We start from the raw sequence: 57181 nt of genomic DNA on the forward strand, positions 1-57181 counted from the left end.
TCTCCTGTAAAGGCAATGCAGCACACTCCATGACAGGGCGCTGCCTGAGGAGCAAAAGGATGGCGGTGTCCCCTGAGACTCTCCTCCTCGCGTTGAGCTCCGGGTTTTGATCTCTGGGCACAGAAGTACTGAGGATGTGTGTTCACAAGCTCTGCCCCCCTCGAGAGCACGTTGCGTCGGGATAAAGAGGGCCCCGCTTCCAGGAAGCAACCTTCACCCCGTCGCATGCGTGACCTCTGCCCAGCAAACGCAGCGCTTATCGCCGTAGCCTTGACTGCGCCAAACGCGGGGCCGTTACCAACCGGCCCCAACCAGGGAGCGCGGGCCACGTCCCCGGGGAGAGCAGAGCGGAGCCGCCCACCGCAGCCCGGCGGGGAAAGCGGGTGAAATGGGAGGCGACAGGCGGGGAAGGGCAGGCCGGCGCTGGCTGCGGGTAGCAGGGGCGGCTCCCGCCTGGCCGAGGCCCTTATAAAGGCGCGCGGCGGACGGCAGGAGGTGGCGGCCATGTCGTGTGGTTGTGGACTGTGCGCGCTGCTGGTCGGCGGCGCCCTGCTGGTGCTGCTGTTGCAGCTGCTTCGGTGGCTGCGCGCCGACGGCGACCTCACGTTGCTGTGGGCGGAGTGGCGGGGGAAGAAGCCAGGTAAAGCTGTGCCTGCGGCCCCGGCCGCTAGGAGGGAGGCGGCGGGGTCGGGTGTGGGCGGCCGTGAGCGGCCGTGAGCCCGGGGGTGGGATTCTGTGAGGGGATGGGACGGGGCGCGGCGGTGCGTGGGGGTGAGAGGTTTCCTCGGGAGCTGGAGCTGAAGTTTCCTCAGCTCCGTGAACCTGACCACCGCTGCCCCACGGCTTTGTCTGAAGAACGACAAAAATCACCCCGAAAACAGAGTTCTTAGCCCTTTATCCACAAGGTGTGCGGTGCCCCTCGCGTGCATCTCCCTGCGGGGCTACTGCGGAGGGACCTGTTGAATAAAGCAGTAACCTGAAGTAACTTTGCAGGGACCGGGCTTGCCCCAAAACTATTGTTTTGCATCTTTTCCGGTCATACGTCCGGTTCTGGGGTAGCAAACAGTTCCGCTGAGCGAGCACGTTGCTCAGGAGGCCGCACCAAAGGAAAGTCCATAAGGAGAGGGGATGTGATACTGCCTCGGATCCTGACTCGGATCCTAAGGAGTGGCCTTTGTCACCTGCGGTATGAAGACTCTAAAAAGCTCCCAGACAGGATTTTCAACTTTTAGGTTGGCCTCCTAATTTGTCTGTAGTTCTGCCCACTTCCAGACAACTAACGATCTGTAAAAACTAACTTTTACATGCTTAACAGAGGCTTTTGATCAGATGAGCTACAAACTTTGGGGATTTCACCTTAGCTTAGTCAGCAGCCCAATCTGAGATGCTGTGAGCTCTGGATAGCTGAGGTGAAAATGGAGCTGGAGCTGTCAGTCCCTGTACAGCATCCTCTTACATTGTCTGGTGGGATGGAGAATGGGGCAGAAAACATTGTAAGCTGTCCTGTGTGTGAAATGAAACTGTGTGGTGGGTTGAGGCAGGGAGAAGCAGCATCAAGAAAATGAGTCTGGGGGGAATGGAGGGATGAAGATTTGAGTTTGAGGCAGCCATTCATCTACGAATGGTGGTGCAGGTGAAGGCTGGCATTGGGGAGGGATTGAGAGATGCACAGGGCAAACTCTGTCAAGAGTTTGGCAAGAAAGATGTTTGAAATGTGAATGTGGGACTGGTTTTTTGGAGATTCTTGAGGTCCCTTCCAACCCTGGCCGTTCTGTTTTTTGTGACCAACCAACAGGATGTGCAACAAGCTAGGAGCAAAGATGGAGGCCATCTTCAGGTTGTACAGAAAAAGTGGGATAATGTGAGGGTCATTTCCCTGTGGAGTTGGGTTTGAGGGTGTTGAGACTGTTGGTTTTGGCCCCAAATTTGTTGAGGCTGTTCTGTCTTCTACAGCAAGCTCTGTCAGAAAGTAGAAGTCTATATAGTGGAGAACAGAACAGAAAAGTGTACAAGTAACACACGGCACTAAGAACACAAGATGTGTGCAATCCTCTGTATCTCTTTGTGTATATAAAGTTTTATGGTAAGTCCGTCAGGTAGTTCCCTTACTACAGGAAAACTACACTAAAAAAATCACATCTGTGTGTGTGATCTTTGCAGAGTACATGCAAAGACTCAGGGCAGAGAAACATGAGAGATCTCCCCAAATACAATCTGTTTTGCAGAGATTTTGCTGTGAGGGTTTATGTCATGCACATGGAGATCTAGGAGCTCTCGGGTAGATGGTATTCATAGAATCACAGAATCCAAGGTTGGAAAAGACCTCCAAGATGGTTGGGTCCAACCATCCACCTACCACCAATATTTCCCCTCTAAACCACATTCCTTTGTATCACATCTACACATTTCTTGAACACCTCCAGAGATGGTGACTGCCTTTTCCAGCTCCTGACCACTATTTTTTGAAGGCAGCCTTCAGTCTCGCTGGGAGCTTTGAAACCTTTTAAATAGTCCCACATTAGGAACAATGTAGACATTTTCGGATGGGGCAGTTTCAACTTGTTGAGAAGAATCAGTCAGAATTTTATAAATGTAAGCTTCTTTACTTTGCAAAGAGATGGGTTGTGTTCTGCCACTGGTGCTTGTCATCAACTGCAACGTGTAACTCAGATGGTAGCATTTCATTGGTGTTTTGCTGATAGCTCTGCCAGGCATATATGGGATAGTGGCACCACAGTGCTGGTCATGTCCACTCAGTGAGGGGAACAAAAGGGACAAATACTAGCAAAGATGTTTCTTTATCCTGTGAACTGTAATTACACATAGGTAAGACTGGTTTCATTCCATTGATTCACTTCTATAGGGAAGCATCTGGATTTTGTCATTGGCAGATGCTGGATTATTTCCCAAAATGTAAATATTTGTGTGATCAGGAGATAAGGGTTACTGTGTGACTTTGTGTTGTGTCTCATTAGCAGATCAGCAGTCACTCTGAACATTGTGTTTTTCACAGTCAGTGTGGTTGGATCCTTTTATGTACAAATGTGTACGTATGTGAAAGCCTACTCCTTAAACTTCAAGTTAAGCGTGATATCATGATTCTTTCTGGGTATGGGGAATGTTCTACTTCAAACTTCTCCACCCCAAATGTTTTTATGAATGAAATAAAATGGCAACTTTGTGTGATAGGCACACAAATGATGGCAAACCTCCCAAATAGAGCTGAACAACAGAAGCACATCTTGTAAGACGTGTGCTACTGCTTTGTTCAACCACTTGTTTCTTATGCCTTGTAATGCAGTAGTTAATGGTTAGTAAAAGCACATTCTCCTTTTATTTTTCAATTTGGCAGTTAATTTTTAAGCCTATTTGCAGTATCAACAGGGCATTTATTCTAAAATCATCTAGGTTTTGATGCAGCTTATGAGCTAGATCTTAAATTACATCAACTCCAGTGCTTGGTAGCAATCAGCACTGAGAAATCTCTGTTAATTATTCTGTCCACGGAACAAGATCCTGAACAACTTCAGGAAGTGAAGCGGCCCAGGACAACTTGAGATTGGAGGAACTGTGTCATAGGAAGAAGTGAATTTGTTTGCAGTAGCAAAAGGAGATGAGTGTAATAAACAGGGATGAAGGCATGTCCATGTGCCCTTTTCTTCACATAGTACTTGTTTCTACAGGTTTTCTGCCAACAAAACAAACTGATCAGCTGTGGACCCCCATGTTTCTTGTGATTAATTTAAGGAATTAGGAATATATTGAAATGAAACTGTAGGGAGAGTGTAAATAAGTGTTGAAGGCAGGAGCCTTCTGATACAGTTATTAATTAAAGTTATTCCTACAACTTCAGTGACATCTCTTTCCACTTCCCATGTTCATAACCTTAGCTTTCTCCTTTGGAAAACTCCTTTTTTTAAACAAAAGGAAATACTTGTTCTTTGGCTAACATACAGTCAGCTTAAAGAAAAAAGAAAAAAAAGAAAAAGAAGAATACTGCCTGATGCCAGTACTGCAAACCCAAGTTGAGATTGGATAGTCTTGAATGCTCTCTACTCTTCCAGTCAGATGGGAAGAAGATTTTGCTGCTCATCTCTTCGTGGGATTTTCATCATGAAGACTCAAAGTAGGAATTTGAGACAGTTTAGTGCAGAGAGAAGCAGGATCTGATCCTGAAGCAGGAAGTAGAAGTTGTCACAGCCATTGGCTTGAGTGGGGGAGGAAGAAAAAGGGGGAATTTCTGCTAAACTGAGAAAGTGGTTAAGGTTCAGTGAGCTGAAAAATGCTGTTCTGGCTATTTTGAGAATCAAATAGGCTTTAAGTCCCAGGAAGTGAATTTGGCTCTGCTATTAGAATTGCAACGTGAAGTCTTTGGTTGGCTAGGAATTGTTTGAATGCTCTGTATGTATGGCAAATGGAAGGGAGAGCTCTGCTCAGCAGCCCTCTGTGTACTTGAGTCAGATTTTCACTAAGTCTGATCTTGAAAAATATGCAAATTTTAGTCAATATGTGCTGGAGGTGCTCTGATATTGCTTAGGCCATGTTGAGAATGAAGTGGTTGATTTTGATCCATCTATTTTATTTGTTTTTGGATGTATCCCTGGAAAGCTAAACTTTTCACAAGTTGCAAGTCTGTCTTGGAGCAGGGGTGAGGGAATGACTGCAAACAAGGGGGAACAGCCAAGAGGAGAAACAGTAAGGTACTACTTTTACTGGAGATTTAACAGACGTACCAGGGCAAGAATGGAAGGCACACAGGAAATTAAAATATGAGCTTTAGGAATTCCTAGGAATACTTTAGGAATTCAGTGTATTGTACTCTGACCAGTGCAAGAATTAACCTGCATCAGATGCAAAACAAGGTGGCTGAACACCATTCTGTTTGTTTTGATCAGCCTCCTATGATCAGAGAACTTGCTGCTTTAAGCAATTCCTTAGGAATGTTTTTGAGGTAGGACGTTTATTAGGAAATGTTTGCTCAGCCTTTTCTTTGGATTTGCAATATAGTAACAGTTTTCTGTCCTTTCCAAGAATTCCCCTATTTCCTCTGAACCTCATTTTGATCAGGTCTGTGGAAATCCTGTCCAGCAGAAATGCAACCAAATACCTTCCATCCGTGTTTGTTCAGATCAGCCTTGGAACAAAGTTCAAGTGGCAGTTGAACAGCATTGAACAATTTCACAACTACATGTGACCAAAAAATAAAGAAGTCAAGATTTTGTAACAGCCAATAAAGCTGAGCACGTCTTACAAACAGTATCAGATTGTATCTCTGCAGTGACTCCTATGTTTATTCTAGCATTAGCAAGGTGTGAACTGCTGTCTGGTTCTTTTGACAGAAAATGAGCTGCGTGGCAAGGTTGTCTGGGTGACAGGAGCTTCAAGTGGAATTGGAGAAGAATTGGCTTACCAGCTATCAAAGATAGGAGCTTTGCTTGCTATCTCAGCAAGAAGAGAGGATGAGCTGGAAAGAGTGAAAAAGAGATGCCTTCGTAAGTATAAGTTCTTGCTTCATGTGGCCAGTTCCACTCTTAGTGTGGTGGAGTTGCTGCAGAAATAGTTACCTACAAGCATGGGAATAAATTGCATGATGAAAGTAAACTTTATGCATAACTCAGGCATGTGGGATGGGTGCCTTCAAGAGCTGGAGTTAGGTCGGAATCTCATTATTAATTCCATGTTATAGAATGGGGAAGGAAGCACGTGAAGGGGTATCATTCTGTGTCGGTCACTTCACAAGTAATGCCTCCTATTTATTTCCGTGGAAACTACAACATATGCAAAGAGCACAAGAACACTGTTTGATAGAGCAGGTTCTCAGTTACAAAATGCTGTTTTCCAGTGTAGTCACTACCATTATCTCTGCATTTTTGTCAGTGATGAACAAGAGCCTGCATGCTGTGCTCGTACAAATCTGAGGTGACCCCCTGTTTCACAGCTGCTGTGGTGGTGTTGGGAGCGCATGTTGCCCATGCAGTCTGTCTTTCCTCAGCACAAACAGATGGAAGATGGAAGTTGCTAAATGTGAACTATCTGGTGCGTGTGGTAGGACAGTCCAGGCAAGACTGGCAGTATGCTTCACAGTCTTCAAACCAGTATGTGGCCTGGAATTATCATGGTGCAGGAGAAAGGAAGTCCTCTTCTCTGGCCTAACTCAGGAAGTTTAAACCTTCAGCTTAGTCAGTGTGATGATGTGCTGGTTGGAGTTGATGGTCTGTCTGAGTTTCAGGAAATCCAGGATCACCCCTTGCTATCTCCATGGACTGCTGTTTTGACTCTGGCTCATAGCGGTGATACCACATCTTATCACCAGTAATGATACGATCCAGGGAACCTTCAGCCTCATATTGGTTTCTGTAGGTCCTGACAAACTTGCATACAGTTATGTGAGTTACTTGACACAAAGTTTGCAATATTCCAACTCTGCCACTGTCATTTCCAGCACATTGGAGCTGATAGTCAGCCTCATACACAGTTCCCTGATTATAATCTGCTGATTCATGTGGATGAGCTGATCAAGATGCAGAAAAGAATATCTCCTGTGTATCCTGAGGAACAAATGTTAAGCATTTCTACTCTGAAGATCTGACAGTGATCTTTAGAAATGCACTACTCCTTATTTCCATTTTCTGATGCCTCAAAAAAGCTGTCACTTCAGTAGATGTATTTAAAAGGGAGCAAGAGGGATCTGTGTGGCTAAGTGGTGATAATGGCAAAAATTCAAATGGGAGAATTGGTAGGAATACATGAAACTGCTCAGTAAGAAGCCCCCTTGCACTCTTACCTTCTCTCTAAACTCAGCCTTCCATCCCTTTCCTTAACTATCATGTATGCTGGCTCCTCCAGCCATCTTGGTGGCCCTGTGCTGCAGTTTCTCAGTACTTGTTTGCAGCCCAGTAGCATTTTTTTCTGACTTTCATCAAGATCTTAAGTCTTGTTTGGGGATCTGATACCCAACCATTTGGATGTTGGTTTGCAGTGCTGCGTAACACTATTCAGTCCCAGGTGCAAAATTTTTCATTTGATTTTTGTTGAGCTTAATGAGGTTTGTCAGACCATTATTACAGCTTGTTAAGATGCCTCTGAAAGGCAGTCCTGCCCTCCAGCATATCAAATGCTCCTTTGAACTTGACATTGTCTCAAAATTTGCTGAAAACCCATGTTTCATTCCATCATCTGGGAAATTAATGAGGAAGATACTGAAAAATACTGTCCATGGAGAGATACCTCTTAGAACTGGTCATCACTTTAATTTTGAGTGGTTGGTTGCTCCAGCCTGGTGTTTATTTACACTGTAATCAACTCCTCTAGACCCCTCATTTCTCTAATATTGTTACAGGGATGCTATGGAAGACAGCACAGAAAGCTAAGTAGTCTAGATATTAAACATCTGCTGCTCTCCCCTTGTCTGTAGAGCCAGTTGTCATCACAGAAGGCAGTTAAGTTGTTGGGCAGTCTACATCCATCTTATATCTATGTTGGCAGTTAGTAGTCTTCTCGTCTTTTATATGTTTGGAGATTGTTTTAGGGGGAATTGCCATATAATTTTCCAAAGGACTGAGGTTAGGTTCAATGACACTTGTGTTTTTTCCAGTCACTGGAGACCTCCTCTAAATATCAGTACCACTCTGGTGCTTCTGGTCGGTTCTTGTAGCTTTTGAATGCATGTATCAACCTGTTGGTATCTCTAGTTTGTCCCTAGCTTGGTGTTCCTCTGATGCTGGTAGGCTTTCCCCCAGAGGCTAGCCTCAGGAATGTGGGAGACCAGAGAGAACTTGGCAGTGAGATTCAGGCAGAAAACACAACATGAATCTTTTATGTTTTCCTGTGTCCTTCATCATTTCATTCCCATCTCTATACTGAGTGGTGATCTTGCAGTCTTTAGGTCTTCCTTTTGTTGCTGCTGTACCCATAGAAGTCCTTTTAAGCCTTTTGCTTTTCTCACCAGCTTTGACTACATCTGAGTTGCAGCCTTCCTGATTCCATCTCTGCATGCTTAGCTAACTTCTGGATTCTGCTTCCAGAGGCTGCCCCTGCAGCCCTCCTGCTACCAAAATGCCATGTAAAGCAGATACACAGGGCAGCTTGTGCTTGCTTCCACCTCCTGTGTATTTTCTTTTTGTAACTGAATTCAAGGATGTCCTATAAGGCTTAAGTAGCATGAGATGGGTTAAGATTGAGTTGTAATGCATAACAACAACTTGAATTTGGCTGAATTGTATGGCATAATTGGAACTAATAAGCTTTAACATGCCTGCAGTAGGCTATGCATAGCAGTAACTTAAGTAGATAATTGGCATATTAATGTCAGAACAAAGCACATTTATCTTGTTCAAAATTCAGACACCACCCTGTGATATGTTTATGCATTCTACACTGCTTAAATGCTGAAGGTAAGAGAAGGAAAGCTGTGTAAAGGTTACAGGTAATACCTGTTGTCATGCACATGCCCACATGCTCCACGCTTCATTGCACCTCTGCAGGAGGAGAAAGTAACTGAAAGGATTTTTCTAAGAGGATTTGTATTTTCCTGCAGCATTCTCTACAACAAATTGAATTTCACCAGGACTACTGGAATTTCTTTTCTCTCAAAAGCCCTTAAAAGGAGGAACCTGGGCCCAAAACCCCATCCAGCCTGGCCATGAGCAGTGCCTGGCTTGGGGCTTCTCTGGCAGCCTGTTGCAGTGCTTCACCACCTTCATCGTGAAGAATTTCATCCTAATGTTAAATCTTTATCTACGCTCCTTTAGTTTAAAGCTATTCCCCCTTGTCCTGTTGCTATACTCCCTGATGAAGAGTTACTCCCCAGCTTTCCTGCTGCCCTTTTGAGTACTGGAAGGCTGCAGTGAGGTCTCCCTGATGCCTTCTCCAAACTGAACAGCCCCAGCTCTCTCACCCTTCCCATAGGAGAGGTGCTCTAGCCCCATGGCCTGTCTCAGTAGACTTTGCTTGTGCAAATCTGCTTGTGGGAATGTGAGGCTAATGAAAGAAAAATGCATGGAGGGGAGAGAAGAGGTCTTGGAGGGGGCTGTTCACTGAAATACAGTAGCTTTAAACCAACCAGAGAAATGGGTATATTATATCCAGTTGCCTAAATACTTGTGACCTTTGAACAGAGGCAAGCTATGGACTTCAGTCACCTCTTCTGTGCATCACTGTAGAGACAAAGTTCAGCCTGACCTACATATGCAGGCAATAATGAGAAACTCTGTGCTCTGTATTTAAAGAGCACAGCGATTAAAGGGGAGCGGGTGTACGTAATTGTGGCTAGGAATCAATTTAGAAACAAAAGTAGCACTACTAAACCAGTATAAATAACTTCTTTAAAATATCCAGTTTAAAAAAATGGCAGATTAACAATGAAGATTTTATTTTTGTGAGTCAAATGCCCCCAAGCCCCAGGGTAGCACATGGCTGCTCTAGAAATGCTTTCTAGGGAAAAGGTCAGTTCTGAAGAGGCAGTGGTGTAAACACTCAGTATAATGACTTGAAGTTGATGATAAGTGACTTTTATTCCAAGAGGTGGATGCTTTGAAAACTCTCAGTTAAAGGGAAAACTTCTTAGAGAATATCCCAAGCTAGAAGGGACTCCCAAGGATCATTCTCCTTCTTCCCTTTGCAATAAATCAGCTCATGTATACAGGTTGTGGCTTTGGCCTCAACTATACTGTTCTTGTTAGAGAGGGTAGGCATGGTTGAGCAGTTTACCTACAAGGAAGATGTCAAGGCTGCCAGTAATAATCACACAATGCATTGCTTTCAACCACTGCAATTTATTTGGAGAGTTGCATTGTCTACATTGCAGTGCACAAACCTATTTAATAAAATCAAGCTTTTTGCAAGCAAAAACGTAATGATAAGAAAAAAGACTTGATAGGAAGGGATTAAAAATGTGTTCTGTATGGAGATCAAAATGAGGACAAAGAAAGCATTTGATTTCCATTTTAATGTCATGGTTTCTTTTTAGTGCAAATGACTGTTTTAAAACACACTTATCACAGTTGTTGTATCAGCACCCTTACTGGTTCCCATTTACTTTGTGATTGTTTTTAGAGATCAGCAACTTGAGCGATAAAGATATCCTTGTTCTGCGTCTTGACTTGACTGACAGAAGCTCTCATGAAGCTGCTACCGACAGTGTTCTGAAGCATTTTGGCAAGGTGAGGAATGTTCCTGGGGCTGAATTTTTCTATCTCCTCCTCTCCTATCCCTGCATGTATGTCTGTATTTCACTTCGTTTACTGATGCGTACATTCTTGCTTAAGTTTCATTATTGAACATGACAAGTAATACCTAAATTCCCATCCCTTCCATTGCTTGCTTCTGAGTTTTAGCAGCTTTGCAGAGATACAACAAATAACAAGTAATCACTGGTTGTTACCAAGAATTAAAAATTAATTTGTTCAATGTCACTGTGTTTCCTGACCAAATGGAGTAAGCCTCATCTGTATATTCTAGTCCTAAAATTGTGTGTGAAAGTCAGGACTTTGATTTTGTAAGCTTTATAATGCATGCAATTTGGGTTCAGGGCTGTATGGAACAAAACTGGACATCAGGCACAAGTGCTTGCCTTGTTTGGTGTGGTATTTTGGACTGTGAGTCCAAAATAATGGCAGTCAGATCTGACTACTACTACATGTGGTGGTTGAAGCTTCAAGCTCTACCTTAGTCGTCCACTGGTACTTTGGTGTCACAGTGAGGTGTTTGGTACCAGATCTAGTTGGTTTCCAGCTGCCATTGTTCCTATACTACGAGTTGGGGTCAAACACTGTTCTGTTTTGTTGTCTCTGTTCTAAAGCAGCCAGTCCTCAATACAAAGGAGTGGTGTCCTGTTTTGGGGAGGCAGGAGGGAAGGGAACAGTCAGTTAGCAATTGCCTGAGGAAGATGAAATATTAAAGAAAACATGTTGTATTTATTTATCACTTTATTTTTTCTGAGATTGATGTTTTGGTCAACAATGGTGGACGTTCCCAACGCTCTCTGTTTGTGGATACAAACCTGGATGTCTTCAGTGCCATAATGGAACTGAACTACCTAGGCACAATCTCTTTGACAAAACATGTTCTGGATCACATGATCCAAAGGAGAAGGGGAAAGATTGTGACTGTGAGCAGTGTGATGGGGATCATGGGCGCTCCTCTTGCCTCAGGGTACTGTGCCAGCAAACATGCTCTGCAGGTAAGTCACATTCTGACCTTTATCAAGTCTTGTTGTGTGAAAGACCAACAGATGGATCTCCTTCTCAAGTTTCTAGTTGTGTAGCCTTTAAAATAGCTTTGAATTGAACTTCAAGCCCTTCTTCAGCTAACAGCACTGGCAGTTCATTGTTAGAGAATCTGCTTTGTTTTTAACAAAAAAAACCCGCACAGAAGCTTACAGCAGTTCTTCTGAACTACGTGTGCAGCACTGGATAATGTGGGAGAAGGGTTTGCCATGCTTCTCTTCCACTCCTTCTGACCCATCACACTCACTGTGTGCAAAAGGTGCTGAGCTGAGCAAAGTCCTTGTGCAGGTATCTTGGAGTGTGGTGCAAGAATGGGGATATGGTGCTTGAAGACACGGCTCAGTCAGTGAGGGAAAACTACAGAAAGACTATAGGAAATCTTGAGGTCAGTAAAGTGAGAGCAGTGATGGGTAAAGCAGACTAACAAGAGAAGGGGCAGTCCCTGATCTTGGAAAGATCTGAAGGAATCTTCCCAGTAGCTTTGAATCTTTCTGTGCTTTGAAGAACTGGCAGCTCATCGTGCCTTAGGAAGGAGGTCCTACTCTCTTCTACGTAACACTGAATTTTCAGTTTTGCTTGGAAAGATTTTTGAAAGCCATTTCACTCATGCAGAAAAACATAGAAGAGCTGAGAAAAATGTCCGCAGGGAAAAGAGGCTGCCTCTATCATTGCAGAATCATTTGTTTAACTAGCAAATTTATTTAGACATATTTGTCTTTCACCACTGTTTGACTTCCTGCTAATGTATGCTTTGATCTCAGAAAGCCAAAGTTCAGCTGTACTTGGAGGTGATTTTAATAACAAAAAGCTGGCACGTTCCTGCTTCCTGCTGGGATTATGCACACGAACAGAGTACAGAACTCTGCTCAGTCTATTGGATTGATATCTTCTTGACAGTTTGACCACCAACAGCAGACGTGGAGCAAGTGGCTGACAGTGCAAAGCCATAGGCACTTGCAAGAATGAGGATATAGAAGACAGCAACAAGTCTCTGCTCACAGAAAACTTTCAGCTAATGACAGGGAGAGAGCTGCTACTTTTAATTTCGGCGCCAGCAATGAAATTGCCCGTTAGAGGCCAGCCTTGACTTAGGTCTGGTAGATTTAAATTAGAAGAACACAGTGTGCAGAAGCATGGACTCCATTCACTTACACTCCTTTATTTGAAAACGTTCTTTCACTTGACTGATCTTTTGGCTGTGGTGCTGTTGGAATAAGCACAGCTAGTTAGTTGCTTTAAACGTTCTCAAACTTCGAGTTTCATGTGGAGATTGAGAATGTGGAAGAAGATTAAAAGAAAATAGTTTACTAAAATGTCTGGATTAGTTATAAGCAGTTCAGTTACCTTGTTTTTTCTTTGGTATTTCTTCTTCTGCTCAATAACCAGGCCAGACCCCAGACCTCCTCTCTTGTTTCTTTTGCAGTAGTCCTGCAAATACTAATTGCAAATAGTTTGCAGTATAGATTTTTGAAATCAGACTCGCCCTGAGAGTCTCTTACCAGTCCAGAGCTATGGGCAGATGTGGGCACGAGACCTCCAAAGCTATAAAAGCTCTTTTGAAATATTGAACTTCACCAATATGGCTCAGATAAAGGAGATTTGTCAGAATGGCAGCCCTCTGCACTTAGCAGACACCCATCTCTGATGACCAGGAGGAAATGATTAGAGAGGAGTTGGGGAAAAATAAGTGATGCATTTCATGTTGTGTTTACCCAGCATGTGTCAACCCGGTGTCATCTTGAACTGCAGATTTCATTCTGTCCACCTGTTATTAAACATAAGTCTGACATCTATAATATAGTTAAACAAGTATATCTTGATTCATGTCAACTGGATCTCTTTAGAATGAGGAAGATTTCAAAAGCTGAGGAAATCAGCCTTTTCTGCAGTTTCTCTCCTGATGTGGTGGTGCTGATGGAAATGATGCACCATTCCTCTGGTTGTAATGTGTGTAATTGGTGGCACGTGGAGTGAGTCAGAAATGGTGATCTTAAAAATGTACCTCCATCAGGAGCTTGTCTAATGGGCACATGGGCTGCATGGAGCAGCAGCAGCCACTCTTCATTCAGCCTCTGATCCTTAGAGGAATTTCTGAAGTACATTTCTGTCTCAGAAGTCCTTTCAGCATCACCTTTTGCAGCATCTTCTAGGATATGGTTACAAAGCTGAAGAGGCCCATGGTTTGAAGCAGTTCCTGTTCTGCAGACCCTAGTGCAGCCTGCTATAGGGAACCTGCATTAGCATTGAGGTTGGAGTCAATAATCTCCAGAGGTCTCTTCTGCGAATCTGTGACCTGCTGCAGCCTCATCCAGCTCCTTGTGCCAGAGCTGCCTTCTTCATGAGGGTCTGTTGAATTCCCCCTGAGCAAGTGTGCCAGTCACTGTGTGCTCTGGGTGGGCTGCACCTCTTCTGCAGTGTAAGAACTGCATTGGGAGGGAGAGAGGGGTCACAGAAAGCCCTTTAAATGCAGGGGGATAGCAGGGTGGTCACAGTACAAACTGCATCTTGCTGGTTTCTCTGGCTACGTAGATTTCATGTTTGTGGAGTCTGAAGCCCTTGGTTGCAAATAGCACTGACATTGACCCCACTACTCAAACAACACTGAAAAAAGCCTCAGCAGCCCTGTGCTTGGCTGATGTCTAGACAGGATCTTCAAGGATAACTATGTCTCACTGGACCAATGCTTAGCTTTTGTTACCTTGCAATTTGTTCAAGGCAACAAGGCTCTCTTTGTAAAACGCTTGGAGGGAACCAGCAGTCTGAGGGAGTGTGCCAGAGCCCTCTGCGGGAAGCTGTCTGAAGTTGCAGAGCTGACATCTTCTGGGTTGTGCCCAATTTTGGCTAGAATTCATATCCCTGGAGCCCCCCAGTGACCCAATCCCAAATCCCATGGAGTGATAAGGGAGTGAGGGTTGGAAGAGCTCTAAGTGCTGCTCCTGCCATTCAGTATTGATGGAGGAACCAACGACTGCATATGGCAGGGACTATGGTTGCATAGCTTACTGCTTAGGGTGTCTTTGTGTGAGAGCCCAGGCTTGTAGTCATTGCTGCAGTAAATAGCATACAAAGCACTCGTGATCAAACGGGCTGTCCTCACCAACTTGACACACTGCCACCTTCTCCCCTTTAAGGTCCAGTGCTCTTTGGCATATTACTTTCTACTTAGCTTGGCTGCACAGCTTGTGTGATGGAACTGCACAAATTGGTGCTCTTCTGAGATGTGTCCCCAGGATCCCTTGGGCAAAGGAGGGGATGTGAAAAGCACAGCTGTGGGCTGCAGCATCAGCCCAAAGCAATGGGTGAAGCCCAGCCAGCAGTGTTGATGCCATGGCTGAAGATGTGCATAGGGATAGGGAAGTACTCCAGGGAGGAGCCCAGGTTTTTAATCAAAATCATCTGAATGCTTGGGAGATATGAGAGGCTTCCTGATCTGTCCAGAAGCAGACTTCCAGACATACAAACATCTTTAGTGCTAGAATTAGTCCTCCAGAAGCTACACATCTTAGATAATTTGCTTTGAAGATCTAATGTGGGGCCTGCTGGTCTTGTAAGTTAAAAGGTACAAGTCAGTGTTTTTACAGAACGTAGCTGCAGAGCCTATGTGCAATCTGTGAGCTGGAATCAGCCACCAGTGATTGGGAAATCAGAGCATATGTGGACAGGTCTTGGTTGTAAGCGTGCATGGGTGTGCAACTTGTTGCCTGTCCTTAGTGCATTGCTCCACTTGTGTTGGTGTCACCACAGGAGAACATCTGATTGACATTTCTCCTGCAGCGCATTTTGGGTAAGAGCTTGGGCCAGACAGCCCTCTTCCCAAGCTGGATAGGACAATAGTCAAAATAGTAGGGATTGCAGAAATTGATGTTTAAAATGTAGTCACATGACAGTCTTTTCTTCCAGGGTTTTTTTAATTCTCTTCGGACGGAGCTGACAGACTACCCTGAGATAAGCATTATCAACATATGCCCAGGACCTGTGCAGTCTAAGATCGTACAAAATGTCTTTACGGAGAAACTTGACAAGGTAAGGACTCGAAATTCTATTACAGTAAATCCAACTTTTACTACAGGCAAATGTGAACCTTTTGTGATTTTGTTTTCTCTTGCTTCCCCTAGCAAACACTAACCTCCCTTTTCTTACCCAGAAATGCTTTGGTTAATGCAAAGCCATGTGTTGTCATGTAATGCTTTGTGGCATTAGGTCCATATAAAATGAAAATAAAGTTGTAGAGTTGTTGTCCTCTCTTCCAACGCACCCAATCCACACCTTGTAAATTAACCCTACAGCTGCCCTGCTCCAGTCTTGGGGAAAAGGCCTCTGTTTCCTAGATACCATGCTACAGTGCAGAGCAGTGTTTCAGCACAGGTAGTTTTCTGTTTGCCCTACTCACAAGGTCCTCTGTTTGGCTGACTCTGGTGCAAGTGTTGGCAAAGCCGCTGGGGTCAGCTGATGCGAGGCATGCATTCTTTTCCTGTTAGTGGTTGTTCAAGGACAAATAGCAAAACCTCCCAATTGCTCAGTTGTTTTTAATAAAGGCTGTCTCGCAGAATAGCTGGCAGAAGTTGTTGCTGTGATTTATATTGGTAATGTCATAAATTCAGTTAATTTAAAGCTCAGGATAACACACAAGTAAGAGGGGGAGGAAGAAGTTCTCCCATTGTTAAATCAAGTTCTGAAAGGAATTTTGGCTTGCAAAACTGCATACTTTCATGAAAGAAAAGATGTACTTTTCCAGCAATCTGGAAATGTTGCAAAACAAATTCCTTAGAGTTCAGTGTGGCAAAAGACCCAGGAGGAAGACTGAATCTAAGCTAGAATAGCTTTTGCTCCGGGAAACAGAACAACAAAATGATAAAGCAATCCATGACTGCTGGAGTGAGATGTGTATGAATTCACAGAGCTGCAGCTTATTTTCACTATGGGATACCTGTGGAGAAGACATCAAACAAAACATCACTGCCACTGAAGAAGTCTATTGCTCTTGAGATAGCTGCACACAGAGCAGAGCTGGCAGGAAGTTTTAAGTTAATGGAGGACATGTCCTCGTACTAATTTGATTACAGATTAACTTGGAATGTATAATGGGGTAGGCAGATGGGAACAGGAAAGTATGCATTTCTCAAAGCCTTTAGCTGCAGAATGGATAATTTGTCCTGATGCATCTCTTTCAGTGTAATTTCATGCCAAACCAGAATAGATTTTTGAGGCATTTTTAACCTTTGAACTATTCAATGAGGCATTAATTAAAAAGGTCCTTTATTTAATCTAAAGGAAGGCAGTAAGCTTTCCCACACAGAAAGCCAGTGGATTAGCAGGGAGAGATGGGTTGTTCCTCATTTGCACAGTGCAGAAATTAAGAAGAGCATGCCTGCTGCACAGAGCCCGGCCCTTTCTCTCCCTCTGTCAGCCACAACCACAGATTGGTTCTGATTCCTGCCCTCTCTCTGTGCTGCAGTCGCTAGAGAACAGCGGTGACCAGTCCCACAAGATGCCAACTGAGCGCTGCGTCCGGCTCACGCTGGTGAGCACAGTCAATGACCTGAAGGAGGCCTGGATCAGCGACCAACCCTACCTGGCTGTCTGCTACCTCTGGCAGTACGCGCCCACCTGGGCCTGGTGGCTGATGAACAGAATGGGCAAGAGGAGAATAGAGAACTTTAAGAGCGGAGTGGTGAGTTTATTCCTCTCTCCCCCACTTGTTGCTTTTTTTATGCTGCTGACAGACTCTTTAGCTGTAGGAATGCTGGGATTGCAATTTTGGATCCGTTTCTTTTCTTCCTCCTCACTTCCCTGGCAGCTGATGCCCAGCTCGGCTTCACAGCTGTGTGCCCGGTAGTCTAGAATTACTGCAGCACCGTCACATTGCAGAGCAGTGAAGTCAGTACATCTTGTAGTGCCAGGGTCTTGCCTCTACTCTTTGTCACGCAGGCCACGAGTTCACACTCAGCAGCAGCGCAGGGCTGAGCTGTAAGTCACCAGCACGGATTATTTAACGCAGTTTGAAATTAAGACTGTTGACAGACTCTCTGGGAGCTCTGTCAAGTTTCTCTATCAGACATGTAATCGGAGCATCTCCCAAAGCACGTTAAGAGTATGGCTCTGCTTCAGGCATCTTCCCTCTCATTCATTTCCCAGAAGACAGACGTACAACGCTGTGTCTTGATCTTGATCTTGCAGCACTACTTGGTAGATGGTACATTTTTCGCTGTGTTCTTGAACTTAGTATGCAATAACGTGTTGAAGCATTCAAAAATCAGGAAATGGAATACTAACGTCGGCACATAGATTGCGAAGGCAGGAAGCTTTAAGTTGCAGCTGCCCACGGTCACAGGGTGGTTCAGGCAAAGTAACACTGTGAGTGAAGGACACCAGTATAGCACAAGGAGGGGAAATGCTGACAATGTATTCTCACTCCAGGATGCTGATGCCTCTTATTCAAGAAAGAAGAAATAAGGAGAAATGTACAGAATCCTGCTGTACTCGTGCTGAGGCTGAGAAACTTTCCCATGCTGCATGACTGCAAATGAGAACTTTTTTATCACTTGTACCTTTCTCACTGTATGACTTGACAGATCTATCGAGCTGTATACGCACTTGGCTAAATAAAGTTCAGTTTTTAAATACACCTGGTTTAAAACATGTTTAAAAACTTACAGCAACTGAGACAGAGGTCAAGCATTGCTTTGTTTTCTGCTGCTATGACACTAGTAAATACTGTGTGAGCAAGCTGTGAATTATACACCCACAGGATTCCATTTCCTTCACTTTTACTCTTAATGGGCCATTAGCAGAAGAAAAACACAGGTAGAAGCTTGTGGTTAAAGGAAGCATAGTCAGTGTTTGAGAATTGTTCCTTTGGGAAAAGGAGATTTCATCAGTATTTAGAAGTACTTTGTCTTCAGGACTCCAAGGACAACTGCAGAGCCCACAGACCTCAAGTTTCTGGTTGGTGAGGTGAAGTGTGAAACTTAGGCAATGGGGAAGGAAGAAAGTGATGATATGACTGTAACCTCTGTCACAGCAGGCACTCAGCTTTGCACTAAGCCTGGTACATGCTCTAGAGTATCATGAAAAGAAGGGGTAGAGTTCCTATAGCAGAACAACATGTAGCTACAAGCACAGGCATGGCATTAACAAAGAACTTGTTACATCAGGTTGCTTACAGCCAAGACAACAGCACTTGTGTCAGAGCTGGATTAGGGCAGGCATTGCATTGTGGGTGAGTCGAGCAGGAGACAAAGCTCCCAGCCCTGCCAGGAGCAGGCACCCTCATACAAAGCAGAAGCAAATCCCAACATCAGCGGTGGAGAACCGAGGACTGCAGTTTTAAAACTTCTACAGTCAAATTAACATTCAGTTCAATTGTTTACTAGAAATACCTCTGTAATTTCTTTGTGTTTACGAGCTTGGTGACCATTTTGCTGCTGAAGTCCTTAGTAATGTTTGGATGTACCTGAAGCCACACTCTCCAGGTAAAATAAAAATAAAAATTCTACTTCATATATATTATTGAGCAATAACAAAAGAGTAACCCATTCATAAATTATTGAAACTTTCTAAGTGTAGCAGAGTCAAAAGTGACATTTTTCACATGGCTTTTAATACAGAAGGAATCTACCATCTAGAACAAAAATGACTGATCAAATGACAAGCAAGTCTCACGCAGCTCTGGAAGAACAGAAGGTTCATTTCACTCCATTAAGCTGATTCCTGTTGCCTCATAATAACAAAATGAGACAGGCTGTCTCTGGGACTTAATGTTTTTGTATGAGAGCTAAAAAAAATCCTGCTTAGATCAGAAGGGGTAAAAATCCTCTAATGAGCACTGAACTTTTGTTAGATTAAAGCTGATCTTGTTCAGTATTCTTTCTCAAGGTCACAGTGTTTTATGCTTACCTTTGTGTGATGAATATTGCGATCTGTAATGCAAGCAGGTGTTAATAAGAATTTACAACACCGCTGATGCATACCTGGTTAAAAAGCTAGAACAGTTCTCAGGGGTCACACAGCAACCAGATACTGCATCCCAAATCATTCCCTCAGACAGATGAGTAGTGGCATATGTGCTTACAAGAGCTGCAGACAAACCTGGCTTGGAGGTGCTGTAAATTCCTCAGAACTCAAAGAAATGCTCCAAACCAAACAGGACTGTTCGAGTAGCACACAGAAAACAACACACTAACAGAGGCACTGAGCCACATCAATCTGCAGTGCAGACCAAGAGACTTTAACCAGCGGTTCTGCCAAAAATTGGATTCTGAAGAGGGGTACAGAAAATCATTACCAAGAATCAGTCATGCTGCCACACAACATAGTGGAATGTATGAATTGGCTCAGTGTACCCATGCATGAGGGGCTGCAGGACATGCTGCCTGCAGTAGCTGGGGACAGGATGTTACAGGGTGCTGGAGTCTGTCCATAAACAGGAATTCTGCACATAACTAATTCTATTCCTCCATCTGGTACCAATCGAGATCTCTGCTGGAACACCGGGGCCAGTAACACCAGTTACCAGCAATGCTTTTCAAGAAGGCTGGGTACCAGATGGACAGAACCAGGGAAACAAGAGAAAATGATCGCAGCTCTCTTCAGTCTTTTCTCAACTAGTTTATTCGGTTTACAGAAGACAAAGTAGAAAACAAAAGAATTAAACTGTCTGTGAAGGTCAGTAGGAGGTGTACACTGAGGCAGGGAGGTTTAAATTGGACAAGAAAAAAAGAAACAAACAACAATCCCAACCTTTCCAACTGGTATGAAATGTTTTAAGTTGGATAAAACATTTGCCAGGATAGTCCTCCTTGACTGGGAGCTGAAGCAGGTGCTGTGCAAAAGCCCCCAGCAGATCTGTGTCCACAACTCTGTTTCCAGGTACAGGGCAAGCAAGGGTTTTCGTCATTATCAGCACTCTGCTGTTCATGCTCCTGTGGCACACCAAACAACCACTGTCTAAAAGCTGATTCCATGAATACTTTATGTGAATTTTATACTGTACTGTGGAAGAGTTACGCTTTGGTGTCTGATGGGTGTTCTGGTACCACTTCTGAATTCCATTACAAGGTTTGCACACTTCACTGGTGAAAACACACAGTTAATAACCACATACATTGCACACAATCCCGTGACAAATTTTATCCAAGAGGAAAACATCTTAAAGGTGAGGAGCAGAAGTAATACACATGTTCCAGGTTATGCAGGACAGGGTTCTCTAAACCAACACCATACCAGTTACAGAGCAGATGTGCTTTAAATTGATTCTACAGCTTGAAGAAAGTCGAGTATTTAATCCTGCTCAACCTACACCAGCAGTAACTACACTATAACTACAGATCTACAGAGAAAATACATTTATGTGCTAATGACTGGTGGTAACGACTAGGATTAACTGGAGAGATGACCCAGACCTGTTTCAAAGGAGACCTCAAATAATATAAAACAATTGCCAATTGTTTTAAGCTCTGCTAAGGTAAAAAAACAAACCAGAACAAAAACATAATAACAGATCTGCCAAAGACAGCTGGGCTCCACCCTCAGTTATCCAGCACTCCCTGCATTTGTGGAAGACTGCTTAGTGATGGGGACATAGCATGCACACAACAGTTTTACTGGAAGAAGGAAATAAAATTAATGCATTTGGACTTAAATTCCATCTGTCCCCTGACCACACTCGCCCACTTTCATCAGCAGGCCATACGGGTTATTAACGTGTCAGAATGCAAACTGTTTTATATGAACATCTTTGCCCCCCACAACATGTACTTTGGTAAAAATCCTCCCTTACGACTTCATAAAAGCACAGCTGATAACTTACTACAGCTAAGGAAGATCACCCAAAAATCATATATTATCACAAGTACTAAAACTGAACTCAGTCCAATATAAAATGGCCAGAATAAAAAAAAAAATAAAATCATATAAATAGTCATATATACACTTTGGTTACCAACTCTGTGGTTGACGGTTCTACAGGGAGCTGTAACCTGTCAGTGCAAGTCACCTGTCCAACTATTAGAAAGAAAAAGATCAGAACGCACCACAGTTAATGATCAGAATCATGCTGCTCTTCTCTAACCTGGAGAAGAGAATTTCAGCATCTCCTGGCTTGTCAGCCACACTGGCAATGGTGTCTCAAATGTTCCAGCCGCAAGAAAACAGAACTTCCTGCCTGCTGAAGGTTCTGGCTAGCACCACTTCTGTGCAAATCACATACACTGGTTTGGCACTGCCACCCAGCGCGATTCTCAGTCTTACTTCTAGTGTATAAATGTAGCATGAGCATTTTCCCAACAGGCAAATGGAGAATAGAAAATAACAACAAAGAAGTGCTACAGACAGTCTAGAACAAAGACAGATGCAGAAGCTCAGAAGAATAAACAGGGTAGCCAAGAGGTGGGTCTGCAGCTTGCACAGTGAGGTTTCTCAGAAGAACTGGGTGTGCCTGGATGCTGTAGCGTTCTTCATCATCATTCGTGGCATACAGCAGCTCCCAGGACAGATTTGCCCACTGACCTCGGACAGCTTCATCATTAAGCTTTCCCACTTGTACTAACAGTTCCTGGAGAGTGAGGACTCGCCCAGTGTAAATTCCCTTCAAAAACAAACATCAAAACGTTCATTGTTTTCTCCAAGCAGTCACACAAGCACCTCAGTTACAAAGCACTGAATGAGGCTCTGAAGCACTGGGACATCTCATGCTATGAGCACTGGCTCTCTAAAATGGCAAAGTGCATCAGCTAGTCTTCCTGATTCAACTCTTCCATTCTGGAACATAACCAGCAAACATGACAGCATCTGAAGAACAATGCCTTGCTATTTTCAGCAATGGTGAAGTCAGCTCCTGTCTAGCGCAATTTGGTGGCACAGCCTAAATCTTTTGGAACAAAACAAAACAAGAGAAACCAAAAAACACACACAAAACATGCACAAACAAAACACCAGACAAACCAAAAAATAGTGGAAAAGAAAACCAAGCTTTGACACCGCTTGCTGATTCTTCTTACCATATTTCGATCGTGCCCCAAAGAAAAAAGGTATGGCTTTTCTTGGAGAACTGCTTGCTGCCACTCAAGATCTGACACCAGCCCGATGTACCAGTCGTTTTCATATTCTTCTAGATAGTTAACAAGCTCTTTGAAGTTCTCAACTGGACCCAGGCTTGCTTTGTCAACCATGAGTTTAAAAGTGTATCTGAAGGGTACAGAAAGACATACAGTAAGTACTGCTGCAAAGGAGGGGAGGAAGAAAGCCTCTTAGGCAGTACTAACTTTGTCAGTTACTTCTTGACAGCTGAGTAACTAGCAGTTAGTGAGCATATGCTTTTAGCTCACCCAGACGTAAAGCACATTAGCTGAAACATCTTCCATTCACCTCAAACACTGTTACCCTGTCTGCTAAAAGGAAGTGCCAAACATTTCACTCCATCGCAATTCTCCCAGGTGATGTGGACAGTGAAAATGGGTCGAATTTCAATAGTTGGAGGCAGCTGCAAGCAGGGAATGAATAAAGAAGGAAACTCCATACTACAGGCTTTGTGGCCTTGGCACACAGGCAGTATTTACGTAGAAAGAAGCTACAAATACCTTTAAATGAGATGGCTTTAAAGTGAACTAATCTTTGCAGACTTTCAAAGTTCAGTATTCCCTATGTCATTTTTCAAATCTGAGAGAGCATGTTGCATTTACCTGAATGCTTTTAATGCAAGTTGGAACAGCTCTGGTTTGCCAGTTAGCCAGTCCAAGCCTACAGACCAAGGAATACCACCAGTGTAGGCTCTGAACACATGGCTCGGGGCAGGCACCGTGTTATCCAGTCCAAACAGACCAAAACAACACGACAATACACCATGGACGTATAAGTCTTGTAAAGCTTTATCTTTCATAAGGTCATCAAGTAAATTGGAAGGCTTGTCTTTCAGGTGAAAAAAGTCCAACTGACTCAAAATGAAGTGGTACCATTCTTCTGGAAACTTCTGCCTCATTTCATGGACTTTGGAAGGAGGCACTGGGGCTGTTCTCCATTCTTCAGGGATGCTCAATAGCTCTGAGTAAGAGCAGCTAAACTCAACCTGAGGTAAAACTTCCTGCTGTTTTCCTTTGTCTACAGCAGGAAGCCCAAGCACAACAGCCCTGTGTAATTTATCTTCCGGCAACATTTCCTGCTGGACACCTTGGCTTTGTGTTTCTACAGATCCTGGAACAGACAGATGCACTTTTGGTGTCATTCCCAAATGCCGAGGTTCTTTTCTGTCTCTCATTCTGCCCCTGGGTTCGAGATCAAAAACATCACTATCATCAGTCCAGTCCTCAACTGTATCAACGCTAACGCTCTCTTCATCCCTCAGGGCCCTGGGTGCTCCTACTGCACCACTGTGCTGCTTTCCTGCAAACGGTCCTTTCTTGTTCCTGTCTGCACTGCCCAGGGTTTCCCATGCTTTTGATTTTTTATAACAATACTGGACAAGCATCCATACAAGCACTTTAATGAAATCATCTTTTAGATGCTTCAAATTCTCATGGGAGTCAATTATTCCAGATAACACATTTCTGGCATCAGAATACAGTCTCACAGGTAGAACGGTACAAGGAGTCAAAATGTGTCCAAAATGGTGATTGAGAGAGAGAATCTTTGCGTGCTCTTGATGTTCAAAGGCCATTTCAAAAACCTCATCCACCCTGTGAGCTTCAGCAGCATGACAAGATGTTTCCTGCAGCTCCAGTCCCTACAGCAGAAATGCAAACAATTTAGTTTTAGTTTTTACCAGTCCTTATCCTCTGTTTTATACAACAACATTTTTCCCAACAAATGAAGATGTTCTCCATTATCAGCGCATTTTCAGAGAGGAGCTGCCTATAAATCTAACTGGACACTCACTACACTGTTAGGCACAGATAAATGACTTTAGAAGAAGCCAAGAGTTTGCCTCATGCAAATGTCTACCAGCTAATAAAAACATGACAAGACAGAAAATAAATAATTTTACACCTGCTTGGCATGTCAGCTGCAAGACTAGTTAATGCAGATGGAACACTCATCTTAAAAAACTGACTGTAACAGCAGGTAAATCAGTTATGTGTTCAACAGCAATGCAGCAAAATCTCTACATGGTTCTAAAACATTCAAAAGTAAATCTCAAGTTAAGTAAAGCATGCAGTTACCTTAATATTAACACCACAGTAAGTGAAGCCTTTTTCCAGCACCAATATCCACATTAGTCTATCCTGAAAACGGCACAAATAATGTGATCCAGGTAGAGAGAGACCTAAACAAGAAAAAAGAAAAAAGCCAAACCAACTGCTGTGTTACTGTAGCATTCTATCAGTGAAAGCTTTTTCCACATGCCAGCTAAGAAACTCAATTGCAAACACAAAGCATCAACATAACAATTAATTATACCTGGCTAATTAGTACCCTAGGACCTTGAAGGAACTAGCTGCAAAGCCTGACCTTGTAGTTGTCCTGCTATCTTTGAAAAAGCTGTAGAAAACTGTGAAATCCTGACAGAACTGCATGACTGCAGTATTCACACTGAACCAGGATTAAGTAACTCCGCCCTCAACTGCCTTCATAGTCTTCTGTGATTGAAGATCACCTTTAGCTGCATTTTCAAGTGCACAGGTCCCATCAATGGAGATATAAATGGAGATATATCATGGAGACATAAAATTCTTGAGACTGTGGAATACAGTGAAGAATCATCATCTAGCATATGGGTATCTCAGTGGCCCTGCTTACTGGAGTACAAAGCTAAGGGAACACGAAAATTCTCACTCAATGGAAGTCGGTACCTATACTACCAGTTCCTAAATTAATTTGTCTGTATTATAGTGATTAAAGAAGTGTTACTCAGGATACAAAATACAGAGCTTAAATCATTCTGCTAGGTTGGGAGTGGCTGTTGATTCTCTTGAGGGTTGAGAGGGGTTGCAGAGGGATCTACACAAAGTGGAAGGCTGGGCAATCACCAACTGCACGAGGTTTAAGAGCAAGAAAAAAAACCAGCTGTTGTAAGTTTGACATCACCAAAAATAGTCAGGAAAAACGAACTGAAATTTGAAAATTAAGTTCTGAACAACATCAGATCACAGATCAAAGTCATTAATGCTCAAAAATCCCACAATGTGGTGATGACTGTAAGAATTACACAGCTTATTCCCAAACACACACGTTCTCTCTCTCTCTTTTAACCTATTTCAGTAAGAGGCAACGCCAAACTTCCGTCCAACTGGTGGTTATCGTGTATTTAAGTTACAACCACTGTCAACTCCTCACACATTGGTGCAGTTTGAAAGCCTGATGAGGTACCTTTGCAGCAGTTTATGACTTGCTTCTGCTCTCACTCACATCCAAGTGATCACTCACTTCCATGGAGAATTTCAGTTTTAGACAGTTGTAAGATGGAATCAGTGAAACCAAGCATTAAGCTGCAGTTAAAATTTAAGTAACCTTTTCTATCCCAGTGAACTAATGAAGTGCATTTTCTTGCTAACATTTTGCAAAGACTGCAACATTTTTCTTACTAGCAGTTAAAGCTACTAAAACTTCTTGACATAAAAAAGTATGGCTTTAAATTAAAATGGAGACACACAAAGTGGAACATTTTCATATTTTAACTCATCTGAGAACACAACATTTTTTCTTGCTTGAGGACATTCATTCACAGATTTTCCCATTAAAGAAAAGACACTTTTTCCATCAAGACTAGTGTTTAAATTATTTAAGCTGAAGTATACATGCCACCAAAACCACAATGGCCATAGAGAAACATACAATACACACACAGAGGCTGATGGACTGGACAGTTAAATGTCTCACTTCTTTAGAGGAAAATAGCTTTTTTTTTTAAAATATCTCTCTAACTGTATGAAAACTGCAGCAAATATTTCCTAGTAAAGCAGTTGTATTCAGTCTTCACTAGATAGAGTGATTAACTTCCACCCTCTTTAAATATCAGTCCAACTTTTCTAGTTGTAAACCATAAGCCACAGGCTTCTGAAAATGTTTGTCCTTTGTCACAGGGTAACGAGCTTTTGATTATTTATGCTATACAGAGACTGCTCATCTAGAAAATGAGCTTGCAATTTCAAGTTATTCTGTCTCCAGCTGGGAAAAACAGCAGCATTTCTTCCCTTTTATTTATAAAAACCTGTGAAACACCCAGCATCACGTTCATCTCAGGCTTTAAGATGAGAAGTGTTGTGGCAACCCTACAAGGTATGACATTAAGTCTCATCAACTGGTTCTGGTCTCAACTGCTAATGCTAGTTAGGTGACACCATATAGCTTAATACCTTAATTCCATCCATATTCATTCTACCTTATAACATAATCAAATTAGTAGAATCACCTTCTAGTCCCCAAATACTGGGATGGATGAAGAGAAAGGCATGCACATATACAAACACAAAGAGCAGTTTGACACCTCCTTCTCTCCACTGTCAAGAGAACTCCTCAATTCACTGTCTCTATATAGGTGGGATGAATTCATGCCATCTTTTTTGTTCAGTACAGTAAGATCAAGACTGATACTGCTTCACTGCCCCTTTGTTTCTGCTTATTTGCTTATTTTAAAGGCAACGAAGAGAAATATTTCCTTGAGAGAACCTAAGAAGTAGAGTGGCATGAGAAAGATGGGAAGTAATCAGTTTTTCCTCAAATGAAAAATCTCTGGTAATCATATTTAATCTAAGCACTTGAAAAGTATTATCAACCAGATGCTGATTCTGCCATGTTGCAACAAGATCACATTTCTCAAAGTATTAATTACATTCCATCGTGGTGGAGCTGCCATACCTACCTAAGCTCCCAGCTGCTAATGCAGACTGCAGAGCAAGAGCCAGGCTTGGAACCATCTGCTGGTAGTACACCGTGTCAGAACAAACACACGCTGTAGCACCCACTGGTCCTGGCCAGCTTCGGATCGGCCTAGGAAAGCCAATCAGAAATACTGGTAGCGTGAAGAGAGGCAGCAGTGGAGAAGAAAGGAGCGCAGAGATGGCAATGAAGATCAGCAGGACTGGGAAGAAAACCACGTTCAACGTGATTAAGGTGGCAGCAGATTTACGACGCTGTTTTTTCTCTGTCCATGATGTCAAAAGAATGGCTATGGCAAATTGCAGCTTTGAGGCAAACTGAAGCAGTCGATCCCGTAGGATACCAACCTGCAAGATACATATAACATGAGTATGTTTATCTGTATTTTCTATCACAGCACTGCTAAAACTGCCTTATCTAGAATAATTTTAAGAAAGTGAAGAGTGATTATCATTGACTTCTTTAGAGTGCATGTCTTAGTACACAGCTTTTTAGTCTCTGCTAGATCCTGAACTCTGTACATGTCTAATAGGGGGGGGGCAAGGAAATAGAGTTTAGATTACAACTAAATGCAAAAATATACATTATGACAATTACCAGCAATAGTCTGATTCCTGTATCAAGGCTCTTGTTCCACCACAGGTCTGGATTGAACACCAACATTTGCACTACTGACACAATCACAATGTCCAGTAGGGCATTTTCTGTATTCTGCCATACCTAAAATAAAGGTATGTTAAAAGTACATTCTAAAAACGTGCTTAATTTTTCTCGGCTTTCTTGACCTGGAATATTTCTGCCAAGTCATCTTAATACTTGAATAAAGCTAAAGAGAATTTCTTAGGCTAATGTAATTAAACTTCAAATTACCATCCTAAATATTCTTGTGAATCCAATGGAAACAGAGACAGAATGAAGGTTTTGCAGTGACCGGTCTAGTGACAGGAATGCTATCATAGCAAACGGAGACACTGAAATGGAAACAAAAGAATAATTGATTTCCTTTCAGAAACATGAAGTTTACAGTGGTAAGCAGTATTATTGCAGAGTAAAGTCTTAGTGTGAAAAGAGAATTCCTTCTTTCATTGTGACAAGCTCCCCTTTGTATTACATTTCCAAGACATCAAAGAACTAATGGTAATGCAAACATTTATGTCAGTGCTTGCTTTTCACTTACTTTCTTTGTTTCCCTGAGAAGGGAATATTTCTAGGTCAGTCCACTTCCCCAAACTGGAACTTCTTATGAAATTGAATGAACTTAGGTCAAATTTTGGTTCCCTCAAAGTAAACAGATTTGTCCCTAACCCCACCAGAAAGGAGAGTGTTCTGTTTGCTAGCAAATTCAGTAAACCTGAAGACTCTCGAATCACTTTAGATTCCAAAGACCTTTTTAAAAAAAATCAAGTTTTTTTTTTTGTTGTTTTTGTTTTTTTAAAGTGAATACTGATGTTTTAACTAAAATCCTTTAGCAGGCCTTACTTCTCGAGCTGGAGTTTTAGTATTCTCAAACTTTAAAGTTTATCCCTTTAAAAAAAAATAAACTGGTAATCACTTTCAAATATTCGGAGCCCGTATTTTCTCAATGCAGAAAGAACAGCAAAGAACAACAAATAATTCCAGCTACTCGGTTTTTCTTAGTTCATTCACAGTCTTGCACATAAAGTAATTCTAGTGTTGTTTCAATCTTCCTACAATCATCATCTAACAAACAACAGATAGTGTGCGTTCCTACCTAGTGTTAGTAAAATCCTCCTGACAACACCAACTTTCATTAGCCTTCTTTGCTTCTCCATGAATACAGTCACAGTCCTGATATCCTTGGGATAAAAGGGGTTTCGGAAGGTTCCAAACAAGTACACTCTCTGAATCTCTCTAAGAATCCACACAGTTACAAGTAATACCAGCAGAACGTAACTCACTACAGCCTGGGGACTGGCCTTGGAAAACGATGAAAAGCCTGCAAACTGATGCAGCAGGCTAGCTTCTGTGAGAGCAAGTGTCAGTACAGTCAAATAAAAAATCAACTCCCTCCACCCAAGCTGTATTCTAAGACCACTATGCATATCTTTAGATTTGCTGGAGGCTAAACGGCTGCTCATGGGGCGTTTGAAGGCAAAGCCAATCTCGCTTAGGTTAAGACTCAGTATGAACCCAAATCCAGTCATGAAGAGGATCGCACCGAGAGTGCTGGGAATGAAATACGATGCTATTGCTGTTCCAGCAGAAATGAGAAACATTACTAACAACCTGTGAAGGAGAAAATAAAAAAGATTTGCTTGAAAAGAAAAAGGTTATAAACAATATTGCTGTATTTTATCATTATATAAACAAAATTTACTTTGTGTTACTTGACATAGGTGAACCTCCTAGTCCAAACTCCAACAGTTGTTCCATTCCCCACAGAAAAAGTGCGTCAAGCGGGGGCAGAATTCCCATTGCCCACAAGAACGGCAGACAAAGAAATACGACGTGCAAAATCTGGTTTGCCTGCTCTAGAATGGGTGCGTTGACAGCAAACCTGGAAAGAAGAAATGCATTTGACTTTCGTGAAGGAAAATACAGCTGATGTGTGGGAAGGCTTTTTGCTCAACTAGTGCACTCCATCCAGAAGCATAAACACGACCTATTCAATCTACAAGACCTCAGCTTCTATCTTTCAAAATTGTAGTAATTTTGTACATAAAAGCATTTAAACCTTTCCGTAAAAACACAAAGATCAGTATTAGAAGTCGGCATAAATTCTAAGCCATCAGCAAGTTCATCAGCAAGCACACTGACTCACAGGTGGACTGCTAAGGTACTGGATTTCCCTCTGCTTCCTAGTAAACAAATACGCCTGCCTCAAAGGAATGTTTTCAGGAATTTACAGAACGTCTGAATTTTCTGTTCATGAGTTTATAGGGAACTATTTGGGCTCCAAGAGTGTTTGTGTAATTATCACATTGTAACTGAAAAAGCAACTAGGGTAAATTACATCTTCAAGTGCAAAACTAATCCAATCAAAAGCAAACACGCTTTTTTTAATAATGCATTTGAAGTACCTCTGTCACATGAACACATTTTCTGTCTAAGGGATATCACTACTGCTTGACAAGGAGAAAGCCTGTGTAAAGTACATCTAAAAGCAAATTAACACTGCAAAAGACAGTTTTAACTGTTTCTAACTTACAAGCTGCTCAGGGTCTTCCCAATTTACGTGACAAAATACAGCAATTTAAGAACAACCTTTTATACACAATGTAGAGCATCAGTATTTGACATAACACTTCTCTGCCTTCTTTTGGACAACCTACAGTTGATTAATTTCCCTCAGAAGAATAATTGCACCTTTCTCATAAAAATACACACAAAATAACTAGAGCTTTAATTAGGAAAATGCTGCATTAGGTTTACCTGTGTGCAAGATCCACTGCAATAAAGACAAAAATATAGAAAGGCCTCATCAGAGCGGTGATTTCGTAAGTATCCAGCGCTTGGAAAGTAGCAGTCTCAGTAGCTGTATTTACGATTAACGAATACTCTGCTATACATACAGTCACCCATCCAAACACAAAGATCATAACAGTTCCTCCAATGTTGTTATACAGCAAGGTTATTCTGTTTGGCAGCAAGTACCAAGTTCCCAGCCCGCACAATACCCCTGCCAGAAGCGAATGGAATACAGTGTTGATTATGTACTTCTTGCCAGGAATAATAAATTTTATTGTCTCTGAACCTACGCAGCTGGAAAATTCAAACTCATCTTCATCTGTTAGAGCATTCTGGATTTGCATTCTTTCTACTGTCACTGTTTTCTGTTTTGCATATAGATTTGCCATCTGAAGAATAAGCGCAGTGACAAACATCAGTCCTCCTGAAAGTGCTGCAGTATAATAGTCTTTCATAATGTCTAATTGGTACAGAAGCGTTCCTACTCCTCCCAAAACCCATGGCATCAAGAAAAGAATGATCTGATTCACATATACGTAAGGAGGGGCACAATAGCCCAGCTTAAACCGGGGACCTCCCAGCACAGTCTGCGGAAAGCGCTTCAAGAAGAACTCCTGCTTGTAATCATTGAGCAGCGGTACGTCTGGACCCATTCTTATTACTCAGGAATGCTGGATGAGTATCATTGTTCCTGTAAGAGAGCAGAAAGAAGAAGGAGCAAACATTACTGAATCTTACTCAAAACCGAGACCGAGAGCTCTCTTCTCCTATTTTCATGTAGCTAATTCTAGCGGAATTTTAACGTTAGTACCAGAAACTGCCCTAACACATCCAGAGATTTTGCTACTAGAATACAACTAGTAAGCAAACGCCAAGAATGTCAATAAGACCATTTTTTAAATTAAAGAATACGCTAACGATCCGAAGCTTTAGGCAGCAGATGATCTAACCTGTTACTGGGAAATGAGAAAACCACTCATCTCCACACCACAGTGTCTGCCTAAAAAGGATTTCTTTTTCACCTGGGCTAATTCCAAACACGTCTTGCTATGGAACTCCAACTTCAATTAATCCCGTTACAGATCTCCATGGACAATCTGAAGAGTCACTGATTTGGGTGCATAATCAGGCATACAGTCACACCTGAAGTCCCAACAAAAATCAAAGCACTATGAAATAAACTGTAAAAAATTAGTAAAGCCTATTATTCCCATAACACCAGCATCTTCAGTGTCTTTCCAACATAGCTTTCTGCCTCCTAAAACATATAAAGGAAATAAACACTGATAGTTTTCCATGCGCTGATCCTGCGCAACTCACATCTTCCTCATGGCAGTGAGGAAAGCTGAAAGAGAAAACAGAATCACAGAATGGCCAGGTTGGAAGGGACCTCAAGGATCATGAAGCTCCAACCCCCTGCCACACGCAGGGCCACCAACCTCCACATTTCATAGCAGCCCAGGCTGCCCAGGGCCCCATCCAACCTGGCCTTGAACACCTCCAGGGATGGATAGGGCATCACAGCCTCTCTGGGCAGCTGTTCCAGCACCTCACCACTCTCAGAGTAAGAACTTAAAATGCCTCTAAACCTTTACAGTGGATCACCATGTAAGAGCCAGTCACAAACACTGAGAAATAATGATGGTAACTCCAATACTCAAATATAATCTTACAAGACTGGTCACAAAAGCAAAAACCCACAGAAGTTCTTGGGAGATGCTAACATGTACAAATACTTGAGGTAAGACACGGGGTACAATGGCACTTCTACTCCTCCCAAGAGCAGCACAAAGCATGCAGTGCAGAACTAATTCATTGATAAGAATGCTTCTTAAAAAGAGATGCTGGATTGCCTTGGAAGATGCAATTCTGCCTTCCTTCCACTGGATGTGCACAACCCGATGAAAGCCTACTAGACATCATTGTTGATACAGTGAAATACATTGACCATCATGGAGTTCCCACCTACTGTGATCCCTTCCTTCTACATACCAAATCCTTTTAGGTGCATCCGAGCCACTTCACTCCTGACATTTAATCACATACTAGTGGCAGAGGTAGCTGCTCATCATTCTCAGACTAAGAAGCAGTGCAAATGAGAGATTCTAAAGGCCATTTCTATGCATTAGCTCAACCAGAAGCTTGCCTTCAGGGAACACTACCCCAACACACACCCCAGTGAAACGTGGGGCCCTGCAGGCTTTCTTCAACCACTCTCCACCAACGCTGGATTATTTTTTCTTCCAAACTGTAAAAATTCCAAGCTAGAGGAAAGGAGAAGGCAGAAGTCAGTCATAATGGAAAAGACACATGTTGACAATGGGGAGAGGAATTCACTGCAGTCAGCTCAAGGATGTGAAAACCTAACAGTGACGCACCCAATTAAAAACAATTTTCAAATGTCATTTTAAAAGTTTACAGTTCGGCCAACCTCTTTTATAAGAATACTGCTTAAATGACCTGCATACACAAAAGTAAGTTGCTCCCACAGTTAGGAGCAGCAGATTCATATGTACGTAAAGGACAGAAGACGAGCTTTCAAACAAAACCAAAGAAGAAAGTAGAACCAAAAGGTGCACCGTCCTCCTTTAAAAGCAGATCTTTGGCAGCCGTGACGTTCAGCTCTCTGTAAAAAGGGCTATTTCTGCTTCAAGGCTTCGTTTGGGTTGTGTCGATTTGTATTGCCAACCAAACGCTAACAAAACATCCCTCTTACAGCTTCTGTGTAAACAACAGACATCTTCGTGCGAGACGCAGAATCTACACACACAAACAATACAGCTCCACTTGGCCACCCTCCAAAAACCTACCAGGAGCCAGAAAACGAAGAGAGTTTATTTATAAAGCCCAAGACTTATGCTGAAGAAACGTGGAAATGCCCCCATCAGCAGTCCTGCCGGCTGCCAGCAGTCAAGTAACACCTCCCGGCTCCCACGAGGCGCTCACGCGTCTCGTTATTGCTGAGCCCTTAGCAACGGGGCTCCACGAGGCACCGAGTGTTTACAGGACCTGGCTCCAGCACGCATTCCTATCATAGGGGCCTGGCCCAGCGCTGACAACCCTCCTGGTTACCCAAACAGTCCGCGGGACAACAGCTGCTCATCCCCGGCAGGGACCGAAGCGTCGTAACGGCGCTACAGGGCTGCAGCGCCATCAGACCGCTCCACGCGTTCCACTCCGCCATCCGCGTCCGCACGGAGCGCTCAAGGCACCGCGCACGGGATGCCCCCTCCCACGTGCTGAAGTCCCCGTATTCCCGCGGGGAAAGCCGCGGCACTGTGGCGGACGGCTCTGGCCCCGTGCCGGCGGTGGGGAGGTTTCTCCCCGTTGCCATCAGGCCTCGCTGAGCCACGGAGCCCGCAGATCAGATCGGCTCCTCCGAGCACCGCGGCGACACCTACCTCGGGCCTGGGCTCCGAGCAGCTCGGGGAGAAGGGGAACGGGGCCGAGCCTGCGGCAGGCGGAGGAGGACGGCGGAGCGCTGCCCCGCACCCCGGCCCCACCGGTTCCCTCAGGGGGCGTGAACGGTGCAGGCCGCGGCCCGGCGCTCCTCCCCGCCGGCAGGGCGGGAAGAGCAGCAGGAGGAGGCGTTGGATAACGGATTCCGGCCTCGCGGCGGCGCCCCCTCCCCTCGCAACCGCCGCCGCCATTTTGCCGCCTGAGGGAAACGGCCGAGCGGCGCTGAGGGCGAAGCTCCGTCGGCAGCACCGTGTGCGTCCGCCGCCCCGAACTGCCGTCGTCCCGCTGTAAAACGAGACGTGAGGGCCCTGTCTAGCCGTGGCTTGCTGGCAGGCTCCCAAAGTGAAGAAAAAAGTGAAGAAAAGCCCCCGGCCCATCCAACAGCTGCAGCAGGTTGCTGTCCCTGGGTCCCTCACCAGCCTGGACCCTGCGGACCACATCAGGCCCATTGCACAGTGTTTAACAGCCGGAGCGTCCTTAACAGGATTTACATCTAACAGCATTACGGTGTGTAACTGTGTACTGCAGGGTAGCAGGGCATGCATCTGTCTGCCTTAATAGTCATGTTGAGAGTTCTTGGAAACAATCGCATCCGTTGGAATCTGAATCCCTAATAACGTCTAATGCATTTCTTTGTACTTGAAATTCTAAATACAGCAAAGGAATTCTTCTGAGCGGTTTGAGTCAGAAGCGTAGTAACTTTTTTTAGAGGCTTGTTAGTCTGTATTCTTCAAAGATAACAAAGCGACAAAGTGGGGGGTATCCAGTGTAGAACTCGGAAACGCTACCAAAAAAGACAGATTTACATTTATGGGGTTTCTTTCCCATGGAGGTGAACAGTACAAGTGACTCCGAGCCCAGTGGGCAGGACAATGCGCATCTCAGGCTGCTCGGTTTCTCCAGCATTCCAGGTTTATTCACACCTTGTCCTTGAAATGTGTCTCTTGCAATCCTATTAAAACACTGTACTGAAATGTGTAAATCTGACAATTTCGGGGGTAAGCAGACATAAGCTTTATTTAAAGACAGTCTCTGCAGCTTGTGTTTCAGAACTTAGAGAAAAGATTCTTGCCTGTCCTTACTCAAGAATAAATCAGAAATTGAGTCAATGCAAACTCTCAAGTACTGGAAAAGAGAGCACACTGATTTATTTCTCCAAAAGTTAGAAGAGCTTTCTTGGTCATATAAAATAAAACTTGCAAAGTGTTACAGGTCAATTTTGCCAGCCTCCAGCTGTCCTTTCCAGATTGCTGTAGTGTGTAACTGCAAGCATGTGAACAATTCTTCTGAAATTAATAGTTCTCATCTGCCTGAATTGAGATATACATAAACTGTTTGCCGGCTTAAGACTTGTTTTTTGGGTTGCTTCCTTTTAGTTGGTGAAAGGGCTCTTAATTCTGATCCCCCAAGTAATCATCTTGCATATTTTCATACTTTTTATGGTTACTTTCTTAAGATTGATGAAGCTGTGTATGCTGGATGTGTATTATCCACAACTACTTTTTCATGGCTCCCTTAGAAGTAATTCCTTTAGACAGTATGACCTTAGGCTGGCAGAAAGCCATGGAATACTTGGGAATTTGCTTCTTTCTGGATGACTTTATCCCTTTAAAATAAACCATCTACTTCATTAAAAAAGTTTTAAAAAGTTCCTCTGTGTGAAAGATGCCTGCATTTCCCCAGGGCCAAGGGCTTTCGGTGGTATTTCTGAACTACTATTGATTGTGCCAGTGTAACAGTCATTCATGTGGTGAATTTTATCAAGTATTAACTTTCATTCAGCTGCTCACTTGTCTTGAAAGTCTCTTTCGATTGCTGTGCTTTGAGAATCTGTCACTGATCTGAGGAGAAGGGGACAGAAAAAGAACTACAAATTGCAAATTTGTGTACTGCTTGAATTGTAAGTGACAACCCAGGATTGACTATGGGATATTCTGCATCTTTGGTTTGACAGGGCGTAAGAGTCCTGTGGCCATGCAGACGTCACAGTTGTCATTTGTCCCACGCTCCGTGGCCATGTAGATGTGCTTATGAATGGAGGCAGACTGTGCAAGAGATGCCATTCCAGCAGCCTCTCACTGCTGGAGCTTCAGGACAAGTTGTAGCTCTTGTATGAGTACTGAATTTGTGTCATCTGCATGCAAGCCAGTGGGTGCACTTCACCCAGTCAAGAATGGTCGCCTTCACACCCCATAGTTATCAGGGTGTGGGTTCTGATGGCCTCCATCAGGATCTGACTGTGAAGATCCTCGTGACATTCCAACAACGCTGAGGGGTGCGTGATCTGTACACACCATCAGCTGCTCCTATGGAGTGCAGACCATTAGGCCTAACACCATTTAGCCTAATGGATAGAGGCTGACAATATCCACCCCACCCAGCTGGGGTGCTGGAGCTAGGGGAGGAGGATGGGGAAGAAATGCACTGTCCTGCAGCATAAGTCAGCTGCCGGAAGGCTTCCCAATAGCAGAGCTGACCCCTCGGAGCTCTTACAGGTGGCAGTGCTTGGACAGTAGATGAATGTTTTGGAGAAGAGCTTGAGAGCATGCCTTTGTTTTCCCCTGTTGTGGAGCATTAAGCCTATATCTATACTGATGCAAGTGGTGAAGTTCTGTTCTTTGCTTGTTCTCCCCGCACTGCAGTACTGCTAATTAAGCTTTGTTAGTTTGATGTCCAGTTTTTCCGACGTGGGTTTTGATCCAATCTTTCAAAATTCTGAAACTCCGCTTTTTTCCTTTGTATGTGCAAGTACATTTAAGAAGGATTTTCATCATTTCTTTGTGCCCAGCTTCTCTAATAAGGTTGGACAGATTCTCACAGTTTCTGTTGCTAATATGATTCCTGGCAAATAGAGCAGAAGGTTCAGGAGAACAAAAGAAATGATCTAATTTTAGTAATGGTGCAGACTGGGTCTGTCATTTTTCGCTCTCTTTTATCCTCCTACCCTTTTTGAATGTCAGCCTCTCCCAGCATCGCTTCTTTTCAGTTTGAATCTAATTCTTGTTTTTTGTCAAGGACTGGGCGTGATGAGTTTTTAGATATTCCTCTGAGCAGAAGCTGTAGTGTTTGAGAGGCTTATCGGGGAGATTCGGACTTGTCAGAGGTAATTTGCTAAGAGTGAGCCGCTTCCAGGGAAGCTGCTTTTGAACGTTAAAAAGCCATCTATCTGAAATTTCACTTAATGTATATGTCACATTTATATTATCCACTTTAAATCTTCAATCAAAATCTGAGTCTAAGGAGTGCACTGCAGTGTGAGGATAATAAGAGAATTAATTTGGTTCTGAAAGACAAAGAGGGTTGCATGTAGTGTTGGAGGTCAGGCCTCTGTCTAGTGAAGTTCTTTGCCTTCTGCATAATTCAAGTATGAAAATTGCTACTGAAGCCTTAACATTAGAAGTGTTCTTGCAAAAACAATACTAACATGTTTTAAATTAAGTTTGTGCCTACAAACTTTGCTAGATTTGGACCCAGTGACATTGTTCTGTTGAACCGCAGCTATGCTCAGCTTACCCAGCCTTTCTTCTCGTGCTCCTGTTTTGGATATGAGAAATAAACAGGCTGTATTTGCAGTTTGGATGATGGTAATTATAGATAGCTGATGTGCAGAACCGTGCAAGGACGCAAAGAGAAAAGAGCAGTGTGGAATGAAGTGGAAAGTGCTGAAGCGGTAGCAAGATGCAGAGGACATCCTGGGTTAATTTATTGTGTGTACAGCAAGAACACCAGCAGGATTAGAAATAAACTATAGCTCAGCATTCACAGTCATAATGTATTCCCAGATGAAAAATGAAGCCAGCACAGAAGTTAATTTTGTTCCCAAACAGGTCTATCTAAATAATTAAGTCTGCCTTGATTAAAAATGGACAGTTTTACAAAATAAATCACTCCTGATTATCTAACTCTAGCTGATTTCATTTTCTTACGTTTCATGGCACCTAGATAGAAGAGGGCTCTAAAACCTAAACAATATTCCTGCTGGAATACTGCTAAAACAGCTTCCTCTGGTGTAACAGACCATACTGTTAGGCCTGAAGTTGGGCTCTGGGATACAATCTGTAATTTAGAATGGTGTTTTCAAGTGCAAATGCTCGGTAAATAATTAGGCAGACCTCTTGCCCTACTTCTGAGAATGATTTTAAAAGTGAGCTGAGCAATTTTGAGATGGAAGGAGTATTGCTTCTGAATGTTCCATCTTCAGGAGTTATATTTACATTACTTTTTTTTTATTTCAGGAATCATTAACCCTGAATAAAATGAAAGCTTAAATGCATTCCATGAACTGCAAATTAAAAATGCTGTGTGCCAAGTAGGGAAGGTTTGCAGTGAAATGTCCTGTATCTCTTTACCAAGCAGCTCATCATTTAACCAGGAGATGAAAGGGAAGGATCAGCCCTTCCTTATTTCTCTCCCATTTTTGCATTCCATCCACAAGGTTTGAATGTTTGCAAGGAGAAGCTCAGCTAAGCACTGCATTCAGGCTGGGCAGCCAGCCCCTCTCCTTGCTAGCCATCAGCTCTCATCAGGGTGCTAATCAGGTGCCTAATGAGGTCCATGTTCTTGAGGCACATTAAGAAATCCCACAGATACAGCTCACATTCAGGAACAATAGTGTTTACATTGGCAGGGCTTTCAACAGAAACTCACTTTCACTCCAGCTGGTGAGTGTGATTCTAGCAACTAACCTAGCTCTTTCAGTAGCAAAGTTTGTTGATACAGCTTGTTGCTCTTCCTGTCACAGAGCAGATCAACAACCTGCACAGTCAGAACCACAGGAGTGTTCAGGTTGGAAGGGACCTTTGGAGGTGACCAAGTGCTGCTCAAAGCAGGGTCAGCGGAGCAGGCTACTCAGGGCTGTGTCTGGCTGGGCTTTTGGTGTTCCCAAGGATTGAGAGTGCATAACCTGTTCCAGTGTGGGTTGTCAGGGTTTGGTTTACTTTTTTGGTGTCTGTTTTTTTTTCTTATGTTTAAATAGTTTCCAGTGTCCACTGTGTGCTCACTGAGCGCCATTTAGAAGTCGGGCTCAATTTCCTACCCCTTCCCATCAGGTGTTGGTTCCCATTGGCGAGATACTCCTGAAGCCCAGGCTCACAGGCTCAGCTCTGTCATCCTGTCCCCTTACGACAGACGCTCCAACCCCTTAACCACCATCATGGCCCTTCACTGGACTCATCCTAGAATGTCTATGCTTCCACTGTACTGAGGAGCCAAAGACTGAACCAAGAAGTGCAGATGTGACCTCTCTATTGCAGAGGAGAGAAGGATTATCTCCTTTGGCTTGCTGGAGATGCTCTTCCTAATGTAGCTTTTGCTGCAAGGGCACATTGCTGGCTTGTGCTCAAATTGTTGCCCTCCAGGTCTCCCATGGGAGCTCCTGCACAGCTGCTTTCCAGCTGTTCCACCCTGTTCTGGGACTTGTGGTCATTCTTGCCCAGGGGCAGGGCTTTGCAATTCTCTTTGTTGGACTTTATGAAGTTGCTGTTTGCCTGCTGTCTTTATAAAGAACCTCTCAGGACAGAGTTGGAGGGATGGAGATTTAATTACCTCATGTTCCCACAAAATCCACACATCATTCCTTAACTTTTTTGGTCTCGTGACCCTCTATAACACCATGTCATCACCCTGATCTCTCACTGAATCTAAAATGAAAAGAAAAGCAGTCCATGAAGTTATTTGCTTTGTAAGTTTATGCAGAAAAAGGAAGGAAAGGTATTTAATTCTCCATGTTATTACCTGAGTCATACAAATTTTTTATTTATGGCATTTCTGTTTTAACAACAGGAATCATGCCCATAAATAAATGTGTATAAATTAAAGCCTCTTGGTTATGAATGAATCACTTATTTTCTTTATATTTATCCAGCTGAAGTTCATAGTTTCCTCTGTGTACTGTGCTTTTTCCTCAGGGTTCTTTCCAACCAGGCCTCACCAATTCTGTCCTCAGCTCACCTACGATGAGAAAGCAGAGCATCTGTGCTGTTTCCTGATTGTACAAAATACTGGGAAATGCTGCCGCAGACTGGAATCTCCATCAGATTGCCAGATGTCCTGAATATCCAGAATTCTGTCTTTGCCTTTCTCATTTTACCTGGTATCTGGGGGTAAATGAGACTTAGAGCCTCACGGAGCAGACTGGTGGATGGGGCTGCTGGTCCCTTCCTTTACGTTTGCCATCCACGTTGCATTGGTTCACAGAATTGCAGGGGTTGGAAGGGACCTCGAGATCATCAAGTCCCACCCCCCTGCTAAAGCAGGCTCCCCACAGTAGCTCTCACAGGGAGGCATCCAGATGCCCAGCATGGATTGATTTCTGTCTGTGAAGATTTCTTACTTGAGGCTGTTCCTTGGATCTGCACTTTCCGGTCTGTACCAAGGCTCAGACAGTGCACGGACTTTGGGACATAATCCTGGTTTCTGGGGACTCAGCACTGAAAATGCCTTTGTGCTGGAGGCAGCCTGCATTTGGAGGTCAGGAACATCCAGGCCCCTTATTTCATCTGTACTGAGAACTTAAGCTCATTCAAAACTCTCTGCTCTCCTTGCTTTGCTCAAACTCAACCAGTATGTTTTAGCAGGTGTATTTACTTCTGAAACATGTTTGTTTAGTCTATAATTTCATCGTGCCCCTGGTATTGCCTTGCTGCCAGTGACTCGCTGCTGGGAAGCATCAATGCAGAGGGATGGAGAACGTGTCGTGTTGAAGTTACTAAGCTGAGGTGCTTCCAAGAATGAAAAAAGGTGTTTGAACAAATGTGTTTTCATCCGACCTTCAGTAAATCTTCTGACTTCATTTTTCCTCCTGCAAATTAGGTACTGCCAGGGTAAATTTATTGGCTATAGGGTGGGTGGGAGGAAAACATAATTATTGAGAGAAAAAAAACCCCAACAAATCCTGCTTCATAGACAGCTCATTTATTTTAAGTAGGTCAGGGTTGTTACAAAAACACAGCAGCAGTCACACTTGTGATAGGATTCAGCTTCCGTTCACATTTAAGACATCCATCCCCTCCTAATTTTCAATTTTGAAGGCAGGTGACTCACAAGGGACACTTTTTTCCCTCCCAGGCTGACATGCTGACCCAGTCAGGCAGCACAAGTGGGATCCAGGTCCTCCCGTTGCTGAAGGAAGCTGCAGGAACGAGGCTGCAGGATTAAGGAGGAAGCGGAGGTTTTAATGAAGCAGACTCCATTCTTTGGTGGGGTGAAGGGAGGTAAGGGGAGCTCCTGTTGCTTATGTGATTATTGCTAATTACTGTAATTGAACATCCTCATGACAGGAATATTTGGGGCCTGAGGTAAAGCCTGTTTGCCTCCGTTCCTTTTTTCAGCTGTCTCGTGGTGCCCCCTCGAGGTGGAGAGCTGCTCGTTTCATTCACTGTTTAGAGCAGCTGGGATGCGAACTGGAAGCGCAGCCCTTGCTGAAGAAGCTGAGAAATCAGTTTGCTTTGGAAAAGAACCGTTGCAGTAACTCCACGCAAAGTTGGTGGGTTCTGGATTCCATTTAAAAGCGCACACTGATCCCTCTGCCTCCAACTTTTTTGTAATAGCCAAAGGTGTTTCTCCCCTGTGTGAGAGCTGATCAAAGTTAAAGGCTGCCTGCTTGCATGAGGGCAGGGACACACTTCCCACAGTGTGCTCATTTCCCTTGAAGTCTAGGATATGTTTGGGTAATAAGGGGATCCGAAACCTCGATGCATTAGGAAGGCCAGCCTCTGGCTTCAAGTTAAATAGAGGGCCCTGTGCCTGTGGGAGAAAGCCTTGCATGGCCTGGGAAGCTGAGCGGAGGGATGCAAGCACTGCTGCTCTGTGAAGGACTACAAACTGCAGGCTTCCTGTTAACAGCAATTATCAGATGATTTGGTTGGAAACATCTTTTGCCATGCGACGGCAGATTCTCCTTTCCAAAGGCCTCATCTTAAATCCAACAAGGAGTGAGGATTATCAGTGCCATAAGTCCTTTCGGGTCATTGAATGCATTACATTTGTTCTGGACTGAGATGGGTAGAAGCTGAGTGTTTTGGGGCAAGGACTCCATCTGACAGATGAGTATGCTGTGGGTGCGCGCTGTTTTATCACTAGGCTACCGTTCTGCTGAGTGGGATGAATTTCACCTGTGTCCACTTTGCTGTCACCTTTTCACAGGATCTTTCTGAGTCATCCCAGGCTCCTCCCACCCGATACGGGTTAGACACAGGAGGCAATTGCTGGCTGTATTTTGTCAAAGTCCTTTCAGACTTCCTGCCACACCAAATTGTCCCAACAGCAGCACTCACTGGAAGTCTGTTATGTTCATTGGACCAACATTGTTTCAGCTGCACCCTTCAGGCCAGATAACCACAGAAGGCTTGAGATGGCCTTGCTTTCAGAATTAGGAGGCAGTGGAGGCTGTGGCTACCAGAGAAGGCAGCTCACACAGATTAGGTGCAACAAAGTGGGCTGATGAATGCTGCACCTTAGCAAGTGGCCTTTTTTTCCTCCTCATAGCAAGACAGCTGTGGTCTTCAGAGACACTTGGGGAACAAGATTTCCTGAAGGGTTTTTCTTTTTTGGTCTGATTTTCTTCTGCTTTTACTATAGAAGGCAGACTTCATGAACTACAGCACCTCCTCTGTCCATCTTTTATGTGCAGCTTGGTTTTGGAGGTTGGAAGGTTTTTTCATCCATTGATTTTGTGCTCATCGTGGATATGTTTTAAAAACACTCTTAAAAAAAAAAAAAAAAAAGTCCCTACTTCTCATGGATAAATTTTGATGGGGATGGTGGGAAATAAATGTAAACAACTGCTGAATGACATGCGGAATCTGATAGCACAAATCCCCTCTGCAGAGCTGTAAATTGACTCAAAGCTCCTGTTGTGTGGAAAAGAACTCTTGGGCCCAACGAGGGGTAAGATGTTAATAAAACCTTTGTTCACTGTTACAATAGGGAGCAGCTAAGTGTGGTTTGGGGTTTCTGCCAAGTTAACCCTGACTTATTCCCATTGTCAGAAGCACTGCTAAGAAACCCTTTAATGTGTTATTAAGGGTGAAATATGAAAAATAGTATTTTTCGTTTCCAATGCTCTATTTAAAGCAGAAGTGTTCATTGTAAGAACATCCTTTATTCCCTTTCCCCACTGCTACACTCAGTGCTTTAAAGAAAATTCACATTTTGTGTGGCACTAATTTTCTTCTTGTTGGAAAAAAAGTTGCTTATGTGGTCTGAAACTGCCACCATCTTTAATATGGCCAGAGTCTTATTTTCTTTAAGAGGAAAGTGCAGGTGTTCTGAGCCCCTAAACACATGCTAACCTGGCTTACTTGATTGTTCCTTTGCCTGTGGCCTGTTAGTCGCTGCCCAACCATGGTCTCTTGCTGTTCTCAGCTCCTTAGGTCAGGATGCATGTGCAGTGCATTCAGATCCATGCACGGGTTTGCAATGGTAGCTCAAATAATAATCAAGTTGTGAAAAATAAGACAGTATGCATTTCAACAAGTTCAATTTTTTTTTCTCCAGTGAAGAAAGGTGAGAGAAAGAAAGCTTCTGTCTGCAGTCCTGCCTTTTATTTGCAACTGCGCTGCTAGGGATTCAGAGGCTGTGGAAGGCAGCATTTCGATGTATCTCCACTAGAGGCCAAGCGTGGTGTGATGACACCTGGTGTCATCTTGGCAACCAGGGAAAAAATAAAGGAGGTGGAAGGTCTAAGCTGGGCATTCTGGTGGAGTCGAGGTGTCTTGGGAGCTGAGTGCACAGAGCTCCAGCCATACGTTTAAAAGCAGCCTGGTGTCACAGCCACATTCCTTCCAGCCCTCATAACCTTTCCTTGCCCTCTGTGCCACCCGCTCATCTGAAGAAAGGTGGCATCTAACCAAAACACACTTTGGGTGCTTTCAATTATAAATGTTTACTCCATTCTCAAAATGTTTTCACTCGTTTTCTTGGCAGGACCTTGAGGATCTCTCTGGAGAGTTCTGTTCACGTAGATATGCACAAAAGGAACAGTTTATCTCCAGCTCCTGCTGACTTCCATGAATAATTTGTTGTAAAAGCTAAGTTGGACTTCTGCAGTCTTGAGTAACTTTGGAGTACCAGCTTCTAATATTCCAGCCACAGACTTAAGCAGCCTTTCTACTTTTAGAGGCCAAAGCGGCCTCTCTGATCTCCACTTACTGTAACCACCTTGGAAATTCCCACTCCTTTTCCCTCCTTTTGGGTTCCCCATAAAACCAAGGGCTCCTCACTGGCAGAACTTCCCTTCTGAATTAAAACTTAAACAAAGATTTGATGGAACGTGATCTTTACTGTTTCTTCTTCATCTCTCAAAGTGCATGCCAGGAAAGACTGTGCTGACATAGGAAGGTGGGCAGCTGTTTCACAGGGTGTATTCATACACCCAGTCTCACTGAAGGCAAACAGAATTGCTTATCTGAGTAATGCCACACATGTGCCTGAGTGATTGCAAAGGACTGAAAGGAGTTGGGAGTAGAAATAATGGCACTGCTTCATCTCTCACAGAGCAGCGCCAACAAAATAATGAAGCTGCATGAATAAAGAACCAACATAATAATCGGGCTGCCAGCATTTTTGGAAAATTAGCACTTCTTCCATAACAGTAACGGCTGCTGGGAAAATGGTACAAAATATAACTGTCAGGTTAAGCACACCTTAATCAACATGCGCCGAGTCCCACTGATGTGTCCTCAAAACTGTTACTTAAGTACTTGTTAAAGCCAATTAAATAAACAAAATTTTACAGCCTAATAGCATAAACCACATAAATAACATAAAAGAGCCATAATGGCTGAATGGGTGAGTGTTTAGCCCTTCCTGATTTAAAACAGTGAAGTGAAAAATGTTGCAGCCCTTGAAGGTGATTTTGAAGACGAGGAAGTGACTGTGCTACACAAACAGCAATCAGAGACAATTAAGAGAACTGGGACAAGTGCCTCATTCTCTCCACAGACTGCATGGGAAATTGCACTTTACATTTCAGTCTCGTTGCATTTAAAATAAGGCCCCCAGCTATGTCATTTTTCAAGTCCAACTCAAATCAAAAGATATTGCTTAAAATCTTCCTATTACTCCAGAAGTGAAAAGAATGATTGTCTATGCTGATGAGCCCAGAAGATTGTCTTGCAAAGACTTTGGCAGTTTTGTCTCCCAGTCATTATAATGTTATTACTGCTCCTGAAGAAGACTGACAGAGCCTGAATGCCACAATAAGTACTGGGGCAGTTTAGGGTAGCTGCAGATTTCATGTTGTTTCCCTGCCAGCAGAGAAACTGTGCTGTGCTGTGTGTCTGTTTTCTTTTAGAGCTTCATCTGATGAAGAATCTTCGACTGCACAGAAACAAAACAACAGAAAATAAAGGCAAGCTAAAAACAGCCCATAAAAAAATTGAAAGAATGCAAATAGGGAATTTTGGCAGTAATGCAATTAGACATGTCTGTATATAATTATAACCTGTATAAATATAACCCTATCCATAGACAGGTCCCTAGCACACACAGCCCTTGGGCAGCACCTGCTCGAAACCTTTCTGGTAAGCATGGAAAGATTTCAGTACAAAATGGAGAAGTGTTCTGAAGCGGTCAGGTTGCCTCGCTTTGGCAGTCATTGTTTTGTGAGGACAGGAGCACACTGAGCTTTCGGAGCTCATACAGCTCCTCTGATTTGTCTTAAATTGTGATGCCTAGAAATGAGCACCTCAGCTTTAAAGGTGCTTAAAGGCAGATGTAAGTGACCAGCTTTCCCATGGTGCAAACCATAGAGCCATCTAGGATGTAAAGGACCTGTAGGGTCAGTCAAACCAGCTGCCAGTCAAACTAGCAGCCTGACCTACCAGGTCCCATTGCTATGCCGTGTCCAGCAGTGCCACATCCACACTGCTGCCTCCTTCAGCAGCCCGTTCCAAAGCTTAACCACCTGCTCTGTGAAGAAAATACTCTTAATGTCCAATCTAAACTTCCCTTGGTGCGACTGGAGCCTGTTTCCTCACATCCTGTCACGTTACCTGGGAAAAGAGACCAACACCCTCCTTGCTGCAAACTCCTTTCAGACAGCTCTAGAGCACGATGAGGCCTCCCCTCAGCCTCCTCTTCTCCAGAACGAGCAGCCCCAGTTCCTTCAGCTGCTCTGTCTTTTGGATTTGGAGACGTAAGGAGCAGCAGAGTACGAGTATCATTAATATGTTTATTTTTTAAAGTTGTTTTTTTTCCTAATGGAAAAGGCTCCAAAAATAAATTTTAATTAAAAGGATAGTTAATGCCAAATATAAGAAATTATTAATTTTTAAAAAGTCAATTACAAGATTTCTTCACTCAGATACAATCAACTGCATACACCGGGTAGTCTTATAAAACAAGAAAACAAGAACTTAAATCAATTATTTTCTGATGAAAGATGTAACTTGTACTTTTTTCTGTGTAACGATTGAATAAGAGAGAAATTATGGTTGCAGTGATGACCTGGTGCTCGCTCCCTCTGTCCAATGGGTAAGCTACCTCAATTCCTGAAAAAAGTAATGCCCTGTTGGTCTCTGAGGACTTCAGGGCAAATAAGCTTCTTGAAACTAAGATGGGTTTGGGAAGGAAGCCACCTGTAAATTCTAACAAACCCAGCAACACAGCGGAGTGTCAGAATTCGAGTCTATCTGAATCAGCAGTCATACATGGAACTGTGGAAAAGAGAAATGCTGCAAGCCACGAGTCCTGCTCCCCAAAGCATCTCCTGGTACCAAGACTCACGATGGACTTCCTAGCAGCAACTTCATCCGTTTCAGTGGGACTTCTTTGGAGCATTCAGTGAACGATGGCAAAGTTGAGTCCTAAGCTGTTGCTTTAAAAAAGCTTTAGGAAAAATATACTTAACGGCAAATGCTGCTCTCAATAAAATCAATGGGAGTTTTGTGACTTGATTTTTATGTTATACAATAATAAAACTTGTCTTACATTTTCAGGTACTGCGGATGCCTAACTACTAATCTAAGGAATACATTGATGCACTTAAAGACATATATGTATAAAACTGCAGTGTTTGTCATTTTATATTCACTGGTGACTGTCGTTCTGCCAATGACTCTGTGTCATTTTCCAAAAGCTGAAGACCATCAGTAGCATAACACCAAGCTGAGGTCTCTCTAGCTCTCCTCTTGGAGCAATGCTGTCACGTTAGAGGGACTTGCAGCAAACGCTTGCAGTTGCTGAGACTGTCATCCAACTGCACGCCGCTTTGTGCCCAGGATAAGGATGGGGCCAGCTGAAGTGCTGGCACCACGCCATGCGGACAGATGGACAGATTGGTGAGCAACGCGGGGACCGAGCAGGAGCATCCAGTGTGGATTCTGAAGGCAGCGCTCCCAGCTGGCAGACACCAAACAGCTGGCCGGCCTGAATTTGTTAAAAACAATTTCTGTTGTCGGAAATGTTGCGGTTTGTTTGGTTCTGGGTGACGTAACGCACCAAACACAACAGGGAGAGGAAGGGCTATTGTTAATTGACGTTGGTAGAGTTGGCTTGAGCTGTACCAAAGGAAGGAAATGAAGAGTGGGCATTTCTTCTGGGCCCTGCAGAGAGTGAGAGAGAAATCTCAGCACGGATTCAGAAGCTGGAACTTATCAGAAACTCACGCTTGAGTTTTTTTTCTCCAAAGAGGATCACAGTCAAGTAGGGGCACTGTGAAACAGCTCCTGTCCTGGCATGAGGGTAATGTTTACAGGATACACTTGGGCTCTGCCTTATTGCAAGCTGGAAAACGGAAACTTGAAGGTGAAAATATGGAGCGAATGTATTTTGTTTCTGAAGAAAATATCTGAAGAGAGATACTCGAAGTTTAAATATTTAGCTTTAAGCAGTTTCTTTCTTGGCACGCTGAGGTTTAGACAGTAAAATTAAGTCTTTCAACCCCATATGGAAATGGGGCAGGGAGCCTGAATGGTTGGTCCTCACATGTGGAAGCGTCCCTTTGTCTTACAACATTTCATCCCTTCTATTGGCAAAATCAATAGTGTCTTCCCGGGCAGAGACTTTATCCTGGCCACAATGTTCTCTCTTCTAATAGTCAGCCTAATCTGCACATCAAGCCATAACCTGTAATAAATACTAGCATGGTACAGATTTGTTTACTAAACTAAAGTTCATAGAGAAGAAATATGTTTCTGTTGGTGCACTTGTTGTCCTTCTCCCAGACTGCGGTACTTGTTGATCTGTGCTGAGATGGCACGCAGCCGCACTTTACGGGCTTCCACAGATTATGCTTACAAGCTTAATACCAATTATATGCCTACAGTACATTAAGTAAAACGACTACATTGAAAGAATGTAAAAGGCATGAGGCTGCCAGCCAAACAGTGGTTTATACTTTAAAGTAAAACCCTCATCTGCGTACTCCGGCAGCACCTCTGAACTACGTGACCAAGTGCTTCTGGTGCCGTCTTAGGACAAGGCTTTAGTGCATTCCTTCCATCTTCTGCCTTCCCCATATAAAGGTGACATGCACGGTGCCTACGTGGTGACTTTGTCGCATTCACGAGGTGTGTCTAATTTGGAACATCACAGGTCTGAGACTGTGGCTGTCAGTGCAGACATTATCTAACTGTTGGTCTCATCTTGGCTTGCAAAGATCAAGAGCCGACCATTGTGCACCACAGCAGAGAGAAACAAAACATTACCATGACCCCGGCTCTAAGCCAGCCATGTTACAAAGGGGTGAATCTGGGTTTAAGTCTTCCTTGTCTTGTTTAAGGTCACCGATTCTCCCTAAAGAAACAAAACAAAACACACATGCAATAATTAAAAGAATTAACACTGGACTTAGTTTGTGCTGCAAACCAGGATTCCTGCTAAGTGGAAATTTGCCAGATGCTCTCCAAGACCAGACACAAAGAAGAGGCGTTTTTCTAACTTAAACCTGAGTTTTGCTGTGGGATCAAAGCTCACAATTCTGTCTGTTACCGGTTCATTTCAGAGCGTCAATGCTCGTACTGCAGGTTCTATCTCAGAGTTACTTGGAAGAAGCTGTAGAAAATCCTTTTTCTCTCAGGCTGCCAGGCTTTTATTTAGTGGAGAAAGTAACACAAACAATAAAATGCTGGAAGTGCCAGTGGGCTCAGTAAAGAAGATTGAAGGGTTTATATGTCTTTTTCTTCTTTGTCCTTTCTTTTTCTTTCTTTCTTTCTTTTTTTAATGGTCCAATTATGTACCACGTAGCAGCAACTGGGCTAACAACAGCCATATGATGGAATAGCTCGTAATCCGGTTGTGGGTCTAGCTCCATGAGACAGACTCCAAGTAGATGAGTTTTAAATCTCCTTAGAATTAAGAAGGGTTTGGCAACCAAATTAATTGTTTTGGAGAAATCCTCCTTTATGGATTGTGAAGAGGATAAAAAGGGAAAAAACATGTCATCTGTAGTGGTTAGTCAGATGTTCTTTTGGAGTTACAGCGATTTCCTCTCTAATTCCTCTTCTTGTTGACATTCCCCTTAAAAGAATAATGAGTGCTGTGCGAGTTGCCTTAGTGCTGCTCGTCGCTGTGTACATTACGAAATCTTTGCATTAAGCCACCCAAATGGATTGAATCACATCGCAAGGCAGGCATTAAAAACAATTGCACTCGACTGTGAGCGCATGGAAGCAAAGTATAACTGATACGCTGCCGTGCAAGTGCTGATCAGTGCTGGTGCACTGTGCAGCAGATTGCTTCGAAGAGGTGCTTGGGCCCAGACATCTGAGAGCACTGGTTCAGCAGGACTGGGTTATTTTAGTCTTTGGATTTTTAATATTGATGTACTTAGCCTTTTTCCAGCGAGGCTGTGATGCTTTGGAACAAGGCATTGCATGTATAATTAATACCGCGTTTAAATAACGGGAGGCAATTAAACAATCACCGTGCAATAGCCCCCCAGGTGTATTTCTTTAGCATACATTTTGTAGCTATGTGGCCTGTTCTCACAGTGGCTGTGTTACTTAATTAGCCGATGCTTTTAAGGTGTTTTGGCAAAAACAGAGGTGCAACAACCAAGATATTGTTATTTCACAGGTGGCTTAGAAGGAGCTTCATTAAGGCGGCTGGTACTGACAGTCCTTTAATACAGAAAGCCAGGAGATGGTTCTGCACGTGGTAAATTAAACAGCGAAATACACCAATTTGGACGTGATTTCTGTCAAGCTAAACCACCCCACGTTCATTTGCTTCGGCTTTAAGCCCTTCCATTCTAGTATTCTCTGGCCCCGGTTACAGAATTGCAGCTTGCTTTTCACCTATCTTCCAACAGTTTAACATAGATGTCTGGGTCCAGTCCATTGTTCCAATTGTATATAGTTTAAAAAGCTCTGCAGTATTTTACTCTTTCCATTATATCTTGGCTTCCCCGAGCGCTCTGCTCGCTGCATTTTGCTTGTACTGGCTCTGTTTTCTAAACCCATTTGTGCCTTTTTTTCTGTACACACTTGTTCATTGGGGAGCTTAAATTGACTTCTCTCCATTCTGTTTCCTTAACTAAAAACGCACCATTAAGGTTGATTGAAGTCTTTTGAAAACACTTCATAAAAAATGAAAGGCCATGAGAAATTAGGCTACCAGTGTTTGCAAATACCTGTTTTCAGCCAAATTGATGGGAAGGAATAAGAACTGAAATCTAAAAATGCTACCGATATATATTTGTTTGCTACTTAGTTTTATGGGAATGGAAATAGAATGTGTAAAACACGGTGAGGAATAAAATATTGAGACACGAACAAAACACCCTGCTTTTGTCATGGAAAGCCTTTTCCCAAAAAACCTAAAGCAGGCCCCAGACAGAGAACGTGTCAGCATTAATTCTTACAGAATCGTTTTATTTTCAAGTGCTCCTCTTTGGAGAAGGCTGAAAACTGTTTGTTTCTAAGAATAACATTGGAGCCGTGCAATAACGTGTTTATCAGCAATGGGAGTTCTTACGGAGTGGCTTTCCAAACGGGAGAGAACACAAGGCTGATCAGATCGGCAAAACTTGGAGTCTCCTTTTGGCACAAAAACACCTGTGCAGTGCTTGAGGATATTAAGCATGTTTTACACGGTGTCACGTGCACTTAATAAACAAAGCAGCCAATTTCACCCGTCACCCAACAGGAATAAGACATCCCAAAGAGCACGCTGAACTGTCAGGGAAGCTTCTATGGACATATGGAAATACGTCTTACTTTCAAAAGAGAAAAACCAAGAGGGATTTGCGCAAAGTTAAGAGCGAAACAAATGCTTCACCATCAGCAGCGATCGCATGGAAAATGGCAGCTTGCTTGTCAGAGCAGCTGAATGGCTCCCTCAGCAAGCAAGGCAGCCCGGCTGTTTCCAGACTCCCCGACTCCTGCTGCTGATCAGTAAGGAATGTACACTTCACACATGTAGAAAGACCTAAAAAAGAATTATTCAATTTGAATGCAGTCTTAGATCCTTTCTTACAGACGACGGACAGCTTTATTTTCCAGATCTGTTGCTTCCACGGCTCATCCTCCTTTCAGAAACATATTCTCTCTGACAGTCATCTAAAATGTCTAAAATTCAGAACATGTTCAATATGTATCTCATCTTACAGCCTTAAGAGATTTTTACCAACAGAACTTTTAACGTGGGAAAAAAACCCCAAGCCTGTAACCCCAAGGTTGAACTCAGGTTTGGATTCAAGGTCAAACAAACCTGTAAATGAAAGCTGCTTGCAGACTTTGCCCTTAGTGGTACGATCCGTTTTCGATTTTGCTTCCTTTTTAGTTCATTTTCTAAAAGCAACAGAATAAATCCACCAGGCCTGAGCTGCAGCAGTGTTTTATGGTGGATGTGAACACAAGTTGTAGCATACTGTATCACTGCCTTGAAGAATTCTCCCGCTAATGGAGGAAAAGAGCAGCGAGATCAACAAGAAAAGCAGCTAAGTACAAGGAGGTCATTCAGAAGCTATGAGTTCTGTAGCAGAGGTACAAGAAAACCCTGTCAGCTTCCATCCCATTAAACAAGCTATGAGCTATGTGTTAGACTCGCTGGGATTACCAGCAAACCCCTACCAAGATGTGTGCTAGCTTTTGCTCACGTCCTCCATCAATTATTTAGTTCCTTTTATGCAAATAATGTTTCATGGAAGCGGTGCAGATCCATAATGGGAAGAAGAGCAACATCCATTTAGAAGAATTAAACGGTAAATGAAAAGTATGACACTTTGCAGACAAAAGCTATTGAAATGGTGCAGTAGCATTACTTCTTAACTGTCTGCATTCATATACAGATGGGGAGATTCAACGTTTTATTTGCTTTTTTGGTGAATTTAAACAAAATTAAATAAGAAGGCAATAGACAAAGACTCCACAATTGCAGTGCTGCCCAGGGCACTGCTGCAGACGTGAGGCCTCTGTCGCAGATTGGTGTTCTTCAGGTTCTAAGCTTTCATTCTGTATTTTACAGGGAATGTTTGCAACTTGTTTCTGTGCAAGAGTTTTACTGTTCTTTAGACTCAACGGTCAGAAAGGACTAAGGGCTACTCCTGCATCCATTGATTTCAATGCATGTATGGGATGAAAACTGGTCTGCTCAGCACTACTACAGTTTGTTGGGCCAAACCGACGAAAGGTGCTTGCAGAAGCAATCTGTTCCCATTGCTGGAAGAAAGCTTGCTGTATGAGACTCAGCAGAGATGCTTCAGGAAGGCTGCTTTCTTCTGTACAGGATTCTTCCCACAGAGGAGGCTGACAAGTAAACGCTGATAATCCTGGGCACATCCATCAGAAGAACTGAGTGTGCCACTGCAGAGCCTTTAAATCCTGGTCTGGGATTTTCCTTGGAAGGTTTATCCCTTTCCTTGTCAGCAGCCTAATTATAGCCTTCCTGCTGAACTGTCTGTGGGCTGTGTGACCACTTAGGCTGGATCTGCCCTGGTGAGCATGGTGATACCCACTAATGTCTCTCACAGCAAAGGCTGTGGTGGGGCTGCTTGTCAGGAACAGAATGTGTCAGTGGGGGTGAGAAGGGCCTCCATCATCCCGTGTACCCCAACATCATTGAGAGAACCTCGTAATAACCACGAGTTTTACACCAGAAAACCAGAGATAATAAGGCTTAAAGCTATAATGAACAGATACTGGACTGGGGTCTCAAGGCTTTTATCCCCTTTGCCACCCTCTGCCATCACTAGCGGTCTTTGCGTGCAAAGGAGCAGGGATCAAAAGCAAACAAAATGTTATCAAATGTCACAATTTTGGGAGACAAATCTGAATGTTAAGCATTTCTCACTGCTCCAACCTGTTTCTCCCATGCAGACACCTCTTCTAAAAGTTTTGTAGCATGAGTGCCCTCTACAGTTATGATGCTTCTGCATCTCTAAATCTACTGTTACTCAAAAAGGATATATATATATGATATATATTTTTTTTCCTAAACCAGGATATCCTGAAAGTGTTTTTAAATGGAGACCAGTTAGCCCCAAAACCAGAGTTATGCTTCCATTATAAAATGCTGCACTTCAAAATGCCCTGGCAAAAGACAAAAGTGAAATTTGAAATCTCTGAAAGGCATTGGAATTCAAAAGAATATTATGCACATAGATCCATAATGTAGTTCAGACAATGAAAACAAAGTAAAGCCAGAGGGAACACACATGTATTCCTAATCTTACGTTCACCACGTTGTGCTTTTACAGCCTACATGAAGGAGAGCTGTTCACCTCTAACAGGCTGCCAGAACCACGCTCTCCATCTTGGAAGCAGGTGGCATGCCAAAGGGTACTTTTGTTCAGGCATAAACAGGGCGTTTGCTACATGGTTTGAATTCACAGGGAGCACACAAGAGCAAAAAGCTGCACTGAGTGGTCTCTGAAGAGAGCAAGAAGAGCTCTTTCTCATCCTTTTCCTCCCCACTTCTCTCACTTAAGGCAACTGGTAGGTCTTGCCTTAAAATTTGTTACCTGTGTGAGGCTGAGGCGGATTTTGTACAAAGATCAGTGACACAAGGCTGTGAGTACCACCACACCTGCATGAGCACCTTCATTTCCCTTAGCACAGTACTTTTACAATCAGCTCATGGTGGGAGACCACCTGCTCTGCGTTGCTCCTCCATCTCCATTAGCTGCACATGGGCTGCTCTCTCCTGCAGGCTCACCTTACGGGATGAACTCTTCTGAGTATGAAATGTCTTTCCCTGACAGCACTGCTGTTCCTTTCCTCTGGCTCTCAGGCAGTGACTTTTAGATGCAAGGTGATACAAATTGTTTGCACCAAAAATAAACCAGTCGCTCTCAGATCCATTACCCAAGAAGTCAGAGCTCCACGTTAAGCAGAAAACAATTTCTGACTCGGTGGCTGTGCTGCCCTCGCAGGCCCTGCTGAGTTCCACAACACCACAAATAATTTATTCTTGCCTTCTAAAATGCAAGGATAGAGCCTACAGCTTTGGTTTGTTCAGGTGCAAATCTGCCGTAACCCAAACGAAGCGAGAGTCGCTGTGATGCTGAGTGCTGCAGGCACACGTTAGCCGCCCTGGTCTGGAAAATGAGCGGTACGACAAAGACACCTTGCGGCTGCCCTGCAAACTGCACACGAGACAAAGGAAACAGCAGCCGGGCAGGGGATTCAACCGCAACCTGAATGTCTGCGGTCAGTCAACAGCCTTCGCACTGCGGCCTGCCGTGTGCCTGTAAGCATAATGGACGCTGACTGCTCCTTCAGATCGCTGCAATGTTATCTGAACAGCAAGGCAGTAAATTTGCCAGCATAATCCTTGATCTGATACGTACTGATTTTTTTTTTTTTTCAGTTTCCCAGCTTTTCAAGAAAATTCATTATAATGGAATCCGTGCTGTTTTTCCAGTTTAGTAAAAACTGAGCAGTGATTGGGATCATGAAGCTCCTGGAAGACAACAGTACTGCATAGTAAAGATGGAGAGAACTGACTATGCTCCACTATTCCAATGCAGATCTGCAGAAACACTGCTGAATTCAGACTTCTTAGCAACTAGATCCAGAAAATTGAATCCAGATTGATACTGGGGTGAGTTAGAACAGAACCAGACAAAGGGATCTCGGAGTCCCACAGGATCCAGGCATTCTACATGTGTTTGTTTGCTTCACTGAATGAAATGATTTCATTACTTAATTGCCATTTCATGTCATTCATTATACATTGACAATGACAGCCTCAAAATGGAAATACAAAATGCCACTACTGCAGCACCACTCCAATCTGTGTAATAATACTGAAGAAAAAGAATTTCCTCTAACTTCTCACATTTTCATGGTTGCTGTTGACTTTTATGGCCACTTTGGCTGGGAAAGGCTTTTAGTTAATTTCCTTTAAAATAAAGGAGCAATTCAAAACCATGGAGGCTTAAAAAAGCCCAAACAAACGAACAACAAAACCCCTGGAGTTTGTATATGGACACGATGCTCAGTCCTGCCATGCACTTCCAGGAGAACAGGTTTCCTATGCATAACCAGAACTTGGCTGAAGTAACTCAGAGACCAACCTCTAAATACAGGTCTGAGATTCTCCTGCCCACTTCAGTACCTCCCCTTACTCTACAGCTATTTTTAAATCTTGTTGATTTCTGTGGATATGGAGAAAGCTTTTAACCCTGTTCCAGTTGTGATGATGTAAAAACAATACTGACCTAATACTGGGGAGCTGAGAGAGCCACGAGATAACAGTGTGTTGTCTTCTTATCACGCATCTACAAGTAGCTGATGGAGTGGCTGCCTCCTGTTCTCTGCCATCAAAGGATAAAAAGCAATAGTTTTAAAGCACAGCTGTTTTCATTTGCATCCAAATGATCTTTTTGATAATCTCTCCTTGGTGGAATTTGCCTTCTATCAAAATATAAAACTACAATATTTAAAGTCAACACAAAGAAGCCCTGGAGATTTTACTGTTTGGAAAGCTAAACAAGCCAGATGTTCTGCTGTAAGCAGGGGACTGCAGTGGTAAAACAAAGTTGTTTTGCATGGTAAGGAGGGATTCAGGCTCATTGTTTTGTACCTGCTTTTCCTTAACATCTGCAACCAGCTCTCTAAGAGAACGGGAAAATGCTCATGAAGCAATCCTGCAGTGCAGTGGCTCGCCAGCATGACATTCCTATGGAACATCAGCTATCCTGAAAGATCTCGTGTCTGCAAGGTACCTGGAGCATTCTTGGATCAAAGGGCAGTGGGCTGAAGCAAGATTTATCAATATATTAAAAAAAAATTAAAATAGAAATTAAGTAAAGATCAATAAACAGTATTTGCTACAGCATTTCATGCACCCTATCTGAGAAGTGCAAAGAGAAGTGCCTGCAGAAGGCTCCTAGGTAGTACGCATTCAGTGTAGAGTACAGTCATATGGAGAGGCCAGTTTCAAACGAGGCGTGGGGAATTCTGCACTGCACAGAACAGCCATTGTGAGCAATGCCATCTCCTCTGACCTGCTTTCTCGTCTGTAACATCTGAGTCAGCACAGCACTACCTGATTAAATCGAGTTTATTTAAAGTGTTTCCCTCCAGAGGTTTGGTCATACTGCTCACCAGAAATACATTTTCCTTTGGAAACTACTCCTGTTGTGTCTGTGCCCATCCAAAAGCCAACTGAAGATGGTTGTGTGAGAAACATTGCTGGGAACAAGCCCTTAACTAGCTCTCTCTTTTTCAATGGCAAAATACAGCTAATGATTATTTTTTTTTAGCAAGAAGAAATAGGACCTGTATCATAGTTTTTAGTATAAAAATATATTAAGTATGTCTAAGGAAAATGCTCATTTGAGACTAATCTTGCAAAACAACAACAACAAAAAAACAACCCAAAAACCAACAGCTCACAGATTGGTAACATGGAGTCACCTCACTCATTTACACAGCTGGCTTTGATGGCATCTCTTTAGGCAGCAAATATTAATCATCAAGATAGAAATGTCTGAGTGCCAGGGCTGCCCACTTTCCTATGGTGCGTAAATGTTTGATACACTAAGAAATGCTGGTGTCACTTTCCTGTGCCATTTCATCAGCTGGCAGCAAGTAATGGAATAAAAATACTGCTGCTGACAGAACAACTATTAGACAGAATTAACCACAGTGACAGCTTCACTCTTGCACTTCTGCTTCCGTACTTAATATTCTTGATTACTAAACAAAAGTGGGTAACAAATACAAAACAAAATGAAGTTTTGAGCTCGTGGCAGAACAGGATTAAAGAGGGATTTGGTAGATACAAGCTTATTTTTATCAAAGAGCTGGCCCTGTTTAATAGTCATTGTTTTAGCTGCAAAATTTTTAATTGTTTCCTAGGTTGTTCTCACA

The 57181-nt window shown here is 43.2% G+C and overlaps 2 protein-coding genes and 1 long non-coding RNA gene across 9 annotated transcripts; 2 read left to right on the forward strand and 1 right to left on the reverse strand.

The window, feature by feature from the left end:
* Positions 1-489: 489 nt before the first annotated feature.
* DHRS7 (dehydrogenase/reductase 7) lies at positions 490-17850 on the forward strand. Its single transcript, XM_042814907.1, has 7 exons — positions 490-640; positions 5340-5492; positions 10054-10160; positions 10940-11179; positions 15126-15248; positions 16681-16896; positions 17643-17850. Exons 1-7 carry the CDS (start codon positions 505-507, stop codon positions 17676-17678), a joined length of 1011 nt encoding a protein of 336 aa, XP_042670841.1. The 5' UTR covers positions 490-504; the 3' UTR covers positions 17679-17850.
* Positions 17851-19817: 1967 nt separating this feature from the next.
* On the reverse strand, positions 19818-33957 carry PCNX4 (pecanex 4). Of its 4 annotated transcripts, none has more exons than XM_042814903.1 (11): positions 33863-33957; positions 30426-31152; positions 29371-29550; positions 28765-29279; positions 27903-28003; positions 27630-27752; positions 27016-27379; positions 24377-24480; positions 22904-23940; positions 22223-22409; positions 19818-21810 (listed from the first exon to the last, which is right to left on the reverse strand). In XM_042814903.1, exons 2-11 carry the CDS (start codon positions 31112-31114, stop codon positions 21559-21561), a joined length of 3552 nt encoding a protein of 1183 aa, XP_042670837.1. In that variant the 5' UTR covers positions 31115-31152; positions 33863-33957; the 3' UTR covers positions 19818-21558. The 4 variants fall into 4 exon arrangements, with proteins under 4 accessions (XP_042670837.1, XP_042670838.1, XP_042670839.1 ...); XM_042814904.1 differs by lacking the exon at positions 33863-33957 and adding an exon at positions 32454-33552; XM_042814905.1 differs by lacking the exon at positions 33863-33957 and adding an exon at positions 31484-31830.
* Positions 33958-34174: 217 nt separating this feature from the next.
* LOC122158296 lies at positions 34175-46822 on the forward strand. 4 transcript variants are annotated; one of them, XR_006168193.1, is made up of 5 exons: positions 34175-34427; positions 39827-40730; positions 40986-41131; positions 41249-42806; positions 43845-46822. It is a non-coding gene; the product is annotated as an uncharacterized LOC122158296 (long non-coding RNA). The 4 variants fall into 4 exon arrangements; XR_006168192.1 differs by having other exon boundaries at positions 41249-41403; XR_006168191.1 differs by having other exon boundaries at positions 41249-46822.
* Positions 46823-57181: the final 10359 nt, after the last annotated feature.

This window comes from Centrocercus urophasianus, unplaced genomic scaffold, assembly GCF_019232065.1.
Source record: "Centrocercus urophasianus isolate 14NV4802_14NV808 unplaced genomic scaffold, USGS_Curo_1.0 seq_14, whole genome shotgun sequence".
In the NCBI taxonomy this organism is placed as follows: domain Eukaryota; kingdom Metazoa; phylum Chordata; class Aves; order Galliformes; family Phasianidae; genus Centrocercus; species Centrocercus urophasianus.

What these genes read in the sequence shown, in the direction of transcription:
- DHRS7 (XM_042814907.1), top strand. Translation starts at nt 505, where the DNA reads ATGTCGTGTGGTTGTGGACTGTGCGCGCTGCTGGTCGGCGGCGCCCTG. An exon ending in GTGGCGGGGGAAGAAGCCAG is followed by an intron (nt 641 to 5,339) that starts GTAAAGCTGTGC and finishes TTCTTTTGACAG; the next exon opens with AAAATGAGCTGCGTGGCAAG. An exon ending in AGAACTTTAAGAGCGGAGTG is followed by an intron (nt 16,897 to 17,642) that starts GTGAGTTTATTC and finishes TTCTCACTCCAG; the next exon opens with GATGCTGATGCCTCTTATTC.
- PCNX4 (XM_042814903.1), bottom strand. Translation starts at nt 31,114, where the DNA reads ATGGGTCCAGACGTACCGCTGCTCAATGATTACAAGCAGGAGTTCTTC. An exon ending in GCAGTGGATCTTGCACACAG is followed by an intron (nt 29,551 to 30,425) that starts GTAAACCTAATG and finishes TCTTCTTTCCAG; the next exon opens with GTTTGCTGTCAACGCACCCA. An exon ending in ACTGTGGTGTTAATATTAAG is followed by an intron (nt 23,941 to 24,376) that starts GTAACTGCATGC and finishes TTTCTGCTGTAG; the next exon opens with GGACTGGAGCTGCAGGAAAC.